General features: G+C 31.9%; 1 protein-coding gene and 1 long non-coding RNA gene across 2 annotated transcripts; one reads left to right on the top strand and one right to left on the bottom strand.

Moving 5' to 3' along the window:
- Positions 1–20,588: 20,588 nt before the first annotated feature.
- LOC143073489 (uncharacterized) lies at positions 20,589–24,799 on the bottom strand. Its single transcript, XM_076249073.1, has 3 exons — positions 24,710–24,799; positions 21,803–22,270; positions 20,589–20,739 (listed from the first exon to the last, which is right to left on the bottom strand). The coding sequence occupies exon 2, from the start codon at positions 22,267–22,269 to the stop codon at positions 21,805–21,807; it is 465 nt and encodes a 154-aa protein (XP_076105188.1). The 5' UTR covers position 22,270; positions 24,710–24,799; the 3' UTR covers positions 20,589–20,739; positions 21,803–21,804.
- LOC143073490 (uncharacterized) lies at positions 22,926–49,673 on the top strand. Its single transcript, XR_012977515.1, has 2 exons — positions 22,926–23,032; positions 49,620–49,673. It is a non-coding gene; the product is annotated as an uncharacterized LOC143073490 (long non-coding RNA).
- Positions 49,674–72,089: the final 22,416 nt, after the last annotated feature.

Below are 72,089 nucleotides of genomic sequence, written 5' to 3'. Positions count from 1 at the left end.
GACGCATACGTTGTACAGTTCATGTATAATAAACGCATCATGCAGTAAACTTAATCATGGTCCATTTTTCAGCAAATAAATGTTTACAGGGCTGATTTGTTTTAATAACATTACCAGTTAATGATTGTTTTATTCAGTTCAAGCAATCTTTGGACCTAAAAAGAAAAACAAAATCATTCATTTAGATATCAAATTTGATGTAATGCAACATGTAGTGATCAATTGACATACTTATATGTTTTGTTAATAGTAACTACGATGTTAACACTGCAGACTATTAGATGTGTACTAATTATTAATTAAGTCTTAGATGCATAGTTTGTTTTATTAGTTGTAAGTGCTAACTAGCTAGCCTCTCACTTGTATGGCAGTCGCATACACTTCCATTATATTGACAACGATATGTGAATATAACAAACATAATAGGTAAAAAGTAAAAAAAAGGCTAAGCAGTCAGCAATCCGTTATTATTATCAAGAGGTCTGTACAATTAATCTGAATGTACGTCTCTTTCAAAAAATCAGTTACCATTAGATTTCACAGCCACAAAATGGTAAAGAGACAAAATAAAATATTGTTCCACTTGTATTTTTCGAATGAAATATTTACATTGAACTTCGTATTAAAACTTTTTGTTCATTCAAATCATACAGAAGCTCCAAATAAAGAATACGAAGGCATTTTGAAATATCAAAAAAAAAAAAATATTTGATTTTTTTCTAGTTTACAGACATCAATTACACACAATTTTTGTTAAAGTATTCAAGTAACGATATTTCTAAAATACAGAATTAGGAATCTAGACATTTAATTTTTTTAGTTTAAAAAAAGATTAAATGATACTGGATATATATTAATGGGTGTAAGTAATAAATTTAATGTTCTAAGTTGTTTAAGTCACCGAGAATAGTACATTAATTATACCTTTCTTAACTATCAACCTATTATGCATTCATTTTAAACAAGTGTAATGAGTGTTTTGTTTTACGGGAGATAATGCAATGCTAAATCTGTCCAATTTCCAACCGTAAAAGCGTGTGATTCTGTACACAAAATTGTCGTGATAAATTTGCAAATTGTAGACTAAATATGTGCAACATATAGTATAACCCCCGTATAACCATAACTTATCCTGTTTACCAAGGACTTTACTGGCTGAGTGGTCTAATAAGTTACTACTGGATTCATTAGCCAGTCAACGTTGAGGTTGTGAGTTCGGATCCCGCTCGTGCGAATGAACTGAACTCCAATCTTAATTGACTAGGATTGTCAGTTTTCCTGTTGAAGGTTAGTGGTTTTCTACGGGCAATCTGGCTTCCTCACCATTAAAAACTGGCTGCCTTGAAATAGCCCAAACGCGGTGCTTACAAGAGGCGCTAAAACACTTAAAATCTAAATGTATAATCCTGTTTATGAGTTTCTTTATTGAAACATTCTGATAGATATATAAATTTAAAAAATCTATTTGTATTCCAAGTAATTTAGTGAAACAAATTTTCCCTGTATTCAATTGTCCGAATATATATCAGATTTTAAAGAAATTGCAAAATTCAATTAACATGCAGAACACATTTTCATAACATCAAAATGTCTTTAAAGGATGCATCGAATGCATTGTTGTTAAAAAACGTTGACATTGTTATATGTTATGTAGAATTAAAAATCATCATACCTTACACTTTAATGAATGAATGTTTGTCATGAAAAATAGGACTTCAAATGGAATTTATGTTTTTTTTAAGAATATATTTCTGAAATAATACATTAAAAAACACATTTTTAACACTTACAATAAAGACACATGTTGGAAAATACCCTACAAATGTTATTTATTTGAAATTTTGCATGACACTAAAATAATGCTGCTAATTTGAATTTTCAAAATTTTAAGAAGAGTTGATTGAACGAAAAAATCATACAGGCTTGCAGAGAAAATGTATTTCTACTAAATATTGTTTTTGTTATTTGATAAACAGCTGTGTCAATACGTTCAATTTGTGCAATTTGAAATTGATGTCAATTAAAATGAAACGTTTTTAATGCCATTTGATTAGAAGGAAGAAAAATATGCATGAGCAAATCCTTCTGTGTATGAGTATTGCCTAAAATATGAATATTAAAATGTCCCTCAACTACTAGTGTATGGGATATATTTTAATGAGATATTTCCGAACTTGATTATCTAGAGATTTAAGTTTTGCATTCGTATCACGTCATGTTTGACCTGACATTAACACGGTAAGATCATTAATGATATTTCGCGGAAGATAATTTTTATTTAGATTTTCAAAGTTTGTAAGCATTATTTCTTTCCATTCTAGTTCCTAATCTCCTAAAATTCAAATGTTAACAACCTAAAGTAAACACAATCATTACAAACGATTTTTGTTTATGACATAACCACCGAAAATATATCCTAAAGTTAGTGCCATGCTAAAACCATCTTAATACACATACATTGGTATCCTGAAAATAGAACTATTGCTAGAATTTTCCTAATTTGATAAACTCACTTAGAACTAAGACCCGTCCTCAGTTGGTCTAATGACATGTTCTCTTTCTTAGACTACTTCGATAAACAGGACCCTGAATATTATAGCTTAAATGTATTCAAATTACTACCAACATAAACTCATGGCGCTGCTTACATCTATTTAATTAGTTATCAATGGTACCAGGATTATAATTTAATACGCCAGACGCGCGTTTTGTCTACATAAGACTCATCAGTGATGCTCAGATCAAAATAGTTATAAAGCAAAACAAGTACAAAGTTGAGGAGCATTGAGGACCAACAATTCCAAAAAGTTGTGCCAAATATGTCTTAAATACTTTATTCCTGCGATAGGAAAATCCTTAGTTTTTTGAAAAATTCAAAGTTTTGTAACCGGAAATTTTAAAATATGACCACATAATTGATGTTCATGTCAGCACCGAAGTGCTGACTTCGGGGCTAGAGATACCCTCGGTGAAGAAATGTCCACCAGCAGCGGCATCTATCCAGTGGTGTAAATAGTTATCAACGGTACAAGGATTATACCAACTAATACGCCAGACGCGCGTTTCGTCTACATAAGACTCATCAGTGACGCTCAGATCAAAATAGTTATAAAGCCAAACAAGTATAATGTTGAGAAGTGTTGATTTAAACGTCAAATTGACTTATGATTTACAAAATAACTTTATCTTCTGTGACAAATTACCAAAATAAAAACACTGAAAAGAAAGTCGGTCTTGTTTTGATACTAAATTTAAACTTAAGATAATAGTATTTTGACTGATCATGTCTTATTGTTAACACAGCATTTACGTTTTTTTTTTTACTTTTTATAACTTTAACGATTTGTTTAAGATTATGTAATTTACCAACCGCACGTTTAATAGTGATGAATTACATTTTATTGTAAAACGTTTTGTACGGATCATGAACTGTGCAAACTTTAGTAAAAGACTATGGTATTACTTTCCCTCTTCATTAGCAAAGATGGCATGCAGGACCAATTGCGTGTCTGCCTCTTCGTGTTAAATAAATCCTGGCAGTCAGTTACCCCTGCGGAAGACGCAATCACGACAAAAGGGTAAAAACCTGCGAAGTAAAGTTTATCCTCAAGCAAAGTCAGCACTGGTTACTGAGCATGAAGAAGAAGAGTTAAATCACATGGGAACTTTTAAAAGTAGAGCTTGCTAGTTTGCGGTGACGTTTAGGGAAACGGTACTTTTAAATTTTCCCAGCATTAGGTTGGCTTTTTGTGTATGAATAACTGCAGTGTGTAAATTTACAATATAAATTTTAAAACCGTTTAAAATATTTTCTAAAGAATAATTCGAAAAGGCTTCCAAAATTTCATAAATTTGGTGTAAAATGACAGTGGGAATGGATAACATAAACAAGCTCCGTTGGAAATTGGTCATGATACTATTTGGATTCAATTCTTAAAATAGAGTAATAAAGTACTAACACCACAAATACATATTTTATCCAGGTTTTTATTATAAAAACTGGTAAATTTAGAAAATGTTAGTATTGTCACCTATGGCAGAATAAATAGTACCGTTTTCCCTATAACCTTTTATCCAGTCTGATATCAATTGACAATCTATTTACTTTTGACAATAATTTATTTCATTAGTTTGTTGGTCTCCTTCGGCAAAAGTTATGAAATATTTGATTTATCAAAGACATCACAAATGAAACAGAATTGGTAAGGCTTATTTGATTCAACACTGAAATAAGATCATTGAATATTGTTTTATTGGTATAAATATTGATCTTGTTATCAGTAAATTAAAAGCCAACTAAATATTACTAGTATGTAATATATATATATATACATATGCATGGATCTACAATCTGTCGATACCTGTAACTTGGCAGTGCACAAGGTCATGTTTTTCTCTGGCTGTTTATGACGTCTTTACACTAAATCCATTAGATGTTGGACGTGTACGGATTGATAGTTTAGTCTTAAATGCATGAATTTTTTATTAGTTGTTAGTGGCTTTGAACTAGCTGTCAGATAACTGCGAGTACTCTCAGATCTGTTTATTGCGTCTTTTTGTGTCGGGATGTAAAAGTACCTGGCCACGTCCACTTGTATTTTTTGTCCATCTGATGAGTTAATCCTTTTTCAACTGATTTTTATAGTTCGTTCTTATGTTGTACTGTTATACCACTGTCCCAGGTTAGGGGAGGGTTGGGATCCCGCTAACATGTTTAACCCCGCCACATTATTTATGTATGTGCCGGTCCCAAGTCAGGAGCCTGTAATTTAGTGGTTGTCGTTTGTTTATGTGTTACCTATTTGTTTTTCGTTCATTTTTTGTACTCAAATAAGACCGTTAGTTTTCTCGTTTGAATTGTTTTACATTGTCTTATCGGGGTCTTTTATAGCTGACTATGCGGTATGGGCTTTGCTCATTGTTGAAGGCCGTACAGGGACCTATAGTTGTTAATGTCTGTATCATTTTGGTCTTTTGTGGATAGTTGTCTCATTGGCAATCATACCACATGTTCTTTTTTATATTATTTGAAGATGTTGAATAAAATGATTAAAGCGTAAAAGTACGGTAGGACACTGGAATCAATTTTGGACTGACAAACCTTAAAGACTACTAGTGCCTACATTTAACCTTTATAAAAGGGCGCACTGAGTGACTGTAAAACACATATGAAAAACATTATTTACATTTATTTACATATAATATTTGGTTTATCAACTCTACAATGTTATATTTTTAAAAAGATGATATCACTAAATGAATTCAATTTTTTAATGCAGAGTAAAATAATTAAAATTAAAAATCTTGACACTTTAATTTCTCTATAAAACAGTCTTGTTACTTGTGGTCGCAGGTATAAGAGGATTGACATAAAGCAGGATAATTGTTTTTTAAATGAAAAGTGCAAATCTACAAATATGATTATTTAGGGTTAAAAATACGTGACAAATTTAACAATTGACAAGAAAAAACCCGACCAGAGAGATCTTGTGTTTGACATAAGTGTACTGGTTAAATGAAGGAATTCGAAATTGATTACTGAAAAATAGTTTTTAGACAATGATTGAGCAGCAACTAAAACATAATTGCCTTTTTTTAGTTTTGAAGGACGAACTTTTGCATATTTACTACTGTATATCTGTATTTTTAGGTAGTATGTTACCATAAATCAATAGATTTTCATAAAAAAAAAACTGTTTTACAAACATGGTGACTCGACAAATAATGTTTAAAAATGATAAGTAGTAATAAAAACAAAACAAAAATAAACAAAACTTTAAAAAATTATCAATACAAACTTTAGAACCATAAAAACGAACACAATAGAGGTAGGCGTTTTCATCTCCCAATTTGTACACCCCCAACCAATAAATATTTATAGAAAAGACAATGAAAATTATATCATCATCCCTAAAATATTTCTTTAAAAAAAACTTACGCACTCTTGTAAATAGGCATGGATCGGTTTCAAAATATACATGTAGGTTTTTACAAATCTCTAGATAAATTTATTCATACTTTGTACTCCACTTTTTACGGGGTTCAAGAGGTGGACAGTCACCAAAATACTGGCAAAAATAAGTTATGAAGATTATTGGAGCAGTCACTAACTATACAATGATAAGTGAAAGGCATGTATTCAGAAAGGTGACCAAAAACTTAAACGATGAATAAAAAGCATATAAGTTGGAAAATTTGTGTATAATAAATGTACCATGCAGCTAACATAATCTGTGCTTATGGGTCATTAATGTTTACAGGTCTGATTTATAAAACAAATCACTTATAAAAGATTGTTTAATTCAGAGCAAGCATTATTTAGTTACATAAAACTAAAAATATTTTCTACATTTAGATATCTAATTTGATGTAATGCAACTTGTAGTGATCAATTGACATACTTATATGTTTTGTCAATGTAAATTGTCAAGTGTTCACACAACATAATATTATGGACATTTTGTCGCACATGAAATATGATTTTGAAACCTTTAAATACTGTTTTTAGAAAAAATACAAGAATCGTTAAAAATTGAGACAAATTAGCAAAAATTGAATGTCTCCGAACAATCCCATTCTATTAAACTTAAATGAAAAAAAAAACGGATCAAAGTTAAGTTTATTCATGCAAATTCTAAATCTCAAACGGACATTATTACATTGAATAAGGAATTGGAGTGAACGTACATGAATAAATATAAGCCACAAACGGAAATCGATATTCTTAAGGATGTAAACGAAAACAAAACAATACAGTCTTTTAGATAACATACAGATTAATAAATTTACAGGAAAACGAAATAAAGAAACGAAACTAGATGCAAAGAATATTAAAAAAAATCAGACAGAAAGGTACATATTTGTAAACTTTCCACGGTAACTTTCAGGCAAATAATAAATTAAGAAATGGTAACAAAAATAGTTATAAACGAACAATAAATCGACATTTATTTTGGCTGTCTACATAATCTATCTGTCCATCAACATTTATTTTGGCTTTCTACACTATCTATCAGCCCATCATTGTTTTCAAGATATTTGTCAGAAAATATGATTTTCAACAAGTTCACTCAGGTTCAATCATGGAAATGTAAAATATTTGATGTAGTATCGCAGACAACTCCGAAGAAAATTTAAAACGGACAATTCTTATCAAATGACAAAATCAAAAGTTCAAACACACCAAACGAGATGATAACAACTGTCATATTTCTTACTTGGTTAAGGAATTTTATTATGTAGAAAATAGTGGATTCAATCAAGTTTAATAGCTACTTAAACCTCTCACTTGTATGACAGTCGCATAACATTCCTTTATATTTACAACGATATGTGAACAAAACAAACATAATATGTTAAAATGACAAAAATAATGGTACAGCAATCAATGTGGTGTTATTCTTTTGTCGTTTGTACATTTTATCTGACTGTAAGTCTCTTTCAAATTATCAGTTGCTGGAATATTTCACAGTCACACAATAGTAAAGAGAAAAAATATGTTTGAACCAATATCATTAAATTTTGTATTTGAAGGATTAATTACTTACTTGTCATTCAAAAGCTCCGACAAAATAATATGAGCACGTTATGAAATAATAAAAAAAAGAATAGTTGATTTTCCTAGTTAAAAGAAAGTTAATTACACCCACAATTTCAATGTAAGCATTTTAGTTAATATATTTCAAAAATTTCAAAAATATTTATGAATCAAGACATTGAATTCTTTACTTTAAAAAAGATTAAATGATACTGGATAATCATAAATTGATGTATGCTATTTAATGTTTTCAGTTGTTTAAGTTACAGAGAATGTAAGGCAGAATCATACAAGAGATACTAATTACACTTTACTTTACTATCAACCTATTGTGAATACATTTAAAACTGTTGTAATGAGTGAACTGTTATACGGGAGATAATACAATGTAAAATCTGTTAAATTTCTAACGGGAAGAGCGTGTAATTCTGTACAAAAATTGTTGTGATAAATTTTCAAATTGTTTTCTTAATTTCCGACGAAACATGGGCTGCATATTGTATAAGCCCTGTATAATTCTAAATTAACCTGTTTACCTGGGGCCTCGGTGTCCTTGTGGTCTTATAAGCAACTACTGAAAATCACTAGCCAGTCAACACTTATGTTGTGAGTGCGAACCCCGCTCACGCGGATGCACTCAACTCAAATTTTAATTGAAGAGGATTGTCAGTTTTTCTATCGAAGCTCTACGACGTTGTTTCTAGCTATGAAACAACGTCAAATTATAACGTCCTATTTCTCGTTTTTTACGGAGTCCCAGATGGTGTACACTTAAAAATACGTTTTCCAAAAAAAGTGGAATTAAGCGTCACGCTAATGTCTTGTGCTAATTAAACACAAATGAATCCAAAACCTCCGGGTGCGGGAGTTTATCGCTACATTGAAGACCCATTGGTGGCCTTCGACTGTTGTCTGCTCTATGGTCTGATTGTTGTCTCTTTGAAAAATTACCCATTTCCTTTCTTAATTTTACTCTATATGTAACCATCGTTCAAATAAAAATAATAAAATATAAATTTTGCATTTGCGCCGATCTGCATATTATTTTTTTTCCTTTCACTTGAATGCTTAGATTTTGTCTTTCATTTGGGCTTATTGTTTACAAGTAAATAATAGGTGAAAGTATTTTTTTTTTATTAATCATGAAAACCCCTTTTGTTTAGCAGTTGTACATATATTATAAATTATTTTAAAGCACCCCAAATAAGATCCCTTAAAACGTATTATATGTTCTTGCCGATTATTTATATGCCACACATCTGATATATTTCTTTCTTGTCATTTCATCTGTTCTATTCTTGTTGTACTTGCTAACAACAAAGTCCATCCTTTTCTTTCTCTTGTCAAAACCAAGTTATCGAACAATATGAGCAAACTTATCTTAAAACATAACGGAACACTGCTATATCCATATCTATACACACGGAAAATATTATTGCAACACCGAATTGAAATTCAATTTAAAAAAACACTCTTTATCTTTTTGTGATACAATTTGTTGAAATAGAACTAGTTAAGCATTATTTAAATCTCACCTGAGTTTAATCAATAAATATCGACTCGATATGTTCTTATCTGCACATGCACCTACTGTACCCGTAAACAATAAAACAGATGTTTTATCTTCATAGTTTTCATCACTTTAGATAACCAAGCTTATAAAGTCATGTGATTGGCACCTTGTAATGGTTCCTCCACAACTCTTAACTGCCGCAAGATTGCAGATTATCAGCATGAGAGAAGCAGGTATGTCGATGTGACAATTGCACGTATTGTTGGTCATCACCATCCCACTATCAGTCGTTTTGAGAAAAATAAAAATCAGGCAACAACCAATGTTACAGACCTTCCTAGATCAAAAAGACCCTCTTTAACATCTGCTAGGGAAAACAAGCATAATGAAAGTTGATCAGAAGGAAACCCATTGCAAACAATAAAATCCTAAAAAGAGAGTGGTTACCATACAGGAGACTTTAAACAAGAATTGCATAAGATCGACTCATCGCTACGGGTTATCGTGCGATAAGATCATTTCGGGGAACTTGCTTACGAACAGACATAAAGTGGCCAGTATCAAATGTAGTTCAGGGCTCGCCAAAGTTTTAAATTAGCATCGTGCAGGAAGATCAATTGTTCCAATGGAATTCGGTTTATATCCCTTGGCCCGATCGTAGCCCGGTTTTGAACCATATCCAGAATATATGGGACACTATTGGGCGTAAAGTGCGCGAAAGCACACCCTCAGTTCAAACCCGTCATGAAATAAACAATGCCCTTCATCATGCAGGAATGGTTGCGGTTACCACACCAACAAATGAAATCAGAAGACGTTAAGAGGTGGTTATCCGTTTGGGGTGAGGCTGCACCAAGTACTTATTCTTTGGCGTATGACGATCAACCATGATGTCAACAACCATCTTAAAACTAATTTTGAAATGTCTGACATTGTAAAGTTCGACTACAGTAAAAGTTTTTTTTTCATACATTTTGTTATTCGTTTTAATGCCAATGTTATCATTAACTATGTTTCAGTATTTTTTTTCAAATATTTATCATATTCTGTCCAAAATATTAGGCTGATTTTTCAAGGTTTAAAAAAATCAAGGTGTTGCAATACTTTTTTCCATGTGTATATATATTACTGGTATATCTCCTAGGTTTACTACATGTACATGCACATGTAGAATGAAATTCAAAACAGTGTGGCTGTGGCCATTGATTGATACATTAAATTCATCCATTGACTGGGACAATTTAGGTGAACGTTTGTATGTAACGACCACTGCTCACTATGTACTAATAAAGTAGGTAAAGACAGTTGTTATTTTTGGTTTAAATGTTGGTTTCAAACGTCCAATTTGCGATTTTTTTCAAATAGTGCGCCAACAAGGAAAGTTTGTACTATGACGTCAGATTCAATGTTCTGAAGAAAGACGACAACTATTTTCTTCAAAACGAACGAGCAAAAAAAAAAACACGAAACTTACTCACAATTTTTTTGAAAGTTCGGTGACATACACTTTTTTTTTTTGCTTTATTTTGAAGAATACACATGGCACTTTCCTTCTTGAAATTTTTATGAAAAATCACTGGTAAATGTTTTTTTAAAATACAGGAAAGGTTTTTCACTTTTACGTTTTATTTTTGGCGGGAATGAAACAAATCATATTTTTAAAGATCAAAACAATAAAAGTTTGGAATTCTTTATTGATAGACACAAATCTACTGTTAAACATGAAACAAGAAGCATGCTTGTAGGTTTGATATAAAGATATTTTTTTAGAGTTAATCTACATGTAACAAGCAAATGTCATGTTAATAATCGGGAACACGAAACAGAGGTTGATATAGTGACAAAACTAAGTGACCCCCAATATTTTTCATCATCTTTTGTTACCCAAATCGTGAAATATCTTTACACAAAATTTAAATGAGAAATTACTGGTAAAACTGAATACTTTTTAGTAGGCTGTTTGGTATTTAAAGGATGCATCATATTCATTGTTGTAAAAAAAAGATTGCATATTTTTGGAAATAAAATATCATCAAGGGAAATTTTCACGTTAATGAATGAATGATTGTCATGAAAGATAGAACTTCAAATACAATTCTATTTCTGTTAAGAAAGTCTTTTTTTTAAATTATCTAATTCATTAAAGCAAAAGTGAATTAAAACAAAAAATTCTATCAAAATTGCGGTTTGGGGCTATTTATAACCATTTACAATAAAGTAGCATGTTCAGAATTACCCAACAAATGTTGTTCATTTCCAACTTTGAATTACACTTTAATAATGCTGCAATTGTAAATGAGATTGCAAAACTTTAAGAAGAGTTGATGGAACGAAAATGAGTACAGATTTTTATGGAAAATGTGTTTCTTTCTGAATATCCGTTTCTATTTGATAAAAAGCTATGCCAATACGTCCATGTTGTGAAAATTGAAATTGATGTCAGGTAAAGTGGAATGTTTTAAAAATTAAGGCAATTTTCAAAACTTAAACCCAGCCTGCATTCACCAATTTGACAATCAAAGTATACTTAAGTTATGATGTGAATAAAATCGTAAGGAATCTTTCTTTTTATCAATCTCAACAAATACAAATCAGTGGAAATCAATCAAATGGTACTAGATTAAGAGAACGATTCTATAAAATTGAGTCCTATAGCTTTGAAACGAAAAAAATTATAATCATTGAGTTTTGAAAGGAATAAAATAGAGAATGGAAAGACATAAAATTGAAAATGGACATGAGGAATAAATCCGACCAAAGAGAAGACAACAACCGAAGGTCATCAATGGGTCTAAAGAGCAGAGAGAAAATCTCGCACCCGCAGGAGGTCGTCAGCTGTCCTCTCAATACAATTGTTTACTAGCTCGTTTAGTGAAAATGGACGTCACGCTAAACTCCAAAACATATAAATCAACTAAAATTAAAACACATACAAGACTAACAAAGGCCAGAGGCTCCCGAAATGATACAGGCGCAAAAATGCGCCGGGATTTAACATGTTTTGTGAGATCTCAACCCTCCCCATATACCTCTAGTCAATGTTGAGTTCAGAAACACATAGCAATACCTATGTATAAATGATGAATAAATAATAATGAATAAAGATGCAATCCCAGAATGACAAAGTTGAAAATCGTTAGTCCTGATGTTGTGTTATATTTCATATGCGTTGAATAATGAGCACGTGAGTTTGAAAAAAGTGTCTTGACGGACGGTCTATAAGGTATATCATAATACAGCGCTTGCATATTTGATATAAATATTTCAGTTGATATACCATGTATCAGAGTCATGACTTTCAAAGATGGACGTTTTTTACAAGCTACTGAAATCAACATGGTTACTAATGATACAATCAATGGAAATTTTTACAAACGCCACCAAGATTTGTTAACTATAATGGAATAATTTTAGCCGGAAAATATTCTAATTGTCATGAACCCTTTCTAGATTGTGACATCACAACATTTGACTCATTGCCGAATTATTACTTGCTATTATCAACAAGATATGTACAACTTGCGGATAGATATCTACAAACACCACTGTTGTTTTATGGGATCTGTTTTGCTCATGATAAGTCTACAGTAATATCTGTATCGATGTGTAGAACGTTGTCTGTTCGAATTATTAAAAAAAAACATGTTATGAAATTGTCTGTTTTCCATACACATTTTTTAAGCTATAGGTTATTTTTTATAGTATCATGTTTTAAATTAGCACAAAACAGCAAAGCTGTAGAACAGTTTGTATGAACAAAACTTTTGACATCATTTAGTAAAAAAATATAAATTGCTTTTTCAGTAGATTCAGATAATATAAAATAAGTTAGAATACAATTTTTTTTACAAAAAATATTTTGCAATTACCGTAAAAACATCATGTTATATATTTAATTGAGTTATTGCACCTTGTACATTCATTCAACAATATAGATAATGACGTTAAAAGCGTAACCGTAAGCTATAGTTCATCACTCTACGTGATAATAACATCCTCCCAAGGGTCTTATTGTAGGGTGTTGGTCTCAAGTGTTTGATTCATTATCAAACCAGTTTTTTTATTAGAAATCGGCCTTGGTCATTTCTCCGCTGAATAAAGACGGATCGGCTAAAAATCATTATAACTTATAAGTGTGGTATTGGTGTCTTGTATAATAAAATACCAGAAGATATCTTTTAGAAAATTCTTTGAGAATATCAAGAAAAAAGATAGGACTCCCGTATGTTTTTTCCAGCTTGAATACAAAATAGAAAAATTCATGTAGATTCCTTCAGAAAACAAACTGTCCCAAAGTTACCTCTTCTTAAATTCCCTATTTAAAAAAAAATCAACCAAAAATAATCTACACTTGTAAAACCATTGTTATTTATTGATAATAATCTTATAGATTTGTTCTTTTGATTGAAAATTCATATTAGTTTTCTACATTCCTGCATCAAATTTTGCTAACTTGATTGAAAATATGAACCTTAGATTCTCTGTTTTGTACAATTCAAGACGGCGGAAAGACGGCAAAAACACTTACTACTGACGTACGATGAGCGACGGATCGGCCGGAAATTATACATTCTTTCACGTCAACTGACCTCAATCATAAAGCAACCGAGTGTTTGTTACTTTTTGACTTTAATTTGCCGTTAACATATTTTCTACTTTTACCTGATTTGCTATATTTTCAAAAATAACTACTTTCCAAGAAGAGTTTAAAACTTGAAATTTAAGGAATAACCTTTGAAGATATTAAGTGTCGTTACTAGTACTAAGTCTATACCAGTATTTGAAATTTTTAGAAAAAAATCCTTTTAAAATCATGGGCAGAGAGTTATACTGAAGCAGATAAGAACATTTGTGTATTTTATTTTTTTTCAAGAAAATAAGGCCCATACCTAATATCTTTATATTTTATCAATAGAAGAAGTATTTACGAAAAGCAAATCTCCTCTTAAACTTAGTTCAATTTAAGTGTTTTCTCTATACAAGATAATTGTGGTTTGCTAATTTAAATTTATCTTAAAGGTAAAACAAGTTACATGACTCCAAGCTTTACATATTGACATTTGGAAATTAATTGACCCAGACATTTTTACAGAAAAATAAATAAAATTCTATCGAGGAACATTCAGACACAACAGCTACCTTCACACGGGTTATTAAATCTTTCGCTTAGAAGACAAAATCATACCCTAATAATTATCAAAATTACATCGGAGATAACCAATTTTCTTCTATGAAATGACTTCTGTTTTACTTTTAACACATTGTAACGAAGTGGCTGAATCATTCTACGTTAAGAGAGTAATTATTTAATGTGATATTATTGAATTGAAAGTGCCGAATATATGTTTGTGGCATAATATCTTGGCCACAAGTTTATTGTTTTCTGTTTAGTATTAAATTTACATTAAGATTCAGTTTGTTATATCTTGTGATCAATTTTATTTGGCTATCGCCAATGGCAGTCAGCAGGGTTAAAGAACATCAGTTGTTCGACCTGTAAGTCAAATACGTTTTGTTTAAATATACTTTTTCACGTTTTTGGTCTTTTGAAATTTGTTTTACATGCACACGTATAAAAATTGCGGTTTTATCCAAAGCAATCATAGGTTGAATGTAGTTTTAAATTTAGACTTGTTTATATACAAAAAAAGTTTCTTTTCAAGCGGTGTACATTATTATATATTAAAAATTAAATACACAAAAAGAGTTTTGAAAGCAGCATTGTCTAGCACTTTCATCCATATTGGGACTTTTCAAGACTATGAACGTGTTCCCCATAACGACGTTCATAGTCTTAGGATCCTTTACTATAGATTATTTAGCTGATCTGTAAAAATAACACCTTCATGCCTTATATATCATGTACTGTAGTACAACGCTAGATTAAAACTGACGTGGAAAGGTAAAACCCGGCCACCGAAAGCTAAAAATTGAATTCTATCTCCACACAAGTAGAAATATGAATAAAATTAAATTTCAAATGCTCTTAAAGTCTTTTTATTCTCTACATTTTTCTCCAATCGGTTTCACATCTTTGTGTGAATTCAAATTACTATAAGACGTGGTACTTTTCTATCCCAAATTCATGTATTTGGTTTTGATGTTATATTGGTTATTCTAATCGGATGTTGTCTAATGCTTAGTCCGTTGCTGTGTGTGTTACATTTTAATGTTGTGTCGTTGTTCTCCTCAAATATTTAATGCGTTTCCACCAGTTTTAGTTTGTTACCCCGATTTTGTTTTTTGTCCATAGATTTATGAGTTTTGAACAGCGGTATACTACTGTTGCCTTTATTTGTGATAATCATGGATGGATGTTACTACATGTAACGGTAACGTAACGTCACGATGATAAGTCTGTAACAATACATTAAAGGGACGTAACCCTTACAAAAGTAACGTCTTATCTGTTTAGGCTTGGTTTGTACTTTTGTATAAACATATTTTCTTCATTAATTCTCATTTCTTCGGTGAATTGGTCGTCGCATTGATAAAATGGGAAAACATAGTATTTGGGTGATTTGTTGCTAGCGCATAAATCCAGGTGTTCACTTACGTTAATCATCCTTATTTCTTTATGTCGGATTTGTTGATGTTAAACAGTAAATCTTTTCCGTAAAGCGTTTCCTGTTCGTCCAATATAATCTTTTTTGCACCCATTACATTTGATGACATAAATTAAATTGCTCGATGCACACGTAAAAGAGTTTTTTAATAGTGAAAATCATTCCCAATTTAAGTTCATATGACTGTCCTTCCATAATATTTTGACAAATACTGCAATTTGAACGTTCGCATTTTTTTTACCGAAGGAATTGTATCATCTTTGCTAAATTTCGCGCTGATGAGTAATTTCTTTAAGGATTTTGACTGTCCTTTACTCTTAATAATTTTCTGTGTATCAAGGGCTCTTTTCATTCTTTGATCTGTCATCAAAGTTGGTAATTTTGATATTTATGGTATACGCCTCTGTATTTCTTGGGTTGTACGATGAGACGTATGGTAAAATTTGATTTGTATCAATTACCGTATTTTTCGGTCTACTTAGTTCTTGAATATTTATAGCCTTTGTACGTTTTATGCCATTATTAATCAAAGTTTTTGAATATTGTCTCCCTTATAGTATTTCGTTAAGTTCTTCGAGTCTTTTATTTCTCATTTCAATACTGGAGACAATATTACATATTCTTCTCGCCAAATTGAACGGTATATTTGTTCTTGTGTGTTTTGGGGGACAAGAATTGAAAAGTAAATATTGTTTAGAGTCTATCGGTTTAAAGTAGATATCGGTTTCGATTTCTGTATCTTTTTTTTTTATTATCAAAATATCTAGAAATGGTAATTGTTTATCACTAAATTCCATAGTGACCTGAATACTTTTGTTGATATTATTGATTAACTTTTTAAATTCATTTAATTTTTCTAAACTAGAAGTCCACAGTATAAAACAATCATCTTAGAAACGTTTCCAATTATCTAGAATATATTTGTGGAATTGGGAACCAAACTGGTATTTGGATCGTTCGTACATTTGAGTTTCCAAGTACGCCATTACTAAATTGGCATTGTTTGGGCAACTTTTGTACCAATGGCTGTACCAGATATCTGTCTGTAAAATTCACCGTTGAAATTGAAGTAGTTATTTTGAAGAATAAATTTAATTCCTTCAATAATGAATTGCTTCTCTATCCGATCAGGTACTTCGGATAGAAATGTTTCAAGCCAAAACTCAATAGCTTTTAATCCATACTCATGTGGTATGGTGGTATACAGGTTAACTACATCAAAAGAAACCATAATGATGTCTTTGCAAACTGTTCTGGGAAGATGGTTCAACATATCTAAGTCATCTCGAACAAAGCTTAGTATATGTTTAAGTATTGTTTTCAAAAGAATATCTAGAAAATTACTTAGTCTATGTGTTTCACAAGAAAAACCTGCTACAATTGGTCTCAATTTCAGATCGTCAGGATGTGGTATATTCACACATACTGACTTTGAATTTTTACAAGATTCCCTAATAACATTACTTTTGTGAATTTTTGGAATTCCGTAAAAATTACTGCTTTTACATTTAAAATTTGTTAGGTAATCGCATTCTTTGTCGGTTAATCCCTTTTTTAGTAAGTGAATACAGGCTATTAATTGTGTTTTTATTTTTATTTTTGACTGATTGTAGTTCTTTACTTTTTCATAATAAGTATTGTCCTGCAATAAGTTACTAGCAATACTTATATAGTAATTAAGATCCATAACTACAACGGCACTTCCCTTTTCTTTGATTATTATATCTTTGTTATTTTTTAATTTGTTTATTTTTTTTCCGTTCCTGCGAATTGTATCTGTTCGGCATTTTGGATTTTGTATTTCGTTAAAGGGAAAATTTGTTATATGATCAAAAAATGTATCTAATGCTTTTTTTTAACCCTTTGACCATGTATAAGTACTTTTATTCCGGACAATATAAGTGTCTGGGTTCCCTTTATCAAATAATTCTTCTGTTAAACGTAATTTTCGACAGAAATTGGAAATGTCATCTTTAACCTCATTATAATTTGATGTTTGTGGAGTCGGGATAAATTTTAGTCCCTTTGAAACTATTTGAATCTCTGGTGCTGATAATGGTAAGTTAGAGAGGTTAATTATTCTTGGTATCTCACATTTTGACAGTTCCACCGAGTGTCTCAGTTTCTCTCGCTTGGTTCTAAAAAACGTTCTCTTGAATTTCGATCTCTTTGATATGGATTCCTGTTATTATTTTGGCTCTCTGTACTTTCGTCATTTCTTTTTTAATTACTATTACTTTGTTCATATCTTTTTTGAACATTGTTGTTTGCTCTGTCTAAAATTGTTCGTTGGACTGTAAGTTCTATTTCCCTGCATAAATCTGTTTCGCTGATTTTACTGATTTTGGAAATTGTTTCGTCTATAGATTGACGAACTACGGTTTGTGTAATTTATGTATTTTCTGGTCTGACTTTTTCTACATTAACATATTTGTTTTGATATTTTGACTGTTTTTTAGTCTTTCTATTAGGCGCTTGTCTAGCTGCTTGGGCATATGATTTATTTTCAATTTTTTTTAAAAAAGGGTTTTCTGAATTATATTCTTGTTTACCTTCGGTTTCGTAATGATGAAAACCAATCGTCACTCTTCTCCTAACGTTGTAGGGATGAAATTTTTCATTATTTCATTCTTCTTTCCAAAGTTTAATGGTATTATCGCGTAACAATCCCATTGGTTTTTTTTTAGAAATTTCTTGTTCAATTTCTTTATCGATAAATTTAACTTTCTGTTCATTTGAATCAGGTCTTAATCGGAGTAATTCGTTCTCCGTGCGGAATGTGTCCATTGACATTTTTTCTCGCAGACGCCTTTGCTGTTCGGGTTCATCAGAGATTTGTTCAACCTGAAGTTTTCTTGGAAGAATGATTGGTGTCGATGATATCCAATTTTCGTATATGTCGGTTTTATTTCTGTTTTTTAGCATATTCCAAGATGCAAATTTTTGTAAAGTAAGGTTCTTATTCCAAAAATTGCCTATGTTTTTAGCCATGTTTGCATTCTTTGTTAGCTAGCAGCGTCATATCATTGGACACATATATTAAACAAGATACCAAAATGGTGATTGTGGCCAAGTGTGATTTAATGTGTAGAAACACCCAAAAAATGTAGTTTCAGAGGAAATCATTTTTTAAAAAGATTACACAATTTACGATTTTTTTTTAGATTGACTATACAGGGCAATAACTCTATAAGAGAAAAATTGACAATTTTGGTCATGTTTTACTTATCTTTCTTTGCTGAACATTATTTATGTTTACATTTTATCTCTATCAATAATAATATTTAAGAATAAAACTAAAAGCTACAAAATTAAAATACCCACTGCAGGGTCCAAAACCCAACAACTACTTGTTTGATTCGTCGGAATATTTGAGAGCAGATAGATCTAAACATGATGGACATTTCTAAATAATGTCAGTTTTGCTCTTAGTCATTAGTTTTAGAGATATACATTTTTAAGTCAAAAACTGCATTAACCTCTATGTTCTATTAATAGCGATGTTGGCCATGTTGGTTGGAAGGGGGATCCACGGACATATTTTGTAAACTAGATACCTTTAAAAGGATTGTGGCAAAATTTGGTTAACATTTCGACAAGCAGTAACAGAAGGGACGATTTTTGTGAAAGTTAAGGAACGACGGCGTCGGCGATGGACGACGGACGTCATTGATGAGAAAAGTTCACTCGGTCCATTTGCCCAGATGAGCTACAAATTAGTTGGAGTTCATATTTGTTAATGAACTTAGCTAAGCTTTTTGGTCAGTGGTGTACATTCTTTTTTGTTTCATACTACCAGTGCCTTCTATAAACGTGCGACATGACCTTGACAAGATCTGTATGGCCAAAACGTAAGCTTTAGAATCTTAGTTTTAATTTTCTTTTGGGTTTAAATGATCAATATTTTCCTGTATCCTATTTCGTTGTTACTTGGATCGGATGTTATATGACTCTTTCCCACTTGTACATGTAACTCATTGAATGTTTTATAACAAAATTATAAAAAAAATGTCTATAGTCGCAGGGGAGTATTCTAGCAGCGTTTTATTGTAAAACATTTTCAAACAATCTATCACGTTTACACGAGATGACGTTTTTCAATTAGTTTGACATAAAATATTTACTTTCCTACCGTTTAATGTGATTTTACTGTATAATACGGAAATTCACTTATCAAAGGCAATTTATAATGATTGAACTCGACATTGTTTTCAACAAAAGTGTTACCTTTGAGTTTCACGTTCAGTTTACATATTTTTGAATCACTCGGATATTTTGTGCAATTGTAAGGGTGGCAAGAAATATATTATATAACATGCCAAAGGATATTAAAAAGATAGGTCAGAAGTGAATATCATGGAATGTTTGTATGTTCTGCTTAGTAACAATTTCATCTCGAATGAACCCAATTGGTAGTTCTAATTTTTTTGTTTTACTAAAACCCAATGCTAGTTATTCTTGGCGACGCCTATATATTTTTTGTCAAATATTGTGACTCATCTATATTTTATTTCTTTTTTGTAAAATTCCGAAGGTGATGATAAGATTTCTTACATTTGCAATCGGGATATTAGTCACTAATCTGTCGGGCAATCACACATAAATTTAATGGTGCATGTATCTGTACTTGTTGTTAACTTTTAAGTGAGATTTTTCAAAATGTTGTCGAAACTGTAGAACTAATGTGATTTTTAAAGATTTCTTCTTTTGTTTTCAATCTCTGATTTTCTATGTTGTGATGTGTGATCTGTTGGTCTTTTTCTTTTTTAGCAATGTCGTACGTTTTCAGTTTATTTTCGCCTTTATTTCTAATTTGCATGACCTTTTTGTCCCTTTGTAAATGTATCCTTGTCGATTGAGTACCCACTACAAGGTCAAATGTGAGCCGACAATTGTTACTATTAACCTTAGCTAATATTAGTTAATCAATGAGCACATTCGTTCCATCGCATACAAAATATGGAAGTATTGATAATTTTGTTAATAGACTTTTATCACTATAATCTCAACCAAAATGGATATTGTTATTCTGTACAATACAAATGTTAGCATTTATTAGAAGCTTTTATGTGAAGTATGACCATCTTCGGGCATCCAAATACCATTGGCGTCTATATAATATCCTGTAAAACAAAACAAAAAATATATGTCATAGAATAATTGACATAATATATCAAATATATAAATGGTAAAATTAGAGTTTTGTGGGACCATCATTTGGTTCTGAAAAAAAATGTGTTTGTTTACCCTAGAGAGCACAATAAATTTTCGAGGAATAAAAAGTCAAAAGATCTCAAAACAAAATAGTACAGTTATTTTATACGTTTACTTTTCTGACAGATTTTACATGCACTTTGGTTGAAAGTGCTGTTCAAATTACTTCATATTTCAGCCTTTTAGTGCTATAAAAAGAACCAAATGCATCGTTCACCAAATAAATTCTCTACAAAGAAACTATTCCTAATGAAAACTTTTAAGATCTGATATAACCAAAATCAAATAGCAAAACAGTATCAGAATCTTACCAAGGAATTAAGATGAATGAGGAATTTACATTACTCAATTCAAAACGATGTTCAATATATAATGTATATGTTTAAGCCACTACAGAAGTACTGAGCTTGCTTAACAATTCAGATCTCTGTATCACAGACTAGTCATAAAAATAAGAATCGTGCCTTTTGCGTACTAAAGTAGAAGTCTAGTATCTTTTTACAGTTTTGTATTTAGGTTCAATTATTAACTTTCTTATGAAATCTCGTTTCAAAACTTGACAGGATAAAAACTTTATCATTACAACTAATTCGATTATCCAGGTGTACAAGGATAACTCCTTATAATGATATTTTGGTGTCATGTTACATCAAATATACTGTGCTCTTATTTTGATGTGCAAGACGTTTCTTCTACATTAAACTTATTAGTGACGCTTAAATACGAACATTTCAAAGGTCAAATAAAATACCAAAGTTGAGGAGCACCTGCATTATTGTATGAACGTTATAATGCAACAATACGTTTATTTGGTATCAACATTGTGTTGTTAGATATATCTGTAGAAATGATCGTTACTAACATTGATGTCAGCCTTCATTTTGACAGTGCTATCCATTCTGTCATATAACTTTTGTTTATCTAAGTATTACTATTTATGAAATCCAAAAAAAACTTCTTATATATATTTACATTTAATATTTTTTATAACCATATCCGGATCCACCACCATAGCTACCATATCCGACATTTCCGCCGTATCCACTGCCGATTCCATATCCTCCATATCCACTGCCGATTCCATATCCTCTGTATCCAACATTGCCATATCCTCCGTATCCAATGTTGCCATATCCTCCGTATCCAATATTGCCATATCCTCCGTATCCAACATTGCGATATCCACCATATCCAAGTCCACCTCCAATTCCACCATATCTTCTGTATCCACCGTATCCAACCCCACCGCCGATTCCAATACCTCCGGCTCCTCTGTGATAGGAATTACAGTCTCCAGACCATCCACACTCCAACCATAATCCTCTTCCTTCTACTGATCCATAATGTTTCAGATTGTGACGTGGACTATAGCCTCTTTGTCCTTTTTCAGCCGAAATAACTCCGAAGAGGACAGCCAATAGACAAAGTGTAATCTTCATTCTGGAATAATGTGATCAATGAAAATGAAAATGAAAGCCAGAAATAAGATGTCTTGTATTAATCTGAAATCTGAAAACTTGGTTTATACAATATAATAAGTAAATGATCTGTGTAAGAATATGTTTTTTTGTGAATAAATTGTTCACCTTTGTTTCACTTTTCATTTTTTTTTTTTTTTTTTGAATTGCTGGACACAACTTATACGTTTGTAATCAATCTCTAGCTAATGAGAAAAACTGAAGATCACAAGAATATGGATTCAATGAGGTAATAATATAGTTTGAAATTCATCATGGCGTCAAATTGTCAATGTCCAAGGACACTAAAAGCTACATGTTTATTGGTATATTGCACCGCATTGTTTATTTGAAACAAAACAGGGAAAAGAACTTGATTAAACTTTGAAAAAGTTGATAACTTGAATTGCATATAATTTTTGTTGTAGATTGATTTTGTACGAATCGGAAAACAACTGCTACCTTTTATTAATCTGGAATGTATGACGACAAAATAACTAGTATTAGAGAAGCCCCGATTTATTTCCTAGTTTTTCCCCTTTATAGTGATATCGAAACATCAAAAACGGTGTCTAGTCTAGAGTATATGAAATGATTCTGACCTTTCTGTATTGTATTTTTTTTTTATTATTTGTACAGAAGTCGGATGGATGCGTTATATGTAAAAGATGTTCCTAACCCTGGCATCATATCTGTAGATCATCAACATCAATGCCACGGATTATGTCATTATTTATATAAAAGGGTAAGTTATTATACTTTGAAAATACTTATTAGGATTTGACACAGTGCAGATGCACTTAAAGTTTGAAAATAATCAAATGATAGTTTTAAATATATTTACTAGCGTCTGATTATGCAAAAATGTAAATAGAGAAAGCACGTGTGAATTATTATGTTCGAAACAATCATGTCAACAAATAAAGAAACCAGATAACCAGTCACTTTGTGATAAAATAAATCGGTTATATCTATGAATTGAAATTTAAAATGAAGATTTATTATATAGATTATTCCATTTAAAATTAATTGATCATCATTTTGAATAAAATGGTTGAAAAAGCTGTATGATTGAATATTTTTCCAACTGTGTATGCATTACCAAAGGAATTCAAAAAAGGTTTTGTCTGAGGTTAAAACTTTTTTTGAATATGATTAAATATATTGTGGCGCAAGTCAAAGTTTAGAGTTGAATGATTTACTGTTTACAGTTAAATTATTCGTCTCTTCGTACTCTACTTAAGAGTGGTTGCTAACGTCGTCGATTAATTTAAGAAAGTTTTTCCTTCAAAAATGTTATGGAATAAAACAACTTATTTTGATCCATCACAAATTTCACATTCTTGAATTTTAACTGTTATATGAAACAAATATGTTTAATTTTGTGGTTCAAAACTCTCTTCTAAATGTAATACTTCAAAAAAGTGGTTTTTTTTTTGTTTTTAAAAACAGCCAAAAGTCTGCACTCCCCCTGTCAAAAATAAGTAAACCTTCTGCCATCTAGTCTGAAGTAAATTGTTAAGGAATTGAATCAATGCCGATTTTTGAGTGGGTATTTGCTTTAATATTTGTTTCTACTGCCAAAATGTAGCAGAACATGGCAAGGTATGTGATTTGTTGGGATAACAGTTTGTCTGTTAAGCTTTTCCTTTAGCCATGGCGTTGTCAGTTAATGTTTTTAGTTATGAGTTTGAATGTCCCTCTGGTATCTTTTTTCCTTTCTTATTTAAATATTGTAAAAAAGCTTTTTTCTCCAATTTATAACCAGCTTGATCAAAGTTGTAAAACATGTTAGTTCGCCAGGCGTGGTTTTCGTCAGCACTTTTGAATGACGAAGGGCGCTCAAATCAAAACATTCTGAAAGCAAATCAATTTCGAATTTGTATTTACAAGTTATCACTAAACTGGAAACGTGTTTTAAGTATCAGACTAAATTGTGGTATTGACTAACGAGTTATGACTGATATATGTCAAGCTGAATGTCTTTGATGATTGTAAGTAGACTTCGGAAAGATTTACAAAAATAATTCAGATATATTAAAGGTCAATAATTCATTAATAGACATGATAAACAAGGGCTTCAAAACACATCCGTTATATCTTTATTATTATTCTTATCAACGTTATAATCTGACACAAAAATATAAGATAAAGAAAAGGTATTTAAGCTCATTTGATATAAAATTTTACAAGTTAAGTTTTCAATATCATAATTTTGTCATAAAGTGATTTTTTTAATTCAAAAGTCACTTGAATCAAGTGAAGCCCAAACATACAAATTGAGTTTTTAGTATTAATTTTTTTTATTTAATTTTGAACATGCTATACTTTTTCAATCGATATACTCGCTTTCAAATAACTTAAAGTTATTTTGCATACGCATCATCTGAACTTAATGTTATATAAATGCATGGATACTTACTTGTATTCTGCTGAAACGACTGCTTGAATAGTAATGAAAGTTAAATGTTCCGATACTTTTATATCCCGCCCTAAACAATGAATATACTTTATGTAAATAAAGATGCATTGCCACCACACATCAAATCATGACAAATCGTTTGGTAGTATGTCATCATTGGAAATTAAAAGGAAAAAGCCTTTAACAAGGAAAAACTGTAGTTTACAACGTGATGGATGGGTGAAAAAAATTAATGTTTGAATGTGGTTATATTTATCATTTTCTCAAGTATTTCTGGGGTAAAACAATCAGTATAAATGTTGACCACAAAAAAAAGTACATAGGAAGAAAAACTTAGAACAAATGCATCATGTAAAAAGAAAGGAATATCTTTTATTATTCATCAAATATTGCATCATGCTTTCATAAATGCAAAAACTGCTTGATGTACTAACCAATTAGTGCATCCTATTTTATGTGGTCTATCAACCAATTTAGGTGTTGGTTTGAATTTGCAACAGATCACTATCTAGAGCGGTACATCAGTGTAACTGTAAGACAACTATAATGTCTATGTAAAGAGGAGTATCAATGTATGTTTCATCATTGAAAAAAGAGGCACATTATTTCATACAATGGCAGTAGTTTTGTTATGTTTAAACATCTATGGAATAATCTAATCCCTTGTGAAAGGCAAACATATCTTTATTTTCAAGGAAGTGTAATGATATTCTGTAGACAACGGTATTTAAATCTAAAAGCTGTCATTTCAACGTGTAAACTGGAGAGAGATGGCAGATCAGTTTTTCGATCTGATATGGTAAAATCTTCTTTCATTTAAAATGACAAAAAGACAGCTGATCCGCAGCATTTCTGAGAAACGTATTTTAATGGTTTTGCCATTTGATTAGTGATTTTCCGTTTAGAATTTTCCTCGGAGTTCGGTATTTTTTTTTTATTTTTTATCTTACATAAGATGTTGATTATCGACGCATCTGTCATTTTGAAGTGAACATTTCGACGATTCCATAAAGGGTCGATATGGTTCATTTTTGAAATATATCTTTGTATATTCTTTCCGTAATTGTCAGATTTGTAAGATTTTATACAGCCCTTGCCCTCGGAATGATGTTTGATGTAATCTTCCCAAAAATAAACGTGTATGGTGTAATGATTATGGCATATGGTGCAATGGTAGAAGTCGTATGATGCTATAGTGTATGGTATAAGGGGATTGGTGTTATGGTGTAACGTGTGATCGGGAATGGTGTGAATGAATGGTGTACGTACGACATTGAAAACTATGCAATTATTGATAGGAACTGATTTTTAATTTTATATATTAATTTACAAGTTTATACAATCCAAGGAATGTAGATTAAACTGCTTCGTAAAGTGTGCAAGTTGGTAGTCCAATATCCAACAGGATATAGCTCTTTTCAATTAATATGCCGAGGTTGAAGACCGCAATTCAGCGGGAACTAAACCCCTTTTGATAGTAGAGCTAGTTAATAAACGAGAGTGTGGCGAGTTGTCGAAGAGTCGAGCGATTTGGCAATGAAGCGAGTTGTCTTGCTTTCACACTTTTACTATCATACAAGTGAGAGCTTTTAGCTAGCTAGAAAAACATAAGTAAATGCTTGTACCAAGTCAGTAATGTGATAGTTGTTGTCCATTCGTTGGGTGTGTTTGAGCTTTTGATTTTACATTTTGCTTAGGGACTTTCCGTTACAAATTTGCCTATGAGTTCGGTATTATTGCTATTTTTTTTTTTTTTTTGGAGAAACATATTAATCAGTTAAAGTAATGCACAGAGATAACATGTATCAATGTTATTTTATGAGATTTTCCTTTGATCCTACTGACAAATAATTGTCTTTCTCAGCCCAGTACAGTGATATGAAAATTATCACTGGAAACTAAGGGCTTATGTGCCATTTGTCAATGAAATTAACAACACGTCATTGGTGAAATAGTTATCAAAGGTACCAGGATTATCATTTGATACACCAGACGTGCGTTTCGTCTACATAAGACTCACCAAGGACGCTCAGATCAAAATAGTTATAAAGCCAAACATGTACAAAGTTGAAGAGCATTGTGAACCCAAAATTCCAAAAAGTTGTGCCAAATATGGCTAAGGTAATCTATTCCTGGGACATTAAAATCCTTAATTTTTCGAAAAATTAAAGTTTTGTCAATAGGAAGCTTATTGAAATTACCATATAATTAAAATGCATGTCAACATTGAAGTGCTGACTACTAGGCTGGTGATTATCATCGGTCATCTCAATTTGATTGTTTTTTCTCACTTTTGCCCTACCGGCTAATGCAAGAAAATATATCTCGTCTAGAAGAGCAACGATAATCTATATTTATAGAAATTAAAGACACAATTCACATTAATTGCTGTAATATTTTGTCATGAATACACATCTTGTTCAACATAATATTTCCTCCAAGAGGGGACATAAATCCGTCTGTTGTGTGATCAACTTCCTGAAAATGTGGTTTGTCTCAAAATAAAGACTTCCATCGGGGGAAATAATATTCTTAAGTACTTGCACCTATGTTCTAAATAAAATTATGTCTTTTCTGGTCACTGACTACCAATTTTTAGTTTTGAACTTGTTAGTTCAAGTAATCTATTTTTAAAATGCACACTAAGTATGTAAATAGTTGTGTAACTGGTTGTTTGAGTTTTGTGATTTCACAAAAGACAGTAAAAAATATATATTAACAAATATTTGTTATATCTTGCTTTGTTCCACTTGACTTGGCCCGTTAATTCAGAATATTTTTCCTTTCAGGCTAAATATTTTATGATGATATTTTTGGAAGGAAAAATAAGGTGTTCATATCTGAATTTTATATTTTTATGGGGAAAACACTTATATTTTTATCTCACAACTATAAATGTTTTTAACAGAATAATACAATAGACGATAATTTGAAATACTTATGCACATATAAATGCATAAGTAATGCCACTGCTGGTGGAAGTTTCGTCCCCGAGGGTATCACCAGCCCAGTAGTCAGCACTTCGATGTTGACATGAATATCAATTATATAGTCATTTTTATAAATTTCCCGTTTACAAAACTTTGAATTTTTCGAAAAACTAAGGATTTTTTTTACCCCAGGAGTAGATTACCTAAGCCGTAGTTGTCACAACTTTTTTTAATTTTAGGTCCTCAATGCTTTCCAACTTTGTATTTGTTTGGCCTTTTAACTGTTTTGATCTGAGCGTCACGGATGAGTCTTATGTAGACAAAACGCGCGTCTGGCGTATTAAATTATAATCCTGGTACCTTTGATAACTATTAACACCACTAGTCGATGCCACTGCTGGTGGAAGTTTCGTCCCCGAGGGTATCACAAGCCCGGTAGTCAGCACTTCGTTGTTGACATGAATATCAATTATATGGTCATTTTTATAAATCTCCCGTTTACAAAACTTTGAATTTTTCGAATAACTAAGGATTTTTTTTACCCCAGGAGTAGATCACCTTAGCCGTATTTGGTACAACGTTTTTGAATTTTGGGTCCTAAATGCTCTTCAACTTTGTATTTGTTTGGCCTTTAAGCTGTTTTGATCTGAGCGTCACTGATGGGTCTTATGTAGACGAAACGTGCTTCTGGCGTATTAAATTATAATCCTGGTACCTTTGATAACTATTAAAACTATCATATTACTTCCATATCATACTTTCATTCAGTTCTTTAGTTTTATCCATTTGGAGACACTGATAGATGATACAAAATCAATAATGATTTAACGCCAATCATCCCTATCAAACACATTATGTAAATTAAGCAATGTGATGAGCAATAAACATTTTATCTGTATTTCATATTAAAAAAAGAATAAAATACTGTAACAATTTCAATTTTTCATCTATATTATAATTACATGAGCAACACGACGGGTGCCACATGTGGAGCAGCACCTAAAATCAACCCAAGTTTTTGTAGGGTTCGTGTTGTTTTTGTATCCCTATTTGTGACATTTTTTCACGCATCGTAGTCAATATAATTTTATTTGATGCCACTGTCATTATTTACAACCACTTGGTCGATGCCACTGCTGATGGAGTTTTAATTCCTCGAGGTTATCACCAGCCCAGTATTCAGCACTTATGTAGTTAACATTTTATTATTATATGTCTGTTTATTTAATATGGTGCATGTATAATTATATTGTCAAAAAATGAATGTATATCCTATAAGCTGTACTTGCTTTTGGAATAAAGTATTATTATTATTATGTGCTGACATGAATTATCATTAATATGGTCATAATTACAAATTAATTGTTTAAAAAAACATTTGAAATTTTAAAATACCAGTGCTTTTCTACCTCAGAAATAAGTTACCTTAGCTGTGTTTGGCAAAACTTTTAGGAATTTTGGTCCTCAATGCTCTTTAACCTCGGATCTTATTTGACCTTTTGAACTTTTTTTTATTCGAGCGTCACTAATGAGTCTTTTGTAGACGAGACGCACGATAGCGTAAATAGAAAATCTAATCCTGGTATCTAATATGAGTTTATATATATATACAAGTGAGAGGTTTGGCGCCATTAAACCAGGTTCAATCCACCATGTTATACATTTGTAAATGCCTGTACCAAGTCAAAAACGGACAGTTGTTGTTTATTCGTTTGATGTGTTTGATCACTTCAATTTGCCATTTGATTAGGGACTTTTCGCTTTGAATTTTCCGCAAGGTTCAGTTTTTTTGTGATTTTACTTTATACTACTCGTTATCATGGACACATTTCATTTACAACTTCAGTAACATTTTTATGAATTACAAATCATATATATGCTGCATAAGGGCACTGTTGTGTACCGCTGTTAAATAGTCATACATCAACACACTAATATATGTTTTTCTTTGTATAGTCATAATAAGGGCAATGCATGATATATACTGCCTCTTTAAGGTGGTACCTAACACTACAGGGAGATAAATCTGTGAAGTCATCTAAACGTTTTAATTACGTTGTGTTGTAAAAGGAATATTAAGCTTCTCAATGATCAAAATTGTTGTTTGTCAAATTGCTATATAACCAGTGTAATTTTTCTAACAAAACGGTCGGTTCAAAAAATTTATTTTTCTTATATTTTTATTAAAGTCTCAAAGTAAATACTTTGACAAAATTTTATGAAAATTAAACGAGCCAAATTAATTTTAGTGAAAGTGTAGGGTACCACCTTAAAGTATTCTTTTGACATTTTACACATTTTTCTTTTTCTAAATTGTTGATTGTATTCTTCAACATGTCGCAATCAATGTTTAACGAAGCGATGGGGTTACTCCTTATTTGAATTATGTTTATATTTTTATTTAGCATAACTGATTACAAGTGTACCCAATAAACCATAAACGTAGACATCAGATTTATTTAACTTGAGATCATTGCTCCACTAAAAATAAAATGGAGGACAAGATTACCTCTCAAGGGCAATTTTATTACTTTTATATGTCTTTTCTTCTCCTAAATAACCGTAACATTTATCGCTTAAGATTTATTTTCAAATTAAATGTATGGTGCAATATTTATAAATTGCAATACATACGATGAAGTGATCTGTTTGCATAATATAGGAGTAATATACTTAGTGGTTTTAGATTTTAAAAAATGTATGGAGATATATATATTTAAACCAACCGTAGGTAAGACCTATCACACACATATTTGCAGAGTAAGTGTCAATTAAATTGATTACACATATGAAATGACTCTTGTTAAGTCCGACGTAACAAACTGTTGCCCCTATTTTATAGAAATGTACCTTATATACTGTATAAGTCTAAATTCAACATTAATCAAATCTGCTATTTGACACAGGAAGTAATGTTATATCATAGGACCCTATATTGTCTGTCTGGAATCAGGGTAAAATATATCATGATAAAAAAAAGAACTGACTTCGATTAAAGTGTAAGATGAATAATAAAAAAAATCACAAAAAAAAACACTAAAAGTTCTAATCAAATGGCAGACAAAATCAATGATAAAAAAAATTAAACGAATAGACAACAACAACAAAGAAGATGTGTGGTATACACCAATGAAACAGCCACAAAAATGACAAATATAACCAAACATTCAATGACGGGTTAATATAGTCTTTATCATCAAATAGGTGGATATACGATGTAATAAACATTTAGGCTTATCAATGATACTGGGCATACAATCTGGTTAGCCAACGAGCGTTTCCTATACATAAGACTTATCAACATTAATCGAATCAAAACTATTGCAGGTCAAATCAAATACAATGTTAAAACTCATTGGAAACTTCCCTAAAATTGAACCAAATACGGATGCTTTTGATCATATCCTGGCATAAGCAGTTGGTTTTCAGAAGATGAATATATCAGAGATCCTTTATTTCTATAGAAAATGAGGTGGTGATAAGCTATTGGACGAAATGTCTCCCTGTAGTGGTATCGACCCAATAGTTTGCAAAATTCTCAAAGATACGCAGGTTTGAATTTTGAACGCCAAACTTACCCTTTTTAGAATACGACAGACTGATCATTAATATTTTATTCAAAATACAAAAAAGTTCTTTGAAGGCCACATCTAATATAATAATAATGCATTGAAAACAAAACAAAAATCGGCGAAATTCTGCCGAATACGACTAAAGAGTTTTGTGTTTGGCGTAGAAAACCTGTTACTCTTTAAATATTGCAACACTATTTATTCAGTTTATATACAGAACATTAATTTATGAATAATATTTCATAAGAAGATGTGGAATGATTGCCAATGAGTCAACCCTCAATCCAAGTATCAATTTGTAAAAGTAAACCAATATACGAGTTCAACACGGAGCCTTGGCTCACACCGAACAGAAGCTAAAACGGGCTCCCAAAACAATTAGTGAAAAACCCCAAACACCGGAGTGCTGTTTTCTTATCTTATGGTATCATGTATACAACTTTTGTTGCCTTTATTTGATATATGTTGTTCCTGATAAAGACATTTTATTAGGTATGTCCTTAATGAAACACTTGATTAGTTATGTTCCTAATGAGACACTTGATTAGGTATGTCCCTAATGACGAAACTTGATTAGGTAGGTCCCTAATGAAAGGTGTTTGGTTAAGATTGTCCCCTATGAAAAGGATTTATATGGGCTGTCATTAATGTAAATTTTTGATATAAGTATGTATAAGTATAACGCGAACATAAAAGTGTGTTTAACGTTTCTAAAAACACGTTATATACTATAAAAATAATAAATCATTTATATATAATATGATGCAACATACATACAAACGAACTATTAGATAACACCTGTAGAATAGTTTTTTTTTATAATGCTAACACGTATTCTATTTCATAATCAAATTCATTTTAAATTTTCATAAAAGATAACTTCTTTTAACTTAAAAAAAATGATATCATGGAACATTTTGCAAAATTATCCTAAAAGTTTCTTCAAGATTTGTGTCATAAAGACTTAAAGATACCTTCGCCGAAAACAGAACAAATGAAGGAAACTTTGAAAGTCTTGTATGTAAAAACGTTTTATTGCAAGTTGCTTTCGTAAAATTGTTCTGCTGTGAAATATATAAAAGGATGTTTATCATTTGTACGTTATTATAAAATATTGATTGACAGCAACGGCGTCATTTGGTTTATCGACGATTAAGTACGATCCTCTACATTTGTATGGAGTTCCCTAGCAGAATTCTCAGTTATTAGTAATTGTTATTCTGCAGTTGTTATTCATTCGTTTGATGTGTTTGGGCGTCTGACTTGCCGTTTGCTAAGGGATTTTGTCCGTCTAGAGTTTTCCCCAAAAAATTCCATATTAGGGTTATTAAACTTTTTATCTATTCAATAAAAACTTTGAAGATCAATAAAACTGTATCAAATTATGTTTCTCTACAATTCATACAAATAATTTTCACTATCTAAAGTAGCGTCTAAATTGAATAGGCTCACAGGTAAAATACTAATACTTTTCTTTTATTCTAGTTCTCGATAAGTAATTTATTGTAATACCTGTTTTCGTAAATTTAACAATGTATTAAAATACCAACTTTCTGTAAATTTTCAGCTCCATACTAGTTAAACGGTATTCCTGAAATTGTATGGTTTTCATGTGTATTATGCAGTTTCAAAATAGAAAAGAAAAGAAAATGTAACAATGTATTCATATTGATACACAATGGATATTTTCGTCGGACTACAATAGAATAGTGCAATAGTCTAATAAAATTTATAAAAATAAATAAAAGAAAAGGCATTTAAGCTTCAAACTTCAAAAGGATTTCTAGTTTAACGATCATAACAAGACTGTTATTGCTCAATTCAATAAAAGGAATTTAAAGTACATGCACTGCATATTATACGTATACATATAAAAAAGAAGATGTGGTATGATTGTTAAAGAGATAACTCTCCATTAGAGACCAAAAATGACACAGAAATTAACAACGAGAGGTCACCGTACATGTTTGACTGTTCATTGATTGATTAAACAAACCATATGAAATATCGCAAAAGAAAATCTTAACATGTGTCAGAGGACTCTTCCTTATTCTTTGGTTTTATATAACGTTATACCTTATGAACATATATTTTATTATAAACTAGTTCTAGTCCCTATAATCTATATTATAATCAAATGACTAAACAGATACACGTCGATTTGCAATTACTATGTAAACCATACTCTGCTCTCTCATGTCTAGATCATTACATTTTTTATTCACTTTAGGTTGGCCGCCTACATACATTTCTTACATCAATTACAGTATTATTCACCTCTTAACCTTACATATACAACTATGGAACAAAATATTATAAATAAGATAACGACATAAAATATATGTAAAGTAACAGCTGCATCATACATCTAATTAAACGGTCATTCAGGCGGTTCATCTCGGTTCATCATAACAATTAACATACCATTATTCAACAACGATGATCTTATAAATTCACTATCGATAATTCAAAACAGATAATAGATGAGATAAAATGCAAAAAGTAATACTTCCAAGACGCATGTATTATGTTTAGTGGTCCATAGTTAGATTGAGTGCTTAATATAATTACAATTTGAGTTTTTCACAAGTTTTATATTCTTAATTTTACTAGTCTTTTATGTTTTAACTATGAATGAAGAGCGCCAAGCCTGCTTTTTTGCAGTTTATACTGTACATAAGGGAATTTTCATTAATTGAAAGCATAGAAACATAGTCGAATTTATATGATATTTAGCATGATTTCAACGGTTAACATTCATCTTAAAATAGTAGAAACATCACAGTACTGATTAATAACCATAAACAAAATAATGGGTCCTCTACAGTCCCTGACATATGTGTTGAATTCTAATATGACGTTCTCATTACGCCGTGTAAACAAAGTCGTGTTCTAATTAGCACAAAATATGTTTGACACATGCGCACAAATTCAATGTTTATAGTGTTGTAATTTTCATCGTTATTGTAATAAAATTTATATACTTTTTAAAAGCTTACATTTACTTTTATTATGTATATACTGTTTATCAAACTACATATGTTCACCCTGCTGTTAGTTTGTTAACTTATTAAATATGAAAAATGTAATGTACGTACTCCAAGGGGTGGAAAATAGAACAACCAATAATGGAACTATAAAAAATTGTATTTGTCCTATTAAAATCGAAATAATTCCTTTATGTCATGCTCTATGCTCATTTTAACATGGGTAGGCATTATATTTGACAATATTTCACAGCTCAGCGTAAAATAGCGACACATATAATGCCTTCCCATCTTATAATGACCATATATCATGGAGGAAATGTTTCTTAAATATGATTTCGTTGATTTGGTCATAATAATAAAATAACTGTTCAATGAACTGATTTTCTAAGTACTCAGGATGTTTATTCACAGGAATATATATTTCCTTAGAACTTTTAAAACAAACTTTTCTAAATTTGGGTCATCCACGCTCTTCACTCCATACACATTTTTTTTACTCTAAAACTGGATCTGAGATTCATTTGTGAAATTTTTGTAAACAAAAGGCTCGTATTAAATACAGATTTGTATTCCTTATATAGGGATACATTTTGGAAATTAACATTTTCATACTTGGCATACATGCGAATCGTATGATAACACATCATTGATAAGCCATAGTCTCTTTAGTTAGCTTTGTCTACACTAATTTACAACAGATGTGTTCGATCAGCATTTGGATTTCATTTTTATTGTAGCAGTATTAGATTTTATTATAAAAAAAGGATGATGTACGTATGGTGATGGCTAATGAGACAACTCTCCAGAACAGACCAAATGACTCAGAAATTAATAACTGAAGGTCGCCGTACGGCCTTTTACAATGAGCAAAGTCCATAACGCATAGTCATTCACAACAGGCCCCGAAATGACAATATAAATTATGCAAACGAGAAAACAAATGGCCTTATTTATGTACAAAAAATGTAACACACTAACAAACGACAACCACTGAATTACAGGCTCCTGACTTAGGACAGGCAAAACACACAAAATGTGGCGAAGTTTTACATGTTATGGGAATCCCAACCCTCCCCTAACCTGGGACAGTGGTGTAATAGTACAACATTAGAACAAATTATACAAATCAGTTGAAAAAGGCTTAAATCATCAATGAATAAAAATACAAATACATGTGTACATCCAAACAACAAAAGACACTAAGGTCAGATCTGAGAGTACTCGCAGTTACTGACAGGTAGTTTATAGTCACTAGCAACTAATTAAAAACAAATGATGCATCTAAGACTAAATGATCAATAAGTACACATCCAACATCCAATGGATTTAGTGTAAAGAAGTCATAAACAATCAGAGAAAAACATGACCTTGTGCAATGCCAAAATACACGTATCGACAGATTGTAGATCCATGAATGTGTATTTGTATATTACAATGATATTTAGTTTGCTTTTAATTTACTGATAACAAAATCGATATCAATAACAATAAAATCACTATTCAATGGATCTAATTAAATTGTTGAGACTTTATAAGTTATAAATCGGAATGTGGATTTTGTAATATGTGTAACTTATTGTCATGTAATTTTAAAATAAAGTAAACATTACGTTGTTTTGAAATCTTTTTTGTAGCTTTTGTTATTTGAAGCTATAGCCAGTATTTTATTTATTTAATATTTTTTCCGCTATTGATTTTTTCAAAAAAAAATTGAGAAATCATAGAGTACTGCTTGGACATCATGTGTAGTGGTTTTCTCTGGTGACGTATCGTTTTACTATCCTTTCGAAGCTAGACGTCTCAGATGTCCAAGGTAGCACACTATAATCATGGGGTGTTCCAGTGCTCACCATGCCGATAAATAAATCAACGATGAGTTAGTGTACTTGAGTGACATTTTTTTTTACTCAGAGATATCTTTTATTGATAGATGTATACTCAAACTATCACTTGAATCTGGAATAAAGAACAGAGTTAAAGTTGTTGAAGACACAGTTCTACAGCTACACAGTGTTGTCTTGTGAAATTGTCGTGCTAAATAGTTGAAAATGTGAACGTGTACTTTTTATGAAAACAGAAAAAGCGATAAAAACCTTTTCAGAAAGTACAATCAAGTAAAAGTAATGTTGTCCTTGAAAACGTTAGGAATTTTTAAAAGAAGGATTTTGTTGATTGTAAATTGATCATGACATCAAAGATCAGGTAATTCATTACCTCAAGCGTGAAACCAATGTATCAGAAAATTGAATTTTCTTATACCATTGATGTACTTTAACTGATTGAAACAAAATAGTTTACACAACATTAAAAAAAAACTTAATTATAAAATATAACTCAATTGCTTTCAAAACGCAATTGTAAACGGTCTTTCCCCCCTGAGAAGCATGATTGATTGATATGAGGGTGTGTGTGTTTGTTTGTTTGTTTCTGTAAGGGGTCTATATTATTGTGTTACCGGAAAAGTTTCATGTTTAGTTTGGAAAGTTTTTATTTTATTTCAGGTCCAGCGCGCGACTCTCGCGCCAGATTGAGGAGACATCACGTGACGCGGGTTTATAATAACGAAAACTTAGTCTTTTTATTTCTTTTCAGGTGGGGACGTTGAACAGACAACATGTATAGGGACGGAATGCACACAATGTAATTTCTTTTGTCATTGTAGGAAATTGACATTTTGATCACTGTTCACGGACAGTGCATGCTTTGGATTTAATTGATCCGATGTAACTTTAAAATACGTTTAATGATTATTTTCTTATAGTGTACATTTTTCAGCACCAGTTTGTAACACGGATTAGTATTTCAATCTAGGAGCGGACATTTTATTGTAGGATTTCACTGAGATTTACGGACCTAGCAAGCGATTTTTACGGCATTGCCATTTCCTTTCTCTAGGAAAAGTCTCGAGAGATATCTGCACCGCGTTGTTTTATGAACTTTTAGTACATGTAAGCCCTGCTGACTGCAAATTTTAGGGTCGATTTGACTTGTAGTTTCAGAGTTTCAGAAGAGATTTAAAGAACAATATTAAAATTTAATTCTTCTTGAATAATTGAGAGTTTTTTCCTTCCATATTGTTTTGAATAAACTGTTATACACATTGATTGATTGATTAATTGATTGATTGATTGATTGGTTGGTTGGTTGGTTGGTTGGTTGGTTTATTACTTAAACACTTGGGATAGGGTCTCTTGGAACAAGCGAGAAAAAACAAATGAGACCAAGCATTTGTCACTATGTAAATTTTCTGTATCTATAACCATTCTAAAGTTATAGGGAAATCAAAGACAAATAAAAATCTAAAATACGACCTTGACCTTTGACCTTGACCTAATTTTCATTTTTTTAACCAAAGATTTCAAATCAAAAGACCCTAGGTCTCTATCACTTATGGTTTTCCATTTTAAAATACATTTCAAAATTTCAAATACAAAAGGTCAAAATAAAACAGAACATCCTGAGGATATAACGAGCATTTTAGAAAAATAAATTTGTCGGTTTCTTATACGGGTATGAAGATTATGCGATAACAAGAAAAACAGTGTTCGGGGAGATAACTCTTATATGGGAAAGTATTCGGTTTCACAGTGTCAGTTTCAAAAGCGCATAAACTGTTCAATATCATATTTCATTTATCTAAACGACATCTTGCGAAACAAAAAAAACAGCGACGGAAAAAATTTAGGAGGAAGAAAAAAAATGAATAATAATTAAAAACAACAATTGAAGGTCTTTCCACCAGTTAATGTCTATTTTGATATTAAAATATAAAAAATCAGTCTAAAATGTCAGTTCATATGACTTTATGATGTATAGATATGAATTTAAAGCAAAGGTCAAAATCTAGAACGTCAAATTAACCTATGACCTTGACCTCAATTTCAAGGTCACAAACTGAGGATCTCAAATCAAAAGACCTTAGGTCTCTAATATGTATGGTTAATAAGTTATATCACTTTACACATAATTTAAGATATGATAGGGGCGAAAACTCCCATTCATTGTTTACGCACCCTTTCAACTAAAATTATTTAGTAACCACATGTCGCAACTAACAATTTATACAAAATAATTTGTCGATATCTTATAAGGTTAATAAAAATGAGTGAAAATAAGACAAATTCAAAAATCAGAATATGACCTTGACCTTTGACCTTGACCTAATTTTCATTTTTTTGGACCAAGGACCTCAAATCAAAAGATCCTAGGTCTCTATCACTTATGGTGTTCCAGTTAAAAATACATTTCAAAATTTCAAATACAAAAGGGAAAATAACTCTCATATGGAGCGTTCATATTGCTTCGGTCGAAATTGGACAAATCATGCAAAGGATATAACGAGCAATTTTATAAAATAAATTTGTCGTAATCTTTTACGGTTGCGAAGGAGTCGTGGACACAAGGAAAACAGTGTTTGGGGAGATAACTCCTACAAAGAAAAGTATTCGGTTACGCAGGGTAAATTTCAAAAGCGCATTAACTGTTCGATGTCATATACCAAATATCTAAGCGACATATTGCGAAACAAATATTTATCGCAAGAACAAAATTAGGCGGAAGAAAAAAAAAATAATCAGAAGAAAAACGATAGGTCTTTCCACAGAAAAGTGGAAAGACCAAATTAAAAACCAATTCTTCAGAGAACAATTGAAGGTCTTTCCACCTCGATAATAAGAATGAAATATAAAAAAAACGATGTTAGAAAATGTCACTCCTTGTTGATGTAATTTGGTTCTTCAAATTGATATAAAAAAATAAAATTAATAGGTATATGCAGAAGACTTAATTGTTTTATTATGAACAGAAAATATTTTTTAGCAAAGGTCAAAATCTAGAACGTCAAATTGACCTTTGACATTGACCTCAATTCCGAGGTCATAGGTCAGTGATCTCAAATCAAAAAACCCCAAGTCAATCATTTGTATGGTTGTGGAGAAATACTGATTTCAAATACATAAGGGGAGAAAACTCCTATAAGGGTTAACCAAAACACTTTGACTGAAATAGGTTGAAGTTGCGCCTTATTGTAAACAGTTATTTGGCAAACACATCATATCATTTACTGTCACAGTTTCTGTGAAATAACGATAAAAAGCAAAATTCAAAATTTAAAACATGACCTAGACCTTTGACCTTGACCTCAAATTCCTTCAAATGGACTAAGGACTTCATATCAAAAGACTTTAGGCCTCTACGACTTATAACGTATAAATTTATCCAACAAATCGCCTATCTTATATTTTCAAAGGGAAATAACTCCCATAAGATGTCTTCCGATCACTTAAATCAAAATGAACCAAATCATTCTCAAGAGTAGACAAACAATTTGGTGAAAACAGTTTGCTAATATCTTTTACAGTTTTAGAGATATAGCGAAAACAAGAAAAAGAGGACGTGGGGAGATAACTCCTTTTTTTTTTTTTTTTTTTTTATCTAAAATCTGATTTGTTGCACTATTGCTGTTATAATTAATACCATGTCTACAGCATTTGACAGGGCATCCCTGAAGCGTTAGTTTTACTGAACAAACAGGGAGATTGTTCAGTAAATTATTAATAATAATAATAAATGGTTAGATTTACATGTTACAATATTGTGTATACAGATTATACAGATTACTACAGAAATTATTTTCCGGAAAAAAATACATTCGTGAACCGCTTTGACTCTGTATATATGCTAGTTGACCTGGTCATGACCTATTGATCAAGGATTACACGATGGAGGCAAATTAACAGTCGAAGCAGTTTGTTGTATATTAATTATGTAGGTGAACATACTTGGTTACGAATTGAAGTACATTATATAGGTATATTTATTTATGAGTATGTGATATATTAAATGAAGGATGCGTCAGAATAGTAGGGGTTTAATCTTTATCACTGATCATGATCATGACGAAGTCTACAACACGTGGTTTTAAGATTAACTAATATAGAGACACATGTATTGCTGAATAAATTAGCATATAGCATATATGCGAGAATAATAATTATATGTATAAGCTTATTTCTTTCAAAATTTTACCATGTTTACCACCTGAAAGTGTCGAAATATTTAAGTAGTTCAAAAAATCTTTTTTGAACAGGGCATACACATCAAAATTTGTAGTTTTATAATTTGAACTGTGAGTGCACTTGTGGATAGAAAATGTAATGAGTGTCACCAACAGATTTATATCATAATAATTGATATCACCGATTTTATATCCTATAATGAGATTTCTGTAGTTTAGGATATGATGACCTATTTTAACTTTATTTAATAGTATTTTGATCTTTTCCTAAAAAGTTTTAAAGTGACGACATTCTAGGAAAAAATGTTTATAATCTTCTGTTACATTACATAAGTCGCATTTACTGTCTTCTTTTATCTTCCATCGAAAAAGCAATTGTTTGCAAGGAAGGATATGATGCAGCAATTTCCATTTAAATATTTTTAATCTGTTATCTTTTAAATAAGTAAATATAAAGTTAAGCATTGATTTAATTGGAATTAACGAATCTAAATTTAGGACACGTTTCCATTTAAAGAAACCTGGAGGCGTGTCTTCATTTCCACTATTAATGTGTGTGTATATCTGTTTTGTTTCCATTACTTGTAAAATTATTATCTTATTTTTTTCTTTTGTATTGATGCAAAGGTTAAGTTTATTTTTTGCTTTTGATTTTATTGATTTTTCTGATTTAAGTACCTTGAGCCATTCATTTGGTAAGGCATAATTAAGTTTTGAAATTTCAAACATTAAATTGGATTTTGAGGATATTTTATTAGATATTATTTCTTGAGAGATATTACCATTTTGGTCTATTATATCGTTAACGTATATAATACCTTCTTTTATCCAATTTATAAAAACTAAACACTTTCCTTGAAATTTTATCAGTTTGTTTCCCCATAAGATTTGTTGTCTAATGTTTTTAAAATTCATATTGAGTTTGGTATTATTTAAATTTTGTACTCTGAACCAAGACTTTACAATTTCTAAGTAGAATTTTGGTAAAGTTTTATGTAGGTTTTGTATTGAGTAAATGTTGTCTAGATTCATGTAAAGTAGCATGAAATTAGCACCAAATTTATTAAAGTAAAATGTCGGAATTACTTTCCAGTTAGCAAAATCATCTGCAGTAAGTCTTTTTATCCATGCTATTTGTAGTGCAGTTATATAATTGTCTATATCTGTAATTTTAAGCCCTCCCTCAGTAGTATTTTTGCTAAGGGTGGTTCGTTTGACCTTTTCTCGTTTACCATCCCATATAAAATTGTAGATAATAGTTTTAAACTGTTGAATAAATTCATGTGGTAGGTTTGTGACTGAAGCTAAATATGTAAGGTTAGGTATAAGAAGAGATTTTACAACTGTTATTTTACCTATCATTGTAAGATTTCTTATTACTTATTAATTTGTCACATTTCTGTATTATTTTTTCAGTATTCAGCTTATCACATTCAGCTCGATCTGTTCCAAAATAAACTCCTAGACTTTTTATTGGTCCTTTATTCCATGTTATATTTTCAAACTTATCTTTACAATGTTTTAATTTTCCTAACCAAATGCCCTCAGTTTTTGATCTATTTAATTTTAAACCTGATAGCGTTCCAAAGATTTCAATAATATTAAGAGTGTGACGTACTTCATCTTTTGATTTTAGAAAAAGTGTTGTGTCGTCAGCTAATTGAGAAATCTTTAAACTGTGTGTTTTAGTATCTAGCCTAATTTGAAAACCTTTGATGTTGTTGTCTTGTCTTATTCTGCAGGACAAAATTTCTACAGCAATAACAAAAATCAGGGAACTTAACGGGCAGCCTTGTCTAATACCGCGTTTAATGTTATATGGTGATGAGACCCACCCATTGTTTAACATACAACCCGTTATGTCTTTGTACAGAGTTTTAACCCATTTGATAAAAGGATTTGGAAGGCCGAATTTCTTGAGTGCTTCATACATAAATGGCCATTCCAATGAATCAAAGGCCTTGGAGAAATCTATGAAGAGCAATGCTCCTTCAATATTAAAGTATTCTGCATGGTCTATTATGTCTTGAATTTGACGAATGTTAAAACCTATATATCTATTTTTTATGTAACCATTTTGGTCACTATGGATTATTTTAGTTAGTATTGGTTTAAGACGTTGTGCTAAAGAATATGCCATAAGCTTTTAACTCCTATAAGAATAAGTGTTCGGTCACACAAGTGAGTTTTGAAACCCCCATTACTGTACAACATCATTGGCCAAAAAATCCATTCAATATGTTGTAAGACAAAAAAGCATCTAAGACGGCAGAAGAGAAAAAAAATAAAAACCAATTGTTCAGAGAACCATTGATGGTCTACCACCAGTTAAGACCTTTTTTATATGAAAATATTAAAATTTGGTTTAGAATGTCAATTTTAGCGTCAAATGACAGCTTATTGAACGCTTATTCCAAAAATATATGGTTTCTATACAAAAAGATATAAAAAAGGGAGATAATTTTTTACTTCTGGTTTAAAATATGTTACTTGCGGTAATTTTTTATTGTTTACTTGACACTGATTCTAAAAATATATGGTTCTATATACTTTTTCATTAATTAAGAACAAAATATAGCTACTTCCGATGTACAAAAGGTCACTTCCAATTGTCTTTTTCTAGATCACATTGCTTTCAACCTAATTTAAAAAGTCCCATGTCTTGATCATGTATACATATGAGGTAAAAGCAAAGGTCAAAATCTAGAATGTTACATTTACCTATGACCTTGAGCTCAATTTCGAGGTCATCAACCAAGGACCTCAAATCAAAAGACTCTAGGCCTGTACTATATATTGTTAATGAGTTGTATTACCTTACAACTAATATAAGTTATATAAGGGGGCAAAACTGGCATCAAATGTCTAAGTACTCTTTCGACTAAAATTTACGTGTTACGACATGTTGCAACTAACAATTGAGTAAAAATAATTTGTCGATAAGTTACAGGGCTTTTGAAAATAAGTGAAAATAAGCCAAAATCAAAATTTATAATATGACCTTGACCTTTGACCTTTGACCTTACTTTCATTTTTTGGACCAAGGATCTCAAATCAAAAGACTCGAGGTCTCTATCACTTATGGTTTACCAGTTAGAAATGCATATTATTATATCAAACATAAAAGGGGGATAACTCTGACATGGAATCTCTATATGGCTTTGGTCAAAATAAAACAGAACATCGGTTTCTTATATCGTTGCGAAGCATTAGAGATAACAAGAAAAACAGTGTTCGGGGAGATAACTCTTATTTGGGAAAGTATTCGGTTTAGCAGAGTTGGTTTCAAAAGTGTATATTCGATATCATATTCCAAAAATGTAAGCGACATCTTGCGAAACAAAAAAACAGTGAAGGAAAAAAATTAGACCGAAGAAAAAAAAAATAATGATAATCAGAAGAAATCCAATGTGTCTTTCCACGGAAAAGTGGAAAGACCTTATAGAAAAATAATTAGAAGAAAAACAAAAGGAAAAGTGGAAAGACCGAATAATAATCAGAACAAAAGCAATAGGTCTTTCACCCGGAAGGTTGAAAGACCTTATAATACATATCCCATTTATATCTAATACAAGTGGTAATTCCATCGTTATTCGCAGACAAAATCACTACTCAATGTATTTAAAGTATATCACTTTCTGAAAAAATGTGTTTATTCATATATATATATATAAATCCATATTACGACCTTTTTCACTAATTGGGCAAATATAACTTGACATCAAAGGTATATAGGTCCCCAGAAGCTTAAAATCTTAATCGTAAAAATTCATCATTAGCTTGTGTGATTATGCATGCATCACAGAAGCCTCAAGCGTATATCTTGTGAATACACCCGGTATCGCTTAGTTTAGAGATCACGCGTTGAAGTTAGATGATTTTCTCATGGTATGTACTTTCACAATTGTTTCCTCAATCCGGTAGTAATTTCAATTAAGTTAAACACGCAGCATATGCAATAGTAAATAATTTCGGCGGGACTTTTATTTATGGCAGTGAAACGTTTCATGATTTGAATATTTCAGAATGTTTTATTAATAAATCTGATACAACCAACGTCTCTTTCCTCTTTCATTTGTATTAAAAGATTTAACTTTTTTACCCTTCACACAACTATTCCTCGTTCCAAGCTAACAAATTTTCATAAAAAGATTGGCCAACATATATCGTTCTTAGAACACAATCACTCTAGATTTGTATCCTAACTGAAATAATCAAGATACTTGATTTCTTGGTTGACCTTTATGACGTTTGAATTTTTCGAAAAACTAAGGATTTTCTTGTCCCAGGAATAGATTACCTTAGCCGTATTTGGCACAACTTTTTGGAATTTTGGATCCTCTATGCTCTTCAACTTTGTAGTGTTTGGCTTTATAACTATTTTGATATGAGCGTCACTGATGAGTCTTATGTAGACGAAACGCGCGTCTGGCGTACTAAATTATAATCCTGGTACTTTTGATAACTATTGAAGAACATATTTCTAAACAAACAATCTGAACTCATTTTTTTGCTGACTGGTTCCAATATCCATATAAGGCTGACATCCTGCAGTAGCCTCTTAGGAAGAATGAAAATAGAAGCTATAATCATCCTTTAGTTCTCAGTTAAGTCCTCTTTTCGATTTGGACATTTTGACTGAGTCAAGATTTGGATGATAGTTGATGAACGCATAGTAGGATGTGATTATTTTGACGACGAACCCAGTTTAGTTCCTTTTTGGAGTTCATGCTATTCCCTCAGACTTTTTTTTTACCTTGATTGGTATTCTAAGTCAATTAATGAAATTTGAACATCAGTTAGGTAAGATTGTGTTATTTTACATCGTGAACACCTCCATGTCTGAATGTGCTCACAAAATCGTATTTATATTGTGTTTTCTCAATTTTGTAATATTGCCATTTCAATGTTATAATTAACATTGACATTAAAGCGGGAGGTTTGGCATGCAACAAAACCAGGTTCAACCCACTATATTTTTCTTAAAATGCCATGTACCAAGTCAGAAAAATGGCCATTTTGATATAATTGTTCGTTTCTGTGTGTGTTACATTTTAATGTTGTGTTTCTGTTGTATCGTAGTTCTCTTATATTTGATACGTTTCCCTCAGTTTTAGTCTGTAACCCGGATTTGTTTTTTCTCTATCGATTTATTAATTTCGAACAGAGGTATACTACTGTTGCCTTTATTTGGCATTTGCATATCAATGTTAATAAAAATGTAGCCTACATAGTTTTTGTACCTTACACATAGGATTATAGGTTAAACACACTTTATTCAATTTAATCATTGCGAATGATGATCGTCCAACTTTGTTCTTTGTTTTTTACACTTCTGTCTCAATTAAACTTATCACAGACTTCCAGTCTGAACAAATTATAGTTTCCATATACTAGTAAAACGTTTTATCTTGAACATTTTTATTTTGCAATACGTAATATGTAATATGTTTGTTTGTTCACTCATTCCTTTGATAATTTTATCAAACAAATCATCTGTCTAGGGTTAGTATAACGACACTATTTGAATGTGCATGTTATTAATCAGAACTCAAAATACGCCTTATAGTCGAACTTTTCCTAAAAGATATACAAGATATTAATCATATAGTTAATCTTATTTCCAATGTGTATAGAAATTGCACCATTTGAAAATTGAAATCATAGAAAAGGTAGCGTCATTGGGTAAGACACAGACTTGCCTATGGTGCTATTTTTTTTTAATATAAACTAATAACTTAAAAAATACCTTCACTTTTTCTCGAATGTGAACTACATTATACTTATCATCCAGTTTGTACTTATATGAATATCCGACGGGTGTCGAATAAGGCGCAATATTTGTTTCCCATTCCGGACCACATGAAATCATCTCCTGATATATGATAGGGTTTGTTCTGGTCAATCCGGACCACATGAAATCATCTCCTGATATATGATAGGGTTTGTTCTGGTCAGTCCGGACCACATGAAATCATCTCCTGATATATGATAGGGTTTGTTCTGGTCAGTCCGGACCACATGAACTCATCTCCTGATATATGATAGGGTTTGTTCTGGTCAGTCTTTTATGTTCTGCGTACTGTTGTTTGACATTTCTTTTATTTTTCTACGGCATTATCGGTTTACAATCAACTTTTGAGATTGAGAATTCCTTAAGAATCTTTCGGTGTTTATTTTTTGCCTAAAGTTACATATCATTACCTTAATTTAATAGAATATCAAACACTAATTGTTCAGAAAATAATTGAAGGTTTTCTACCCGAAAAAATATCAAAAGTCAGATTGAAATGTCTTGTTTAGTGCAAAATGATAGCTTATTTATTGTACGCTGAATTAAAAATATATATGGTTTCTATACATTTTGGTTCGAATTAAGGGAGATTATTTATCATTTCCGGTAACAATTGAAAGTTAGCTTAACACTGCTACCAAAATATATGTTTTTTTTTTTATACTTTTACATCAAATAAATGCAAACAAAATAGCTACTTCAAGTTTACACAAAGTCACTTCTAGTTGCAACTAATTAAACAAAGTTCGATAGCTTTACATATTAAAGCAAAAGTGGACAACACGTGCTGTAACAACGGACTGTGATTTATTAAGATTGGTTTTTAAAAAAACAAGTGTCCGAAAACACTTAAAGTGAGAGAAAAAAACTTTCATTTGTTTACCAAATAAAAACAGGTGACGTAGCCGCTGAAATAAACAACTTATTATTGGTTTAATGAAACGCGTGACATTAAAGATAAAGGCAAAAGTTGTATACATGTGTCTTAAATCGTTCGAGAGAAAACAAATCCAAGTTAATTACATATTAAAACCGAGGAAAACACATCAATTAATAGAGGAAAACAAAGGACAACACTAACACTGAAGTGCATCAAAAACTTACACCAAAATACATATAAACGCACTTCTTGCTAACAACTGCAATATACCCTGATTTGGTATAGAACATTTAAAGAAAAAAATATTGATGGAACTTCGTTTAATGGCTAACATACCCTCCCGCTTTATAACAATGACAAAACACGTTAATTGACAGATAATTGTTTGTATAAAGAAAAAAAGAGTAGTAAACCATGGAAGTGACCGGAATTTATTGTTTAGGAGATACACGTGTAGTCAACAATGAAAGTGACTGATAATAAATGGTTTGAAGAAACACATGTAGTAAACCTTGGAAATGACAGATGAAATTGGTTCCTAGAAACACGTTTAGTAAACACAGATTATTATTGCTTTTGAGTACCGGAACACTTGTCGTAATCTCTTAAACTGATACTGATTGGTTTAAGAAAACACGTGTAGTAAACCATTGAAGTGACTGATACTGATTGGCTAAATTAAAGATTAAACAACCACTGAAATACTAAATAATGACTGGTTTATAGAGTTTAGAAATAAAAGTATTTCTAGCGTACTAGGTAGACTAGAAGACTGTTTTGCATAAAGCGGTAGTTACATTTGTAAATAAAGGCAACAGTAGTATACTGCTGTTCAAAACTCATAAATCTATGGACAAAAAACAAAATCGGGGTAACAAAGTAAAACTGAGGGAAACGCATTAAATATTAGAGGAGAACAACAACACAACATTGAAATGTAACACACACACAGCAACGGACTAAGCATTAGACAACATCCGATGAGAATAACCAATATAACATCAAAACCAAATACATGAAATTGGGATAGAAAAGTACCGTGACACGTCTTATAGTAATGTGAATTCACACTCAAAAATAGAAGAAAACAAACGACACAACGGAAACACAACGTAAAAATGTTACACACACAGAAACTAACTATGATATAACTATTGCCATTTTCCTGACTTGGTACAGGACATTTTTAAAGTGAAGTACTCGCCCTGAATGCGATATAGTGGTGGCCAAAACAGGACAATAAAGATTTGAAAGTTATTTGTTTCTGATTTTCTGCTTAACAACACATTTTAGAGTAAGAGCATAGACTTGGCGGCTTTGAGTCCGAATTTTGTGCCTGGGAATTTGTTGTCCTGATGTCCTTACAAATAAGTACGTGACTTGGCGGCTTTGAGTCCGAATTTTGTGCCTGGGAATTTGTTGTCCTGATGTCCTTACAAATAAGTACGTTCAACATTTTCGATATGTGTCAGTCTTGTACAAAGCAGGGTTTATATCTATTTCACACTTAAATAACTTTTGTCCTGAATATGTATTCATTTAGTTTGCGCATAGACATAAAAATGTCCACCCTTCACCATCATGCATCAATAGTATCCATTGAATTCAATATCAAATAGCAAAGTTATATATATAAATAATTTTATTTTATTATCAAGATTGCAGATTTAAGTTTTTCGAATTTTGTCAATTTCTATAAAAATCATTTAGTTATAATTTTTGTGTCCACCTTTAAAGTGTTTGAAAGGGCGCAACATATATACAAATCTATCATTTTTTGCAATACTTAACCTGACTAAACCCTTAGTTTATCGAAATGTGATAAATACTAACAAAACAAAAGTGTTTCTTTTCATTGAAGATAAATCGCTCTACCGGAAAATTCGGCATAAATTAAATGTAAGGATCATAAAAAAATGAATTATCATATATAAATCATATTTTTCATTAGATCAAACCATACAGTATTTAAATGCACATCACTGGTTTTACCACAAAAAAAACTAGTATCATGCAGTTTGAACTTACGCGCCTTTTAATACGTATATCGTTACTTACCCTTGATTATATTCATTTTTATTTCAAATTTGCATATCTCTAGATTTTGAAAAAAAGCGCTTTTCTTTTTTAAAAAGATTTTGTAAAATGCACACGATAAAATCTTTCTTCGTAACATTGATCAGTACTTAATTCAAGGTAAAGATCGTAAATTTATTTATAGGTATCATAAATTAACGATCATGACAACACAAACTGGAGTAGAACAGAATAGTAGTTTGAATAAATATATCACAATAAATACCAAAAGCAAAGGTTTATAACAAATGCGAGGTTAATCACTACCCAAAAGGTCAATCTTGAAAAGACTGATATTTCCATTGCCTTGATTATGATGTCAAAATTATTTCGTTAAGATTTCATTATTCTGTTAAATATCACATGGAGAGACGTTCAGCTATAAGGTTTATAATATTTCTTTTAGTTCAAATTCATATTCCTTTTTCCATAGTCGCTATCATGTTAACAAAAGTGTTAAGGCTGTTATCAATGGGTAGCTGGACGTATAGCAATACAAATGATTCAGATTAATTTACGTCTAACTCGTCAAAGTTTCAAAACTTTCTTGTTATTAGAAAAAAAAAACAATCGGAATAAAGACGGAATTTCACTCCTCAACATGGAATGCAAGGAGTACAGCTAGCTATAATTACCTCCTATTCATTTTTAGGAATATGATTGGGTAAAAGCAACCGCGTGTAGACCGTTTATATCCCATATTAGGTTAGTATGATTCCATATTAGGTAAGTAGGTGGTGCATATTTCAATACACATTTATACATTTAGAAGGGGTATTACGTACCTTTATGAAAAACAGCACAGTGTTGAGGAAAAATGTTAAAGGTTTCAACAGACGAAGGAAAAGAGGACAACCGATTGAAATAAATTCATTACTTATAAGAAAAAGAAGATGTGCTATGATTACCAATGAGACCAATCTCCAGAAGAGACCAGATGACACAGAAATTAACGACTAAAGGTCACCGTACGACCTTCAACAATGAGCAAAAACCATACCACATTGGCAGCTTAAGCAGGCCCCGAAATGACAATGTTAAACAATTCAAACGGGAAAACTAACGGCTTAATTTTATTTTTATGTACAAAAAATGAACGAAAAACAAATATTTTACATACAAACAAACAACACCCACTGAATTACAGGCTCCTGACTTCGGAAAGGCACATACATACAGAATGTGGCGGGGTTAAACATGTTAACGGGATCCCACCCATCCCTCATCCTGGGACAGTGGTGTAACACCAAAGCATAAGAACGAACTATAAAAACTTCATTTAGAGTTAACACATTCTTAAATAGTTATCAAAGGTACCAGGATTATAATTTAGTACGCCAGACGCGCGTTTCGTCTACATAAGACTCATCAGTGACGCTCAAATCAAAATATTTATAAAGCCAAACAAGTACAAAGTTGAAGAGCATTGAGGATCCAAAATTCCAAAAAGTTGTGCCAAATACGGCTAAGGTAATCTATGCCTGGGATAAGAAAATCCTTAGTTTTTCGAAACATTCAAAGTTTTGTAAACAGGAAATTTATAAAAATGACCACATTATTGATATTCATGTCAACACCGAAGTGTTGACTACTGGGCTGGTGATACCCTTGGGGACGAAACGTCCACCAGCAGTGGCATCGACCTAGTTTGCATTTGTTTTTTTATAGACCATTACAAGAAGGTTCTTAATCCCAACGGTGTTAAAGGCTTGATAACTTTGCTGATTGTTGAAGGCCGTATGGTGACGTATAGATGTTAATCTTCGTGTCATTTTGGTCTCTTGTGGACAGTTGTCTCATTGGCAAACATACCACATCTTCTTTTATTATATAGTCAACCATACGGTCGTCAACAAGGAGCAAAACACTACCGTTTAATCGGCTATAAAAGTGTATGACATGAAATGTATGAAATAATTTAATTAAGGAAAGTAACGGCCTATTTTTTTACATAACAAAAAACAAAAAAACAAAAAACAAAAACAAATATGACAGACACCAAATACACAAAGTTATGATTTCTGGCTTGGGACTGGCAAAGTTTGTAGCGGGTTTAACATGTATACACATTTCTTTATATATAAAAAAAAAATAACTGAATATATACATCTAGTTTATATCTTTGTTTTCTATGGATGAAAATATTGTACCGAAAATATCTTATTTAACCCCATTTGTCACCTTTTAAAAAATACACAAATGCAAATTTAAAAAACAAAACCAGGCAAAGAAAGACTGATTATGTTTTTACAAATATCTGTTACTCAAGATGGCATGCCTGGCCCATTAGCATGCAGTTATATTCTATAAATACAGATATATTACATTATAATTGTTTTTGAGATGTCATCAGAATTAAATAGACAACACATATATAATAATCAAGGTTAATATGCAAACCAAAACTAAACATAAAACGCACTCAACAATATAGGATAAAACAAATAATTTTGACATTTACACCAGTTGAAATTACTGTTAACAGGAAAAAAACGGAATTTATGATGGTGGATCAACAATTAATTGAAACGAAATTGTAGGTAAAGACATTTATTACAATGTAAATGACCACACTGATTGAAGAAAAAATGATGTTCAAAGTCAAACAGAATATTATTTAGAAAATGACGATCAAGGCCGGTCAGATCTAAGACTTCTTTTGGACAAAATGGTCACAGATTTTAAATTGTTTTTAATGTATGTTTGAGGCTCAAAATTACAAACAGTATATCAATAACGCACTTAAAAATAGAAGAATAATTGTAAAATGTGTTTTATTAAAGGTTTAAATCTTTCTTTGTACATTTTGAATTGTTGTGCTTAATCCTTTTTTAAACATTTCATATTCATTAAGGTAGCACAATACAAAGATTTTTTCACTCCCAATCAGACAACTTTAAACTGATGCAATTCATTTCATCCTTCTTTATATTTTATAAATGAAGTACCAAAAGAAAGAAGAAAGATTAATCTTTCAAATTGTGATAATTTCATTATGACATAATTATTATATAATCAATTATTATGTAATTAGTTGCTATATTGTGATGTCCACACTTGAATGAATTTAGCATCTTTGTTCTTCATAGCATCCCAAAATGTTTTATAGATTCATGTACAACACAATTAGTATAGCTATAATTAAATTGTAATGAGCACAAAATGACTTTTCCTAAATACCATATTTCATCAAAAAAGTAAAATCACAAAAATACTGAACTTCGAGGAAAATTCAACTGATGATTTGTATTAGCCCTTTGGTATCTTCTTTGGTTGATTAATTATCATGGCATTTTAATATTCAATTTTATTAAAACAATAAACAAAAAAGCAACACTATAAAAAAGGCGTAAGAGACACTCAAAATATAAAAGTCGAGAACAAAACCGACAATGCCATTAAAAAAACCGACAAAAAGACGAATAGTCTACAAAACTTTTCACGGAAAATGACATCTATGAACAGTGGCAGCAACACTTACACGATTAGTAATCTTGGATAATCCGGAACAGTAAGCTAAATCTGCTTTATTTGAGGCATTGGTATTTGAAAACCTGATGACAAATACATATTAAATTGTAAAACAATTCGAAACTGTACATAACCATAACAGAATAATGAATAGAGCTGACAAAATCACTAACCGAAGACATTGCTTCCAGGAAAAACGATTTTGAATCACCTGTTATGTTAGGTATTCATATAATTTATCAAGTAACATTTACAACAAATTCTGGCATTGCAGTTGATATCAGACGACGAAAACTGGACTGTTATACTGTTTAATATATTTCATCATTAATTCTTTAAAAAAAGATAAGCTAGAATTTAATTTCAAAGGGTGGGTGTTGAATGAAACATGAGCACGAACAAAGCTTTAGATGTGACTTAAATGATAGGGAGATGCTCAAAAATCATATTTCGTTTAGTATGATTCAGATTTAAACGGTTCAAATTAGACATAATGGACGACTCTATAAAAATACAAATGTAAAAAGTAGCGAACTCAGCGGAAAATTCCAAACGGTAAGTCCCTGATGTAAGAGTTTCTTTAGTCTTTGTTATTTCTGTGATGGTATAAAAGTGTAGTCATATCTTGTCTCTCTTTTCATTTAAAATACTAGCTGCAGAATTGTCCAAATGTTTACTGGTTACTATCCTAATGTATGCCTGGTTTCATACTAATAATTGTGAAACACTAGGTAGACACACCTGACAAGATAATACATTGATACAGGTCAGACGGTTAACTAATTATGGTATTACTTTCCTTCAAAGTATTAAAAAACAACTTTAAGTAGATGTTTCATTTAAAAAAGTAGTACAATTTGCCACGTGCCTTTTCGATTACGCCATATGCAAGAGAGTAAGTATCCTCGTGAAATGATGTCATTTATAAATACAAGAGTACAACGATTGTCAATCAAATTTGATCAATTTTGCAAGGTCATGGTAGTTTCGAAATATATGATACAAATTTGACTATTCCAAATGATGAAGTTGAAATCATCCCTCCGTAAATTGTACGGACGCCATCACGAGTCGGTTGACTGTTATAGAATATCTGTTTCACAGATGATATCGGATATGTTCCTTATGTCGAAACTACAATCCCGTTCCTTTTTCGTGAATGTTACCTACCGAATTAGACTATTTACCGGATTTGTAATAATATGAGCAACAATACGGGTGCCTCGTGTGGAGCAGGATCTGTTAACTCTTCCGAAGCATCTACGATCAGCCCTAGTGTTTGGTGGAGTCCGTGTAGCCTTGTCTTTATTTTGCTATGCTGTGTCTTGTGCACTATTGTTTGTCTGCTTTGTCTTTTTTTAATTTTTAGCCGTGGTGTGTCAGATTATATTCGATTAATGAGTTTAAATGTCACCCTGGTATCATTTGCTTTTCTTTTATTGGCCATCACTTGATAACATGTGGTTGACCAAAGAGCACAAATCAGCCCTGGACCGCAGTTGGGTCTGCAACACCTTGAAGGCGGGCCTAGGCTGGTCACTATACAAAAATCTGAAGAGAGAACTGCAAAGTTATTGCAAAACATAAAAATAAGGGACAACAAGTCATAAACCCCAACATGAATAGTCTTATTATTGTGCAAAAGAACCGTTAGATGGAGGTTATATAGTTCTCTTAAAGGGTTTGTTTAAAAGAGGGACGAAAGATACCAAAGGGACAGTCAAACTTATAAATCTAAAACAAACTGACAACGCCATGGCTAAAAATGAAAAAGACAAACAAACAACAGCACACATGACACAACATAGAAAACTAAAGAATAAACAACACGAACACAACCAAAAAACTAGGGGTGATCTCAGGTGCTCCGGAACGGTAAGCAGATCCTGCTCCACATGTGGCACCCGTCGTGTTGCTTATGTGATAACAAATCCGGTAAATAGTCTAATTCGGTAGGTCACATTCATGAAAGGGAAGGGGATTGTTGTTACGACTTAAGGAACATATCCGATATCATTTGTGAAACGGTTATTCCATAACGGTCAACCAACTCGTGATGGCGTCCGTAGAATTTACGAAGGGATGATTTTATCTTCACCATTTGGAACTCTTGGTTTAATAACTTTCTTGTAAGCAGCAACCCTCTATCAAGAAAATCATGATAGGAAATGCAAGCACGGGAATATCGTATCAATTGGGAGATATATACCCCTATGTAGGTGCTGCTGGAATGTTGCTACTTAGAAATGGAAAGTTCACAATTGGAAAGCTGAAATCATAAGTTTTGTTTTCAACCGACCCTCATTGTCAATTTCTAGATGTAAGTCAAGATATGAGACAAACTTAACTATATCTGTAGTATCCTTTATCTCTAGCTCAATGGGATAGATGCGTTCCACATAGTCACCAAATTTTGAATTATTTAGTGAAAGAACATCATCTATATAGCGGAAAGCAGAGTTAAAGGATATTGCTAACTTCTTATTTTTCTTCCTAAGAAGTTCCTGCATCAAGTCAGCCTTATAATTATAAAAAAAAAAACAAGTCGGCAAGTAGAGGGGCACAGTTTGTTCCAATTGGAATGCTGACAGTCTGTTGAAAAACATGTCCTCCGAACGTAACAAATATGTTGTCAATCAAGAAATCAAGCTTCTTGATAATATCAGTTTCAGAGAAGTTTTTATTGAATCAGAGTGATCCTTTACAAAGTAGGATTTATCCCTCCCTAAGACAAGATACTTGTTTCTACGTTGGCCATTCTTTTTTATGAAGCAAAGCAATACCAACTCTTTCAATTTGTCGCTTGGTTTGGAATTTGGAATACATGTGTAAAGAGTAGAAAAGTCAAATGTTTTAATACTGTTACAAAATGAAAGAGAGTTAGATTGTTTGTACTTTAAAAGATCTTTGGAATTTTTAAGTATCCACATCTGATTCACGACCCCTCTAGAATAGGCAGTTTCACAATAACTTTGAAGCTCGTCTTTGATTGCTGATAAAATAGATGTTAATAATTCAGAAAGAGGTTTCGTGGATAACTTGGAAGACCCAGCAATATACCGTTGTTTGTAAGGACACTTATGTAGTTTAGGTATCCAATATAGTGATGGAAGATCCAGTTCTTTATCTTTGGTTGAAATTCCAAAGGAACACAGAACAGACCTATGATTATCCAGGATTTCCTCTTTGGTAAGTGTCGTGAGGGTATATGTTTGTTGAGTTTCCAAGTGAATTGTCAATACCTAATTCGTTTATCAAGCAGTTAATGTAATGCGTTTTACACACAAAAACGATGTTGTTTGGGCTTTGTCTGCGGGGACAACAACATATTTGTCATGGAGGTAGGATAAGTGTTTTGCAACATTTGAGTCTTTAAAGATTGACGTAGCATGGACATTGATAGACCCATTCAGTTTCTTAATTCTGATTTGTATCAACGACCTCACTGCTTTAATCTATTGGGAAAGAGTGTCTACGTTTTCCTTCTCGCGCTTAGCCCATTGCCTGGCATAATCCTCAACTGAATCCATCAAAATTTTAAAGTTGTATTTCCAATTGATGGATTTAGGTTCACGATATTTCTGACCTTTTGATAACCCATTTCGTAGAGAAGTGTTTTTAACAATGTTGAGGTCACCGGTAATAACGTGGCCAGCAGGATTAAATGTGAATTTGGAACTAGCACAAGTGCAATCAGGAGGTTTATACTTGAATTCGTCAATATCGAGATCCTGCACAATGTGTTTGTAATTGAAATTTTTTATTGTAATATGTTTGGTATAGGTAAAAGAAATGATTGGTACAGACTTTGGAATAAGGAGGTATTTTCGATTGAACTAATTTATGATGAAGGATATTGCCTAAGTTGACGCCATCGAGACCTTTGTTGGCAAGGAAAAATTAAAGAAAGATCTTTTCTCTTTTTCACCTTTGCAAATGCGGACTGGCTTGAAAAGTCTGTGACTTGCAATGTCCGAAATTATAACTGTAATTTTGTATTGGTTTGAACGAGGGTTTGTAACAGTGGATTCCAAACATATATTGAACAGAGAATGAAGTTTTGAAAGGGGTAATGAATAAAATTTCGTGCGAATGTGATGAATACCTAACGGCTTTTGTATAAATGGCAGCAAGTCATTAATAGATACATCATGCAAAGAAGGTGATGTATAATGACGATGATCATGACTGCGTCTACGTCGAGGAGTCGAGTTGAAAATATACATCACATTCACCGAGTTACACAAAGGACTAGATAGAATACCTATACCATCAATTTTGTCATTGCAACCATAAGGTGTCGCAGTTCCCAATTGTCTAATCCAGTAGTCCTCTTTTTTGTCTACGGAGAGTCGTTGAAAGATTAGGATTGTTAGAGCTATGGTATATCTTTTCGATAATGCGAATTGTCATAAAAACGATGGAATGATCGGGCTGATTGAAATGCTGATATAGAATGTCGTTAGTATTGAAGTTAATGTCTGATCTATGACCGCACATACGTTTGTTTAGCCTTCCTTTCGTTTCACCGACGTATACCAATCCGCAAAGGTTGCACTCTAATCCGCAGACGACATTTATCAATTTACAATTCAGATCACCGTAACTTCTGGTACAATATGACTTCTTGGTCAAATTGCTTGTGAATTCAGCATCTGTAATTAAAATGGCACAAGTTTGCAGCCTTTGGTCCCACAATTCGAAATGCGACAGTGTTGTACTGTGTCATTAAAAACCAAAATGTCTTTAAGGAGAACTGAACATTGCTGTATATGTGTAATATCGCTGTTGTCACTGTTGACGATAATCTGAATGAGTCATGTTTGAGATATTTGTCATGTCTGGTGATGAGGGGACATTTGCCGTATTAGACGACACCATGTCCATGGTGACGTCTGTTTCGGAACTTTTTATACTGGGCGACGTCCGAGCCAGTTTCCTGTTTAATCTTTGTAAATTCATGCAATTGTAGTTTTGCTACTGGGCGGATGATGTCCTTGGGGACAAAATATCCACCAGTAGAGACATCGACCCTGTGGTTATAAAAGAGGAACGAAAGATACCAAAAGGACAGTCAAACTCATAAATCTAAAACAAACTGACAACGCCATGGCTAAAAATGAAAAAGACAAACAAACAATATTATGTTGTCATTTTAATGTTATATTCAACATTGCCTTTAAAGTGCCAGTTTTGGCATGCTATAAAACCAGGTTCAACCCACCATTTTTTTTTTCTTTAAAAATTGTGGCGAAATCAGACTAACACGGAATCCTTTAAAATCTTTAATCCAATAACTAACAGTTATTTACAGTATGTACAGTTAATATAAATACCACATTGGAATAATCCGTCTTTTTCTTTCTAGTTCAACTGATAATTACTTCTTTACTTCTGTTACTACTATTTTAACAATGATAATTATCCATAAAAACCCTTAACTTATATACTAATATCATAAGAACATTCTAAATCTAGAACAAACTATAATTAACTAGAGAAAAAAATAAATAATCTATTTTTAGTAACAGGGTAAATTCCGGAATTTGCCAACACTTTCTTCAACATAAATATACACAATTACTTTCACTATCCATCTAGAATATTCTAGTATGATTCATTTACTATAGAATTAAAATTACAATGTAATATTATATAAAAAAATGTCAAATAAAAGCCCAATGTCTTATAATTGCGTACTATTCGCAACACTCCAGAGGCCAAAGAAAGTCTATCACAATTCCAACTGTTTTTGTATCTTTTTCATTGCCGTTCGGGCTGCTTGTCTGTGTGATCTCTCTCTTGTAGCACTAGTATTGTCATTTATCAACTCAGTATCCTTTTCCGTATCTGAGTTAGTTAAACCCACATTTAAGCTCTGTTTAATGTCTTCTTATTAGGTAGCATAACTTTTCCATACCTTATTTAACCATCTCGACTGACTACTAATTGACATATACGGCCAATTTTCCAACTTCCTCGTGGCAGGTTTTCCTTTATTAACACTATGTCACCAACCTTAGCTGTAGTTTTGCACTGAATTCTTCCACTCCTTAGTTTGTTAGCAGTCCTTTCACGTAGACTAAGAAGATACTCATCTCTCCATGTTTTCCAAAACATAGTTAGATGTTTCTGTCCTTTCTTCCATGTCAGTAGCAATTTTTTAGCACTACTGATTTGGGGTAAATATTCTGGATCTGTTGAATCTTCTTCGTTATGATCTGGAAATCCTGTTTTAGGGTTCAGAGTTAGAAAGTGTGCTGGCGTAAGAATAATATTGGAATTTATGTCATCTCCAATATATACAAGTGGTCTAGAATATACCACTGCTTCAGATTCAGTTAAGAGAGTTCTAAATTGTTCATTTGTTAGACATAACTTTCCAATTGTTTTCCGTAAACATCGTTTTACAATACCAATTAATCGTTCATAAAATCCACCCATCCAAGGTCCTAACTCAACAATGAATTGCCACTGAATTCCTTCATATGCCATGTATGTTTGCACATCTGAATCGACTGTTACACCATTCCATGCTTCTAAGGTATTGCTAGCTAACTTAAACTGGGATCCGTTATCTGAATTTTTTTGTTTTGGGATACCGCAGCGAGCAATGAACCTTCGAAAGCCTAGTAAGAATTCCTCTGTTGACATGTCTTGCATAAATTCCATATGTATGGCTTGAACCACTAGACATGTATATAACCAAACCCATACTTTTTTGCTTCCAGTGTCTGATTTCACAAAAAAATGGTCCAAAATAGTCTACTCCTGTATATGTAAATGGGGCTGACTCGTTTACTCGTTTCTTTGGTAGTGGAGGCATTAATGGCATTTTATATGGTCCGCCTTCACACAGTTTGCAGATTGTAAATTTTCTCAAAACTCGTTTTACTTCTGAACGTCCTTGTGGAATCCAGTACGTTTGACGCATCGCTGATAAAGTTTGTGAGACACCAACATGAAAGTGTTTTCTGTGCATGCTTTCAACTAACAGTTCAGTAACTTTGTTTTTCTTTGGAAGTAATACTGGTGTTTTTGCCCCTTCTGACAGTTAAACAGCTCCTAATCTACCAACACACCTGTTCACATTTTCCTGGTCTAAAATGAGCCCTAACTGACTTACTAAGTTGTGTCTTTTATTTTGTTTAATTGCTATCATCACGTCACTAAAACATTGTTTTTGAACAGATTTTATCCACAATAACTTTGCATGTTCTAGTTCTGCAGCTGTTAGAAGACCAGATATCGTCTCTTTATTTAACCGTTTAACAAATCTTAATACCCAAGCTGAAACTCGGATAAATGAGGAAAATCTGCTACAATCAATGTCTAACAGATACCCAACACTAGATTTCGAATTTCCAACACTGTTTATTTCTCCGTCAGGACCCTCTCCAGCAAGCAATTTTGCTTCATGTAATACTTTAGATACCTTGTATTATGATTCAATCGAATTTTGATTGTCAACACTTATATTGTGAGAATCCCATCTAGGCCACTCAGTTCTGTGTTTTGTTAACCAAGAGGGACCATGCCACCATTGGATGTTTTCTTTTAACAGTGATACTGTTGTGCCTCTGCTTGCAATATCAGCTGGATTTTCCTTCGTAAAGACGTACTGAAATTGAATGTCTTGTTGCTGCCTTATCTCCCTTATTCTATTATCAACAAATGTTGCTAGAACACATTGAGAATCTGCCCACAAAATTGTCTCACAGATAGGAAGTTTTAATTGCTTCTTTACAAAGTCAATGCAACGGACACCAATGACAACTGATAATAACTCAAGTTGTGCTAAAGTTATTTTCTGATTTGTTACCAAGCGTGTCTTGGAAAAGAGTAAATCAATTTTACATAAGTTGTTTTCCCTGAGTTGATGTAGATAAACAGCAGAAGCATAGGCTTTGGTTGAAGCATCGCAAAAGCATAGTAATCTGAACGTAACTGTACCAGGTAGCCCAATAGCTCTAGGAATATGATATTCCTGAATTTCATCTAAATCCAAAGAGATTTCTTTCCATTGCTGAATATCTTCCTCTGTCAGTTGTTCATCCCATTCCATTTTCTTGTTCCACAACATTTGGAGGAAAAGCTTGGTTCTTAAAGTCACAGGTGTAAAAAATCCAAGTGGATCAAACACAGAAGCCACTCTCTGTAATACTTCTCTTTTGGTGATTGGAAACATGTTATCATTTCTTGCACTGTTCACTGTTAATGTATCATCTTTTATTGTCCAAGTTAATCCAAGAACCTTTAATTTTTGTCTATTCGCCTGATCTTCCTTGGGAATGCATTTTAAAAATTTCTGTAAATTTGATACCCATACTCTTAAGTTTATTGGTGCATCACTGAATATTTGTTTTGCCTCTTTATATAATGTAACTGCATTCTCTGTCGAATCTACTCCAGTAATTACATTATTCACATATTTTCTCTAATATTTGCTGCTGTTGCATTTTTGTATGTGTCAAGATGATAGTCCAAAGTTGCTGCAAGTAGGAAAGGACTTGATATAACTCCAAGGGCACTCTGCAAAATCTGTAAACTTGTACATTGTTTTCTACAGTTGGATGATTAATGTTTCTTAGCCAAAAAAATCCAGTTGCATCTCTGTCATTTTTTGGAGAAATGCCTTTTCAATATCAGCAACTACTGCAATTTTGTTCATTTGAAAACGCAACAAGAGTCCATATAAATCTTGTAACATTACAGGTCCTCTGTGCAGGCAATCATTCAAACTTTAATTCTCTTTTGGCAGACGTATCATAAACTATCCTTACTTTAGTTGTAGTCAACTACAGCATGATGTGGTATGTAATGTTTGATTCCAGTATCCTTACTACATAGGTTTGACTCCTTTTCTATGATGCCCTTTTTGTACTGGTCTTGAATAATCTCATCATACTTGTTTAATAGGTCAGGATTGATCTTCATTTTCTGAAAAAGGGACTTTAGTCTTCTGTATGCAAGTTCCCTATTTTCAGGAAGTTCCGATAGTTTTTCTTTCCATGGCCAGGCTACTTGAAATCTTCCATTTTCCATTTTGAGTGAGGTGACAAAGTTACTCAAAGTATTTTCGTCGTCTGATGTATATGGACAATCTTGTATTCCAATAGTTTCCAATTTCCAGAAATCTTCAATGGAAGGCTTGATTTGTAGACATGTGTCAATTGTAGAGTGGAGACAACAATCTGTTATAGATAAAACGCCATTTACTGTCATGGTCATTTTGTTCTCTCTTTCTTCATCACTTAATTGTGACCTTCCTGTAAGGATCCATTCTAGCTTAGAGCCATGCAGATAAAGCCCTTGTTGAATTACTATTTTCTGTGGCAATATGATATCCACAAAATAATCATTTCCGATAAGAATCTCTATTGTTGAACTTTCTAAGCAACTGGGCAGTGTGTCAGCAAGTTGCAGATTGTTACATAAGTATTTCACATTTTCACATACATCCATTTGTAAAGGTCTTCTTAGTATTGATCCTGTTATCTTAGGAACAACATTAGCATCAATGAGCATACAAACTCCATCTTTTAGTCTGATCTTTAATGACACCTTTTGTGTTCTTAATGTTTTTGACTTATCTGCACCAAATGTTACAAAAGTTATCTCCTCTGTAGCTTTCTTCTTCAGGTTTAATCTCTTGGTCAAATTTTCTGTTATATATGTTCGCTGAGATCCGGAGTCCATTAATAGTCTTACTACTTCTGTTTCATTAACTTCTATATTTGACACAGTTGTTTGAGCTGTCTGCATCAAAACTATATCTCCAGAGGACAACAAGGTATTCTCTGGTATGTTCTCTTCACTTGAAGCTATTTCACAAATTTCATCAGCTAGATGTGAACTTTCTTTGTGTTGAGAGGGAATTTTCTTTGGGCATAAACTTCTATGGTGACCCTTTTTCTGTTTGCAATGATAGCATGTTTTTCCAAATTTACAGTCTCTACTAACATGTCCTGGTTTCAAGCATGTATAACAACTACCCTTGATTTTCTGCTTTCTGTCTTCAATTGTACTGAACTTTCTGCACTCATCACTCCAAGGGTGGCCATCACAATATCTGCAAACCATTGAATTTCCACTGCCTGTGTTTTTTCCAAATGGCTTTATTGTCATCAGAGCTTCTGCAGATAAGTGTTTTCTTGGTTGAAAATTACTGCTGTTTGACTGGATTTTTGACTGCTGTTTTTCTTCATTACTGGAACCAGTATGTGTTTCTTTAGACTGACTTTCTGCAGCTTCCCTAGCAGTTATGTAAGTATTACTGTCTTAACTTTCCTACTGTCCATCTTTCATTGTTACCTTTCTGTATTTCAAGTTGAATAAGGACTTCCTTTGGTAGCTTAGATGTTATCATCGAGATGAATACATCTTGGGTTACATCTTGATGCATTGCGTCCAAACTACGCAAGTGTCGTTCCAAGTCATCATAAAGTCTACGTAGATGTGTAGTTTGATTTGAAGCTGACTGAAGGTTTATTAAATCTGAATAGTGCTTGTTGACAACAGATTGAACATTTCCAAATCTTTCCTTTAGTATTGAAATTGCTACATCGTAATTTTCATGGGAGAGCGTTAAGTCAGATATAGCAGAATTAGCTGTTCCAAAAAGTTTGCCTTTCAAGTAATTTAATTTCTCTATGTTTGTCAAGCTTTGAATTGTGTGCACTGCTGCTTCAAATGAATCCCAAAATTTTGTCCATTTTAACTTATCTCCATTGTACGAAACTAGGTCTAATTTAGGAAGTTTAACTGCACTTACTTTTGAAGGTTGACTTTTCCTCTGTAATTCTTGGAGTTGTAACTGTTAAAACTGTAATATCTGTTCTTGCATTTGTGTCTGTAATTGTAATAAATGCTCCACCTTGTGGTCCGTGGCCGATTCTGTTTTCTTAATATCTGTAATTTTATCCTGAATTTCTTCCTCGAATATTTTTAATTCCTTTAAGCGCTGTGTTACAACGTCAAGCAATTTAAAATATATTTCACTTGCCTTTGTAAATTTTACAATTTCACCTTCTTTATCTTCTTTCTCCTCTAATATAAGTGAAATTTCTTTCATACTATCTTCAAGTTTTGCTACACAATCCTTTAATCGTCTCTCTGCTGATAAAACTTGCCTTAATTGTGTTGACACACTTTCATCTTGAATCCCTTGTGCTATTATATCTCCACTTTTATCTAATTCTTTAGCTAACAAATTATTGTACCTTGTACAGAGTCCTTTCAAATATGAGACTGCCATCTTTTCTGTGGTTACTTCTTTTCCCTTTTTTTTAATTTCTTTTTCTGTAACTCCCGGGTTCCGGCACCATACAATGTGGCGAAATGAGACTAACACGGAATCCTTTAAAATCTTTAATCCAATAACTAACAGTTATTTACAGTATGTACAGTTAATATAAATACCACATTGGAATAATTCGTCTTTTTCTTTCTAGTTCAACTGATAATTACTTCTTTACTTCTATTACTACTATTTTAACAATGATAATTATCCATAAAAACCCTTAACTTATATACTAATATCATAAGAACATTCTAAATCTAGAACAAACTATAATTAACTAGAGAAATGATAAATAATCTATTTTTAGTAACAGGGTAAATTCCGGAATTTGCCAACACTTTCTTAGACATAAATATACACAATTACTTTCACTATCCATCTAGAATATTTTAGTATGATTCATTTACTATTATTATAGTATTAAAATTACAATTTAATATTATATAAACAATGTCAAATAAAAGTCCAATGTCTTATAATTGCGTACTATTCGCAACAATTTGTCCTGTACCAAGTCAGGAATATGGCCATTGTTATATTATAGTTCGTTTCTGTGTGTGTTACATTTTAACGTTATGTTTCTGTTGTGTCGTCTATTTTCTCTTATATTTGAGTGTGAATTCACATTACTATAAGATGTGTCACGGTACTTTTCTATCCCAAATTCATGTATTTGGTTTTGATGTTATATTTGTTAATATTCTCATCGGATTTTGTCTAATGCTTAGTCCGTTTCTATGTGTGTTACATTTGAATGTTGTGTCATTGTTCTTATATTTAATGCGTTTCTCTCAGTTTTAGTTTGTTACCCCGATTTTGTGTTTTGTCTATAAATTTTCGAGTTTTGAACAGCGGTATACTACTGTTGCCTTTATTTGCATACTTTTCTTCACATGTTGTATCCGCCATGTTTCCCATGATAAAGTTTTCATTCGGTGTTAAGTCTGGTATGGTTATTAATAATCAAAGAGAATATGTTAAAATTGCTACGACATTATAACTAATTTAAATCCCTGGCATAAAATGTTCATTTTTAACAAAATAAACAATTATAACAATTACTTATCAAAGACTACCGGATTGTATGTTTCATGAAATGTTTACTTTTTTGTTTTGGTGACTGTATCTTGTACTAGTACATTGCAAGTATCTTGCAATGTTTTAGAGAACAATATGAATAAAATAGAATAAGGGGTGACGTTTATAGATATAATCTCCAAATTAAAACAAAAAACATAAAAGACATCTGAATAGAAACAAACGGTTTTGAACAACATCCATATTATACATAAAATATGTATATCGCTCTAATGTCTTTCAACAAAATGAATACAGGTGACTTTAAGTAAACATCAGAAATAAAAAGCTAGAAAATAAAACGGTGTTGTCTCTATGGCAAAGAACCATGGTTCAGAATTCCGATGACGGAAAGAAATAAGTACTACATTGACATTGTAACACTAAATTTCTGGTGTCTATGATACGTTTATCAATATCAGACGACAATTATATCAATTAAGGTTTAAAGTGTGATCTGGTTGTCGTAAAGTTGTCACGTACTAGACGTATACAATAGGATAACATTGATATGACTGCATGGAGGACGACAAGTATTTTCATCTGAGTTGTCCATTTTTGTCAAGTTCTATGATCGACATAGTCATCGAACTTTGAACCACTGAGAGGAAATCCTACTTATTACATTTTTAGACTGTAACTTACTGACCTTGGTGTGGCAACTTAATTTATAGTCTTATCATATTTAACTTATAAATATTTAATTGCCATTTTATTATTCTAGTCAAATGTGATCATATCAATCAGGTTTATGTGTCAAAAATGGTAGCGTTATACTATCTCAATTTTTTTGGCGTTTTAAAAAAATAAGTTCTGTTCATTCATCATTTTGTACGTGCAGTAATTTTGAGGCAACGATATTTCATCAACGTTAAAATTCATTAAACCATTTAAATCATTCTAAACAAGGTTAAGAAACAAAGGGAATACGAGATTGCCTACTCTGTACACTGTGAACTTCATCAGATATACGAGATTGCCTACTCTGTACACTGGGAACTTCATCAGATATTGCCGTTTTGTTCATCATAAATCAAACTTTCAATCTTTTCCTTTGTCTATTACTATCGTCTGTGTTTATTGTAATTGCTTTCAGAATTGAAAAAGCGACAAACATTTCTTGTCGTGAAATGGTGTTGATGTAAGACCCCTTCACTAGAATGAAATTCAAAACAGTTAGCTGTGGCCATTGATTGACACATTAAATGCATCCGTTGACTGGGAAAATTTACGTGAACGTTTGTCTGTAACGACCACTGTTCACGACGTACCTACGATAGACATTTAAACTGTGGGGTCACCAAAGGTTTCTTAACGCCTTTAATTATAAAATAATTCGAAAAATTAATCCGGAATAACCTTTATGTTTTGATTTATATAATTGATATAAATCAAAACATCGTGTTATTTCTGATTAATTTTTCGAATTACTTTATTAAGGTGTTGAGAACCTTTGGTGACCCCATAGTTTAAGTGTCTTTAAAAAGTACATAGTGAGCAGTGGTCGTTACATACAAACGTTCACCTAAATTGTCCCAGTCAATGGATGAATTTAATGTGTCAATCAATGGCCACAGCCACACTGTTTTGAATTTCATTCTATTTAGCAGTTCATGTTGAAACGAAATTGTATTCCTAGCTATACTTTTTTTTTAACCACCGGTACGAGACCACTGATTTGTTAAGGCGAAGTCTGCTTATGTTTTTTAAAGATTTTACTTATTGATTCTTCTTGTATAAATTAATTAAAAAACGGAGGTAACCGCATTCGTGTTTCAGATACAAGCTGTTGAAATGAACAGGATGATACGCCAAATATACAAGTGATATATAGGTAAAATCACAAAACTCCGCATATATGTTTACATTGTTAACATTTTCTAATTCGTTGGTCCATAGATTTTTTTTTAAAACGATCAAGCCATTTGTGCAAATAAAGTCATTAGAAGCCGTGATAGGAATCAAACTATATCATCTGAAAGTTGATTTTGAGAAGAAAAATAAAAAAAATATCCTGCGAAGTTATTGATTTCTACTGTAACGTTGTCGTAAATTCTACTTTTTAACCTTAGCATGTAATACAGTGTAGTAACAAAAATCGTGAGTGTGTATAACGCATTTTCCTAATTGTTGATCAAGTGGAATCTTATTGATACGGAAGCGGTTAATGAGTTACATAATTTATAATTACGATTAGGTTTTTTCAACATATATTTGTCATATATTGCCCAACAAAATACCAATACATTCGAAACATCAAATAAAAGACAATAAATATACAATAAACAACAAATGATAGACAGCATGGAGAACATCGATATATGTAAGAAAACTTTAATAATGAAAAACCAATTGTTCAGAGAAAAAATGAAGGTCTTTCCACCCGATACGATATATTTTGATGTGACAAATAATAAAACTTGGTTAAAAATGTAATTTCTAGTGCCAAATGATAGCTTATTCTCGACTCCTAGGAGTCGAGATTAAGAATTGAACGATGGACAGTTAGTGCGTGAATTTTTCTTGCTACCTGATTGGAAGATATTACGAGACGTGAATAATCAAAGTTTATTGATTGGTTAGGACAATCCAAACCTAGTAAATGTCCTTCAATCCCGTAGAGTATCGGATTTGTCCTCTCTATTTTAGCAATTAGATTTTACACAGGTAACCTTTATCTATAAATAGTCGAATCTTCTGGAGTAAACATTTACAACAACGTTAAACGATACTACTTCATAGCGTGTGCCCTCACGTGTGTGGTAAAATTTGTTGATTGATGCACGGGGCTATTTTAGTAAAGGAATTAATCTACAAAGCGAGAGCACTTTCCATTTTCATTAGCTAAGAGTCGAATAGCCTTTTTGAAAGGCTAACGCTTGTTGTACGTTGAATTTAAAATATATGGTGTCTACACATATTTGTTTGAAATAAGGGACATAAATTGATTGAAAAATGTCAATTTAGGTCTCAGTTGATAGTTTACTTGACACTTATTCTAAAACATATATGGTTCTAATAAAAAATAATGACTACTTCCGGTTTACAAAAGGTCATTTCCAGTTGATTTCTTTAATGTCATAATACTAGCAACTGACAAAGATGTGTCTTATAAACTACTATTTGTCTGGTTTTTTAGCCATGTCGTTGTTATTTATTTTAGATCTGTGAGTTTGACTGTACCTCTGGTATCTTTCGCCCCTCTTTTCCAACAATGTGACGGTTTTAAATTCCGATGAGGGATGAAACAGATGTGTTTCATTGACGTTGTTACACTTTAAAATTTCTGGTGTCTATGATCAGTTAATGAATGCAGACGAATATTATATAAATTGTGGTTTAAGCCCTAAAAAAATGAGTATTCGATTGAGAAAGTCTGCCATAAAGTTGTCACTTATCTAGACGTAAACAATGTATCTTATATTAATATGATGCATGGAGAACTAATTTTACGTAAGACAAGTCATCGAACTTTGCACCACTGAAAGGACTTTATTGCGTAAAATTAAGTTACAAGATACTTTTAGATGTTTATGATTGAGACTTGATACTTTTTTGTGTCCATAAACTGAAGCAAGCTGACATCGTTTATGTGAATTAATATATAGTCATATCTTTTTTATTAATATTTAATTGCCCTTTTATTATTCTAGTCAAATGGGATCATATCAATCAGATTTATATAACAAAAAAACAAAGCGTTATATTATCTCAATATTTCTAGTTGTACAAAGGAATAATTTATGTTAATTCATCATCTTTACGTGCATAAACTTGAGGCAAAGGTATTTAATCGGTGTTGAAATTTAAGAAAAATCATTTAAGGTAGCAGAATACAAAGATTTTTTTTAATTCCAATCACAAACCTTTGAAATGCTGTAACTTTCTTATGAATGCATAGAATATAATAAAAGAGGTATATATAGATAGATACAAGATTAATCTTTTAAATGAATGCAATATTTTTATTATGCAATCATTATGTAATCAATTCTAATATGACGTGCTTCTTTAGCTTTGTAAAGAAACCATACTTTATTATCCAATAAAATTAGTTTGCACATGCGTATATTGACTACGGCAGAAAAATGAATTTCGTCAAATTGGTATGCATTTAATGTATTTCCTTAAATTAAAACACTTTCAAACACTAAAATGATACACATTTTGTTACTTATACTTTTACAATGGCAACAATGTGTTACAATTCGTAATAATTTTGACAGATTTGACCTAGATACCACAAAGTTCATGTTGGCTGTTCTAATTTCAAAACCCCTCCCTCTGAAAAACACGTTTCATCTCTCCCGTTAAAAAGGCATGTCATTGTATATAATAATTTCATTGAAACATATGTTCGGACGATAAAATATAAAATAAAGTATAGGTTATTATTACTGTTGTACTGAAATGACAAAATTGTTTCATATTTCTGATAAAATGGATTGACCCTAGCAGGGAATCGAACCCCATTCTCCTATAAAAAAAACATAGGCGTAATTACCAATATACCACCAAGGTTTCCAATCCATTTTACAAATGCAACAAGATTGTCACCCAGTATTAATTTTAATCATCATTTAATACAGCATTTGAAATCGTCAGATGCACAAAGGCGTGCCCTTTGGCTTTGATCAACTTTACAAGGTGTAGCCACCACAGGTATAATGGATCTCTGTCGAAGGGCCCCTCCTGCCAAGTCTCGAATGTCAGCACAACTTTATCAAGGAATCCTCTATCATATATGAACATATTCACCAATGCTACAATATTAACCGGCGGAATATTTACGATTAAAAAAGACCTACCCGATTCTCCTTGTGCGTCCAACGCCATTGACAACTGACTTGAAAATGTGTGTGTCTGAAATTGACCTCAAAGGAAAAGACTGTTGTAATATAACTTTTCTGTTATATTGTGACACAAATATTGTTTTAGTTAATAAATTAATTTGTTAATTTCTGTTTCAATTTTGAATTTTAGAAATACAACTTTGCGTAATTAAACTGGTTTGAACTAGTTGGATAAAAATCGACAGGAAGGTTGATGGAAGAGCCAACACAAATACGACACACTTATACACAGCGAACATAGAAATTACCGTAATTGTCCTAATCAGAATCGAAATAATTGATGCCAGCCATACTTTATTGTAGTTTTAACATGGGTAGGCATTATATTCGTGTTATTTTAGCCCTCGCTATCGCTCTGGCAAAAATAATCACGAATATAATGCCTACCCATGTTAAAACTACAATAAAGTATAGCTGGCATCAATTATTTCTTAATTATTATGTAATTAGTGGCAAAATCTTGGTAAGTTCACTTGAATGAATTTAGCTCTATCATCTCTTAAACTATACAGAAAATTTTAACGGAATCTTAATCAACACATCATGGGCTTCAAAAGGGTGTCTCAGATTGTCTCTATGGTGTTCCATTCTCTCATAAATCTCTAATTAGTGTAAACATCCTAACCACATAAAAGAAGATAATGTTCAATTAGGTGTAAAATTTGTTCTATACATTCCATCCAAAATCTGAGACACCCTTTTGTAGATAATAGCCATAGGAACAACATATAATAAAATCAACCCTCTAGGGATACCTATGCAGAAGCTAATTTCATTTGAAAGTGGAAATTTGGTGAAAAATATTTTAGACACAGTTAACATTATAATTGGTTACATAGTTGTTGCATAATACTAACATTGCATTTATTTGAAAGAGTAATCTGTTAGCTATCCAAAACTACCACTTTTATAAATTTTCAAGCATTATTAAGAAAGTTACAGCATTTTAAAACTTGGGAGTTGAAGTTATAAAATCTTTGTATTGTGCTACCTTAAACCAAACAGATCTAGATTACAAAAAAAAATCAAAGTGAATACATTATTTCCTGTACTGTTAATGTGACCTTGAATATGTCAGGAATTTGCGTTTTATTAATTAAGGGCATATCCAACAGTTTCAGGGGAGGTAATAACAAACGTAACCGTTGACTATTGTTTCTCGTAATTTAACGTTGTTTCAACGACGTCATAACGGGATCACCATTGGCTATGGCCGTCTGGCAAAGGCGGTTTCTTTCCTCAAAGGAAAGGGCACGACGGGAATCGACAGAAAACTCATACAGAATATTAACAGAAATAGAAGTCATATCTTAAAAGATGTTGTCCTCTTGGTCCATTATAAAAGAACTGCAATTATCTTTATAATTATAGACCATACTCACTTCAGTTTCCGTTTTATTAAAATTATCTTCAATATACAGTACAGTAGAGAACAACGAGCACAAATGCGTAATAATTTATTTTTCCATTAGAATGCGACACAAAGTGCAATTAATTCTTTATCAAACTTATCCGAGATTTTGTCATTTAGGATAGAAAACTCAAAGTTTGATTTGACTTGAGAAAGATTAAAAAAATTGGGCTCTTTGAGAAAAATAAAATACGACATAAACTAACATGCGCGTAGCTACGTTTACGTCAAAACGCCCGGGCGTACACTTGCATTTTGAAAATAAAACAAATAATCGACATAGAATAAGAAAATCTGGTCAAAAGCACATCAGCCTTGTACTTCTTTTTTTAATGGATTGTAATTTTGAATAAAAATTGGGACTTAATTTACTCAAATAGATCATTTAATATATATTTGTTCGAATCTTTTGTAAAAGTCTGAATCCACTTTGAATTCTACCTTCTTTTCTTATATTTAAAGCAATTCACTATCTGCTCAGATTCGATATATGCTGTTTGTATTTTTGTCGAGCCTGTGTTTTATGTCCCAAAAGCGAGACAAAGTGCATGGTGTCAATATTTAGGTTTCCGAATGTGGATAAATTCTTTTAAATGACTCTCCGACCGTGAAATTTTACGAAAGTTGTACAGAAACTGTTTATGATCAAAAGAGTATTCAGAGCAATATAATAATGCAATTATATCTTTAATTTTCCCGCATTTTGAGGATAAAATGTGTTTCTTTCTGCAATTAATCTGAGACTACTATAACACTACAAGCATTAGCCTTTCAAAAAGGGCTATAGTCGACTCTTAGCTGAGGAAAATGGAAAGTGCTCTCGCTTTGTAGATTAATTCATTCACTAGAATAGCCACGTGCATCAATCAACAAATTTTACCACACACGTGAGGTCACACGTTTTGAAGTAGTATATATCGTTTAACGTTGTTGTTTACGAAACTCCAGAAGATTCGGCTATTTATAGATAAAAGTTACCTGTGTATCAATATGCATGATTATGACCAG

The sequence above is a fragment of the Mytilus galloprovincialis genome, chromosome 4 (genome assembly GCF_965363235.1).
Source record: "Mytilus galloprovincialis chromosome 4, xbMytGall1.hap1.1, whole genome shotgun sequence".
Classification (NCBI taxonomy): Eukaryota; Metazoa; Mollusca; class Bivalvia; order Mytilida; family Mytilidae; genus Mytilus; species Mytilus galloprovincialis.
This window is presented reverse-complemented; position numbering and strand designations above follow the sequence as displayed.

What these genes read in the sequence shown, in the direction of transcription:
- LOC143073489 (XM_076249073.1), bottom strand. Translation starts at nt 22,269, where the DNA reads ATGAAGATTACACTTTGTCTATTGGCTGTCCTCTTCGGAGTTATTTCG.